At 35.7% G+C, this 72,089-nt stretch overlaps 3 protein-coding genes across 3 annotated transcripts; 2 read left to right on the top strand and 1 right to left on the bottom strand.

Annotated features, from left to right (window-relative positions):
* Positions 1–19,272: 19,272 nt before the first annotated feature.
* LOC112705782 (allene oxide synthase) lies at positions 19,273–22,059 on the bottom strand. The gene has a single exon (XM_025756749.3). It carries the CDS (start codon positions 21,125–21,127, stop codon positions 19,598–19,600), a length of 1,530 nt encoding a protein of 509 aa, XP_025612534.1. The 5' UTR covers positions 21,128–22,059; the 3' UTR covers positions 19,273–19,597.
* Positions 22,060–46,984: 24,925 nt separating this feature from the next.
* LOC112705781 (probable alkaline/neutral invertase B) lies at positions 46,985–50,176 on the top strand. Its single transcript, XM_025756746.3, has 5 exons — positions 46,985–47,186; positions 47,885–48,359; positions 48,493–48,924; positions 49,028–49,586; positions 49,657–50,176. Exons 1-5 carry the CDS (start codon positions 47,014–47,016, stop codon positions 49,950–49,952), a joined length of 1,935 nt encoding a protein of 644 aa, XP_025612531.1. The 5' UTR covers positions 46,985–47,013; the 3' UTR covers positions 49,953–50,176.
* Positions 50,177–62,252: 12,076 nt separating this feature from the next.
* LOC112705780 (uncharacterized) lies at positions 62,253–64,734 on the top strand. Its single transcript, XM_025756745.3, has 6 exons — positions 62,253–62,701; positions 63,089–63,288; positions 63,475–63,615; positions 63,700–63,780; positions 64,168–64,292; positions 64,393–64,734. The coding sequence occupies exons 1-6, from the start codon at positions 62,479–62,481 to the stop codon at positions 64,439–64,441; spliced, it is 819 nt and encodes a 272-aa protein (XP_025612530.1). The 5' UTR covers positions 62,253–62,478; the 3' UTR covers positions 64,442–64,734.
* The last annotated feature ends 7,355 nt before the right edge of the window (positions 64,735–72,089 follow it).

Raw genomic sequence — 72,089 nt, 5'->3', positions numbered from 1 at the left:
GGATCAACAAAAGCCTCAACAAGGCTTTAATAATGGTGGAAGAAATAGGCTCAGCAATATCAAGCCTTATCCATCATCTTCTCAGCAACAGACAGAGAATTCTGAACAGAGCACCTCTAACTTAGCAAACTTAGTCTCTGATCTGTCTAAGGCCACTTTAAATTTCATGAGTGAAACAAAGTCCTCCATTAGAAATCTGAAGGCACAAGTGGGCCAGCTGAGTAAGAAAATCACTGAAACTCCTCCTAGTACTCTCCCAAGCAATACTGAAGAAAATCCAAAAAGAGAGTACAAGGCCATTGATATAATCAATATGGCCGAACCTAGAGAGGAATGAGAGGACGTGAATCCTAATGAGGAAGACCTCATGGGACGTCTCTCAAGCAAGAAGGAGTTCCCTGTTGAGGACCCAAGGGAATCTGAGGCTCATATAGAGACCATAGAGATTCTATTAAACCTCCTTCTGCCATTCATGAGCTCTGAAGACTATTCTTCCTCTGAAGAGGATGAAGATGTAACTGGAGAGCAAGTTGCTCAATATCTAGGAGCTATCATGAAGTTGAATGCCAAGTTATTTGGTAATGAGACTTGGGAAGGTGAACCTCCCTTGCTCATCAGTGAACTAGATACATGGGTTCAGCAAACCTTACCTCAAAAGAGATAAGATCCTGGAAAATTTTTAATACCCTATACCATAGGCACCATGACCTTTAAAAAGGCTCTGTGTGACCTGGGGTCAAGCATAAATCTTATGCCACTCTCTGTAATGGAGAAGCTAGGGATCATTGAGGTACAACCTGCCATATTTTCATTGCAAATGGCAGACAAGTCAGTAAGACAAGCTTGTGGATTGGTAGAGGACGTGTTGGTAAAGGTTGAAGGCCTTTACATCCCTGCTGATTTTATAATCTTAGACACTAGGAAGGAGGAGGATGAATGCATCATCCTTGGAAGACCTTTCCTAGCCACAGCAGGAGCTATGATAGATGTTAACAGAGGAGAATTAGTTCTTCAATTGAATGGGGACTACCTTATATTTAAGACCCAAGGGTGTTCTTCTGTAAACATGGAGAGGAAGCATGAAAAGATTCTCTCAGTACAGAGTCAAACAAAGCCCCCACTATCAAACTCTAAGTTTGGTGTTGGTAGGCCTCAGCCAAACACTAAGTTTGGTGTTGAATCCCCACATCCAAACTCTAAGTTTGGTGTTGGGAGTCTACAACATTGACCTGATCACCTGTGTGGCTCCATGAGAGCCCATTGTCAAGCTATTGACATAAAAAAACACTTATTGGGAGGCAACCTAATTTTTATTTATCTAATTTTATTTTATTTTTATTGTTATTTTATGTTTTATTAGGTTCATGATAATGTGGAGTCAAAAAAAAATTACTAAAATTAAAAACAGAATCAAAAACAGTAGAAGAAAAATCACACCTTGGAGGAAGGACTTACTGGCGTTCAAACGCCAGTAAGGAGCATCTGGCTGGCATTCAACGCCAGAACAGAGCATGGATCTGGCGTTGAGCACCAGAAATATACCCTGAGGAGAGCTAGCGCTGAACGCCAGAAACAAAGCATGGAAATGGCGTTCAACGCCAGAAACATGCTGCAATTGGGCGTTGAACGCCCAACATAAACATCACTTCGGCGTTTAAACGCCAGAATTGTATGCAAAGGCATTCTACATGCCTCATTGTTGCAGGGATGTAAATCCTTGACACCTTAGGATCTGTGAACCCCACAGGATCATCTCAGGATCTGTGGACCCCACAGGATTCCCACCTTCCTTAACTCACCTTCTCTCTTCTTCACCAATCACCTCAATATCTCTTCCCCATCACCTCTTCACCACTCACATCCATCCATCTCTTCATCTCTTCCCCACCAAATCCCACCCATATGGCCAAAACATACACATCTCTCCCTCTCCTCCATATCTTCTTCTCCCTCCATTCTTTCTTCTTTGCTCGAGGACGAGCAACATTCTAAGTTTGGTGTGGTAAAAGCATAGCTTTTTTGTTTTTCCATAACCATTGATGGCACCTAAGGCCAGAGAAACCTCAAAAAAAAAAAAGAAGAGAAAAGGAAAGACAAAAAGCTTCCACCTCCGAGTCACGGGAGATGGAGAGATTCATCTCAAGGGTCCATAGCTCAGTAGAAGAGCATTTGACTGCACATCAAGAGAGCATGAGGAATTCCCTCATCAAGAGATCCCTGAGATACCTCAGGGAATACATTTTCCTCTACACAATTATTGGGAGCAACTAAGGATAAGAGCACCAAAATCATTAGGGATCATGCAACAAAGGCAAGGAAGAGACATAGAGGAGCTCAAAAAGCACCATTGGTTCTTCAAGAAGGCGCCACCCTCACTAAGGTGGACTCATTCCTTGTTCTTATTTTTCTGTTTTTCGATTTTTATGCTATATGTTTGCTTATGTTTTGTGTCTCTACCTCATGATCATTAGTATTAAGTAACTATGTCTTAAGGTTATAAATAATTCCATAAATCCTTCACCTCTCTTAAATGAAAAATATTTCTAATTCAAAAGAACAAAAAGTACATGAATTTTGAAATTATCATTGAATTTAGTTTAATTATATTGGTGTGGTGACAATACTCTTTGTTTTCTGAATGAATGCTTGAACAGTGCATATTTTTTATCTTGTTGTTTATGAATGTTAAAATTGTTGGCTCTTGAAAGAATGATGAACAAAGAGAAATGCTATTGATAATCTAAAAAATCATGATATTGATTCTTGAAGCAAGAAAAAGCAGTGAAAAAGCAAAAGCTTGAGAAAAAAATGGCAAAAAAATAGAAATAAAAAGAAAAAGCAAGCAGAAAAAGCCAATAGCCCTTAAAACCAAAAGGCAAGGGTAAAAAGGATTCAAGGCTTTGAGCATCAATGGATAGGAGGGCCCAAGGAAATAAAATCCAGGCCTAAGCAGCTAAATCAAGCTGTCCCTAACCATGTGCTTGTGGCATGCAGGTCCAAGTGAAAAGCTTGAGACTGAGTGGTTAAAGTCGTGATCTAAAGCAAAAAGAGTGTGCTTAAGAACCCTTGACACCTCTAACTGGGGACTTTAGCAAAGCTGAGTCACAATCTGGAAAGGTTCACCCAGTTATGTGTCTGTGGCATTTATGTATCTGGTGGTAATACTGGAAAACAAAGTGCTTAGGGTCATGGCCAAGACTCATAAAAGTAGCTGTGTTCAAGAATCAACAAACTTAACTAGGAGAATCAATAACATTGTCTAAAATTCTAAGTTCCTATAGATGCCAATCATTCTAAACTTCAAAGGATAAAATGGGATGCCAAAACTGTTCAGCAGCAAAAAGCTACTAGTCCCGCTCATCTAATTAGAACTAATATTCATTGATATTTTGGGATTTATAGTATGTTCTCTTATTTTTTATCCTATTTGATTTTCAGTTGCTTGGGGACAAGCAACAATTTAAGTTTGGTGTTGTGATGATCGGATAATTTAGACGCTTTTTGGCATTATTTTTAGGTAGTTTTTAGTAGGATCTAGCTACTTTTAGGGATATTTTCATTAGTTTTTATGCTAAATTCACATTTCTGGACTTTAATATGAGTTTGTGTGTTTTTCTATGATTTCATGTATTTTCTGGCTGAAATTGAGGGACTTGAGCAAAACTCTGATAAAAGGCTGACAAAGGACTGCTGATGTTGTTGGATTCTGACCTCCCTGCACTCGAAATGGATTTTCTGGAGCTACAGAACTCCAAATGGCGCGCTCTCAACGACGTTGGAAAGTAGACATCCAGAGCTTTCCAGTAATATATAATAGTTCATACTTTATTCGATATTAGATGACGCAAACTGGCGCTCAACGCCAGTTCTACGCTGCATTCTGGAGTCAAACGCCAGAAACACGTCACGAACCAGAGTTGAACGCCAAAAACACGTTACAACTTGGCGTTCAACTCCAAAAGAAGCCTCTGCACGTGTAAAGCTCAAGCTCAGCCCAAGCACACACCAAGTGGGTCCCGTAAGTAGATTTTTGCATCAATTACTTATCTCTGTAACCCTAGTAGCTAGTCTAGTATAAATAAAACTTTTTACTAGTGTATTAGTCGTCTTTTGACCACGTTACATCTTTGATCAGTTTATGCGATCTTAGACATTGGGGGCTGGCCTCTCGGCCATGCCTAGACCTTCACTTATGTATTTTCAACGGTGGAGTTTCTACACACCATAGATTAAGGGTGTGGAGCTCTGCTGTACCTCAAGTTTTAATGCAATCACTACTATTTTCTATTCAATTCCGCTTGTTCTTATTCTAAGATATTCGTTGCACTTCAACATGATGAATGTGATGATCCGTGACACTCATCATCATTTTCACCAACAAACGCGTGACTGACAACCACTTTCGTTCTACCTTAGACTGGGCGCATATCTCTTGGATTCCTTAATAAGAATCTTCGTGGTATAAGCTAGAATTAATGGCGGCATTCATGAGAATCCGAAAAGTCTAAACCTTGTCTGTAGTATTCCGAGTAGGATTCAGTGATTGAATGACTGTGATGAGCTTCAAACTCGCGATTGTTGGGCGTGATGACAAGCGCAAAAGAATCAAGGGATTCTATTCCAACATGATCGAGAACCGACAGATGATTAGCCGTGCCGTGACAGAGCATTTGGACCTTTTTCACTGAGAGGATGGGATGTAGCCATTGACAACGGTGATGCCCTACATACAGCTTGCCATGGAAAGGAATAAGAAGGATTGAAGGAAGGCAGTAGAAAAACAGAGATCCAACAGGGACAAGCATCTCCATACACTTATCTGAAATTCCCACCATTGAATTACATGAGTAACTTTACCTTTATCTTCTGCTTTATTTATTATTATTATTCGAAAACTCCATAACCATTTATTATCTGCCTGACTGAGATTTACAAGATGACCATAGCTTGCTTCATACCAACAATCTCCGTGGGATCGACCCTTACTCACGTAAGGTATTACTTGGACGACCCAGTGCACTTGCTGGTTAGTTGTGCGGAGTTGTGACTAAGTGTGATTCACGTTTGAGAGTACTACCAAGTTTTTGGCGCCATTGTTGATGATCACAATTTCGTGCACCAGAGTCGCTACCGCTGTGCTCTGGCTGTTGCCGCTACTATACCACGCAAGAGGAAGAGAAGCGATGAGACGCACGAGACGCACGGGAGACAGAGAAGCAGAAACGCGACAAGGAGGGGAAGAATAAGATCCATCCTCGCGCCGTCCTGCTCTGCCGTCACCACTACCGTCAATTAGGGTCAAAACCGTTGCAGTTGCATCTTGTTCCCGTCGATAGAGTCGCCATGGGAATCGCCGCTTCAACTCCAATTGTTCCGTTCTTGAATCCGTAAGCTTTAATCCTTGCTCTGCTTCCATCTTTTTCCTTAGTCTTTTTCTGTTCTGAGTAAGGAAACAAATGTCTCTGTTTAATACTGCTACTCTGTATTTCCTGTTTGCTGCTAGAACCACCATAAGGTATAGTGTTGATGTCATCAGGAAACTGTTAAAGCTGCTGTTGATGAGTCTGATATTGCTACTTCAATTCTTGTGTGTTCTTTTCCTTAATTACAGTCCATTTGGACATTCTATTGTCACTGCCACGCTTGTTTTGATTTAATTCTAGTATATGCCTAGCTTTGAATTTTTCAAAGCTGTGTTCACTTTCCATTCTTATTCAATTTGAATTCTCTATTCTGCTGTAACTATCATTACCTTCATGGGAAGTGCTGCTGCTGCTGTGAGTTCAGACTAAGTAGAATTGTTACGTTAAATAATACACTTGCGATATCGAGGTAGGGGGTTTAATTTTAAATGGTTTTAATTTAAGAATGCCTATAAAGCTTATCAAATAACTGTAAATAGGTTTAACTGTTGTGAGTAATTGATTGATTAAATGAATGTTGAATTGTGACTGTGAAAATATGATTAGAATTGTTGATTTAGTGATATTGATTGATTATATGGATCGTGAATTGTTTGACAAATAATTACTGTGAATTCTAAATTTTTGGTGGATTACATTGGATTGATTGCCGTTTAGCTGGTTGATTGATATATTGTAATGATGGTGAAATTGATTGATGGTTGATTTGGAATTGATTTTGAGAGGTATTAAAGGGGTTGAATTTTGAAATACTAAACTACTTGCTGAAAATCTAAGTTTTGAAATGAAATGGCAACTTTGAGAGTGAACCAGCAACTTAATAGTGATTGGAAAGATATGAGACTAAAAGCTAAGATCCTGGCCATGATCATGGCAGTCATCATCATCATCATGGGCATCTGCACCACCACCATATTGAGGCCACAGAGCTATTTGGTTTAGGTACTCCATCTATTTGTGAATATGCCCAGTTGAGAATTCTATATCTTAATCTATCGCTTTTTCTGTTTTTATGTTTTATCTAAATTCAGCTCTTTTCTGCTGATTCACACATTTAATTCAACTCTTCTATAACTGGCTCTTCTCTTTTCTTCTTTATTTGTAATTTTGATGTTAGACCTTCGGTTGAATGCGCTGGGCTGTTCATTTCTCGTAAGCATGACTTCCCTTGTCTGCTTCATTATCCTCCCTTTAATCTTTGGTAAGTAATTTATTTCTCATTCTATATTGTGGATCATACAATCCAAATTGATCTTTTCAAACATCATAAAGGGACTATTTATGTTGCGTAAAATTGAACTTTTCTAGGTTACTCTACTATTTCAGTGCAAGGGAAACCATCCAAGGCTGTTGTTGATTCTTTGGCTTTATTCGGGGTTAAGTTTCTTCTACTTCCTCTATTTGGCTCGGCACCTTGAATGCTTCTTTTGATTGCTTTTCATTCACACTATTTATTTCATCAAAATTACTACTTTATCTCATCTATTATTTTCCTCAAAAGTATTTTGAATAAGTTCAAACCATGTCCTGTAATTCATTGCTCACTTTACATGGACAATCTAGTTTTGAATTTGATATAAGCCAGACCAGATTGACAAAGAAATTTACTAAGTAATTATCTATCACCAACATAGTAATATTTTCCTTTTTTTCTTTGATTCACATTTTTTTCCCTTTGTTCTCATTGATCATACCTATTACAGGCAGGAGGCTGGGGGATAACTTTCTTCACCAGTTACCGCATGCATTTGGTATGAAATGCTACAAAACCTGTCTTCAATATAATTGATGCCTGAATTTTCACAAAATAAGTTTACTCATTAGGCAAATTCACTGCTCCTTTGAAAATACATTTTTAAAAACTTTATTTGGCACCTCCTCCCTCCAATTGAAAATAAAAAGGAGGAAATTACTTGAAAGAAATTTTTGCTTTCACTGTGAATGTATCTTTTAACTTCATTTAATTTTATTGCTTAAGCAATATTTTAATACTTTATGTGAGTTTAAATCTTATAATTGCTAGTTTTTCATTATTTGATATCATTGGGGGAAGTTATGTTTCTCTCTCTAGCATATGTAGTATGTGTATCTCTCTCTTCCTTTATTATTATTTTTTTTTGAACTAGTGCTAACCCTACAACATTGATAGTTTTCGAGCTTTGTTAGTTTGGTTAATAATGTTATGAAAGCATAAAAATTCTAATTTTTTGTTTCGGTTTTTCTCATTTACAGGAGTGCTAAAATGGTGACAACATGCTACCTAAAGGACTCAAGAATATTTTGATTTATAGAGACACTAATCTATATTAGACTTTTAACTTTTGGTTGAGCTTGTGTAAGAAATATAACTTGTAGAACCAATCAATGTAGTCACTAATGTTATGTTATTTTAAAACAATTTTAGTTAAATGAAGCATGTTTGAATTATCTATGTTTTTAGATATTATATAGATGTTGACTTGCTCAGTAAAATAGTTAATTGAAAAAATAATTTGGTAAATTATGCATGCAATTTGTATTAAAAATAATTGTTAGAAAATAAATATTGTACTTTTGTAACAAAATAAATGTTATAAAATCAAGTTATATTTTGTAACAAAATTTTATGATAGGAAAAAATATATTGTCCCTAAAATTTGAAGATCAAAATTTGTTATCACTTTTGTAACAAATTTCAGCTTTTACATAAAAAAAATTTGTTACAAAATATTACTTTGAATTGTAACAGTTTCATTTTTTATTAGAAAAACTTTTTGTAATGGGACATACTGCAATGACCATTTTTTTTGTTACAAATTCTTTTTGTTTTAAAATTCTGATTTTTTGTAACATTTTTTTTGTTATAAATATTGCTTTTTCTTGTAGTGAAAGTATGGAATGAGAACTGGAGGTTCTCAGTATGATAACAGTACCCAGTAATGTAAGATATAAGACTCTATGACGCTAGAGGCAATCCTAGAACTTCATATCCACAGAAGATTCAACTTAAAGCATAACTAAAATTAAAAACATAACTTTAAAACCTTTATGAAATAGGGTAAACTAACTTAAGGGATTTTTAACTATCAGTTCACCGCTGTCCCACAGCCTTCACCAGCCTAACCGCCATGCGATCCCATCGCCACCGCCTTTCGAACCTCCTCAATCCCAGTAGAAAACACAAATAATAACAATGTAAGTAAAGTACAAGTATAGCATGTATATCAAGAAATTCAAGTAGCAATTAATCATGTTATACAATTAGGCAAGCAATTCAAGTTGGCAAAGCAAGCAAACAGATAGAAGATGCACATGATGAATGCCTGTCCTATTTGGCTATGATATCATATCGTCGATTTAACTACCAACCCGACACATTCCCATGAGAATGGCTACTTTCAGTCTCAGAATGGGAACTCCCAAGATATCGTGCTCGAAACACGGTCCAAGACATAGTTCCTGCACACTCTTTTAATTCCAAAAGGATGCGAGCGGGATACTATTGCCACGGACCTCACATCTCAACATAAGCGGGATAAACCAACCATCCTTACACCGTCGCTGTGACCTCGACAAACGGAATTAACCAACCGTCCTTGCCAGGTGCATAGCGTCTCATCAATCTCAGTATGAAACAGTAATTCAGTGGTTTTCAGAAATCATGTTCAGTATTCAGTCCTCTTCGAGTCTTAGACTCGTCTCAAGCATCATCAAGTCCACAACTCCACAATTTCATCATACTATTCGTATTTACAGCACTCTACCACTTCACTCAGCTAATCCACCCTCAGTACTCCAGAATCCTAAGGCTCCGTCTTCTAAACTTTTTACCAAAAATTATCTAGTTAACCTACTTATGGTATTCTATATATTTCAAAGCCTAAAATCAAGTTAAAGAATCTTAAATAAGTGTTACAAAACTTTACAAGTTTGCCGGAAAGGTAAAATAGTTAAAAACAAGATTTTCATTGAAAAATAGGGTAGTGTGCGTACACATAGAAGGAAAAATTTTCCTTGTTGAGTGCATGCAAAGAAACGTGTGAATGCCCCAACAGAAGGCACTTCCCAGCGTGTGCGTGTGCACGATGTTGTGCGTACGCACAACTTGCAAATTTCGTAGTGTGTGTGTGCGCACTAGAGTGTGCTAGCACTCCCAATTGTAGGTATCTTCATATGTGTGCGTACGCACAAGGATGTGCGTATGCACAAGTCAAAATATAGCCACTGTCCAGAGCATGCGCACAGCAGTGTGCGTGCGCACACAAACCAAAAATCACAAATTTCGCATCACAGATTTCAGGTTTTTGACACCAAATTCCAACGATCATATCTTTTTCTATGAAATTCCAATTTCTACGAAATCTATACCATTTTAAATCTCTTTGAATTATCTTTAATTTGATACAAAAAATCATTCAATTTCAAAAATCGTAGCTCAAGATATGATCCGTCAAAGTTCACCAAAAATCTTTTAGCAAAAATTTCTAAACCTCAATTTTACCAAACTCTCAATCCAAAATTACTTGTTCCATATTCAAAATAGTCCTAATGTACCTAAATCATATTCATACACCTTTTATTCATTCCATAACTTAGCAACACATAAAATCACCCATTCCATACACCAAATTCTACTTGTAAACTCAAATCTCAACAATTTTCATCACAAAATATGATTCCACCATCCTCTATCAACATCAACAAACCTCATCATTTATTACAATCCTCAAATTTATCATTATCCGAATCCGACATCATACATCAACATTATCATTCACCATAATCATCAAAATCATCAAATTCATCATACATCACAATTATCAACAATCAATTTCAATCCCACTAGCCTAAGTGTCCAGAAATATTACATATTACATAGAGGAAACTAAAATCATACCTTGGCCGATTCCCAATATGCACAATATCAAAATTTGAGTCCAAACAAGCTTTCAACCAAAATCAAGCCACCAATTCCAATCCAAATGCTTCCAAATATCCAAGGCAACTCCAACAAGCACCAATGCTCAAACTAACATAATATATTTCACAAAATCAAAACCTAATACTCACAATATACCAAACTACAAGGATTTTTGAGAAACCTTACCTTATCCACTGAAATTTGGGATAGAACCCAATAATTCCTCACTAATGGTTAGTACTTAAACAACCAAAACACAAAATTTCACTCAAAACCAAAACCTAAAATTCGAATTTCACAAGGGCAGAAAACTGGACAGAGATTTTCAAGAAGCTTACCACAATACTTAGCTAGAAGTGACAGACTCGTCGAGAGTTTTGCATAGCCGCAAATGGCACGCAAATCTGCGCTCCGTAGCTCAAGTTATGGTTGAATGAAGTTGAAAGTGAATAGAGTTTTTGGAACCCTTGCTCTCTTCTCTCTCAATTCACGTTTCTGCTAGTGGATTTGCCACTTAAGTGACTAAATTTGCCACTTAAGTGGCTTTATATATGTTGGGCTTGGGCCCAATTTGGGCCTGGTCCAATCCATTAGCGTTTTTGGCCCGTTTGGCCCAACTTTGGGCCAAACCTTTAAAATTAGTGCCCGGTTTTCAACTTTAATTATTTTCCTAAATTTTCCTACTGTTTTTATCATTCTCGCATAGTACTGGACAGATTTAAGCCGGTATTGCTGGTTAATTTACTGGTTCGCATTTTTTATGCGGTTTTTCGCAGAAAATTACATTTTCCAACTCAGAAAATCTACTGAGTCTAAAAATCATATTTATATTTTCTAATTAACATTTTAAATTTTTGGATCCTATTTTGGGCAATTTAATTATTTAATTAATTGGTTAATTAATCGCTGTTCTTACAGTGCAAGTTCACAATTCGCACACCACGCATATTGATCGATATCGATCTGGTAGGCCTTGTTGGTATTTGGATCAATGTATTTCTCGCCATGGGTTTTCAACATAAACATCTACAAAATGAACCTCAGTTAAATCACAAATGAATTGAATTATTTATCAGAACCAGTAAATTACTTAGGGAATAAAAAATTTAGGTTTTCACAATATTCGTCAGCACACAGTATATTTCTTTCTGAAACCAGTGACATTTTCTGTCATTGAGAATCATACACACTGCATTGACCACCTACAGAAAAAAAATTATGAGATATACGGTATAAGAGTTTTTAGAAAAATCATTAATGTTAACGTAATAGGAAAAAAATTTATTGTGTTTTCTACATCTTCTCCGGGCATTAGAGACAAGAAATGATGTCTAAGCCCCTCCAAACGTGTTTCATGGTTCAAGACGAATATGGCGTCATATTCATTGGTAGTATCTTTAGTTTTCTTTACATGTGTCATCCAATGATAACACTTTTCCCTCAGCTCCTCTGTGATTTCTTTTTCTTTCTCCGGAGTTTTGTACCCTGCAGCAGTTGTGAAGCTTGGCTCGGCACTGGTTTCCTCAAGAAGTTTCAATGCCACCGCCACCCCAGTATTTATCACCGCCTCTGCCAGGATTTCAAGCTGTGTTTCCGTCAATTGAGAGGTCGGGGGAGTTAGTTGAGATGTTGGAGGACTTATCCGAAGGCTGACAGAAGGTGCATCATCTTCCTATAAAGAAGGATTAGCAGCACTGCAAGACGACAGAGAAAAGTTTTATGTAATAATAAAAAAGCAATATCATATAACACGAAAGCTAATAAAATGATATTAATTAAAACTTACACATTCAATGGAGGTTCTGGCTCCGTCTTCCTCAGGAAGATTCCTCGCCAGCCTGCTTTTCGGGTTTTGGAGGGCAGCTGTAACAAACAGAAAAGAGTCTAATAAAGAATACATCTAATTGATTTCTGGATTCAAATAAACCACAAGTATACCATGTAATGAACCAAAATTACCCAGATTTGAACAAGCAAAAAACATACAACTCAGGCTGTGCTTCTTCTTTCGATTGCACTGTCACCAGAGCTTCCTTTTTTTACTTTCTTTCTTAACCACCTTCTGTGGTTGTTTTTGTTTTTTGTCGTTGTTTTTCAATTTCTTCTTTTTCTCTGCAATACATACAAAAAGTTTCATTAAAATAACATGATAAAAATTTAAATCAATAGATAGTTTTCAAGAAGTATACTCAGATTCAGATTCAGATTTAGAAAAACTGTCTTGATTGGATACAAATACCAGAGCTATAATTAACTTAACTAGCGCATAAGAACAATTTTAAGTAAATAGAAGCAAAACTAAACCAAATGAACATCAAACAAACAAAGCAATGAACCGAAATAGTCATTTCCCAAACATACTGGTTTACAGATTCACTTGTGCTTTCCGAATCCATCAGACTGCTTTTGTTTTCAAATTCACTTGTGGTTTCCGAATCCGTCGGAACAATTTTTGTTTTTTCACCAGCCTCTGTTATTTTGTTCTTTTGTTTGGCGGTGTTTTCTCGGATTCATATTCAGATTGGGATTCGAAGTCAGAAAAACTGTCTTCTTCCAAAGAAGAATCCAGAACAACAATTTTTTTTTTCTTTCTTCAGCTTTCCCTTCTCTTTTCCCTTCAAAATGTTGTCCACACAAAGGGCATGGGACTTATGGATCGGGGAGGTCGTGCTCACTGTCATCGGTAGCAAGAAGCACTTATGGACAAAGACGACAAAAGTCCTCTTGAACTTTTTACGGTTCTTCTCCCCCTCAACACTCATATCAAGGACATACTTTGTCAAAGATGCCAATGTAGCACTTTTGAAGCTGTCGATTATCTGCTTATTTTGCTCACTAAGTTTGCTGTACTCAACTTTCTCAGGAAAACGATTCGCTACAACATTTTAATAGCAACAAATCAGTCAGAAAGGCTCAGTTTTATTTTCTGTACCCAAATAAACCAAAAATAAAGAAACCAAAGAACCGAAATAAACACAAGTTGAAGGGATATTACCGCTGAGGTTTATGCCCAGCGCATCTGCTACCTTAGCAGGTGTTATGTATATTCTGTCATACAGAGTGTCCAAGTATCCATAATAGCTATCATAGCAAGCAATCAATTCTCTCAAGAGCTTGTGAGAGACATTCATTTTCGGGATATGTGCTACTGCACAGAATCCCATTTCTTCGATAATATCTTTCTTTTGCTGACTCATATTCTTGAACACTCTCGCTATTGCTTTTGTCTGACATCTGAGATTATAAGTTTTCTGCAAGGTTTTGAAACAATGTGTTATGATATATTTATAAAACAAAATAGAGTTTATTTGAATGAAAGGTGATAAATATATTTAACGTGTATATATGCTTACGTTATAGCGCGGCTTCTGCTTTTTGGTCACCATCATCTTTTGCATTTTTATTATAAGGACAAAAAAATTTGGTCAATGCTTCACTCAATATACCGACAAGCACAAGCATGCATATTTTAATCAAGTGAATTAAAATCACAAACTCCAATGCACCAAACTCCATTCATGTTTGAATAAAACGTGTTAAACATTCAATCAGTAAGAAAAATATTTCTGCATGCAAAAGAACTCAATTAAACACATAACAATCAGGTGAATGAAAATCACCAACTCCAATGAACTGAACTCCGATCCATTCATGTTTGAATAAAACGTGTTAAATATTCAATCAGCAAGGAAAATATTTCTGCATGCAAAAGAACTCAACTGAATACAATCACGTGAATCAAAATCAGCAACTCCAATGAACCGATCTCCATTTATGTTTTGAATAAAACATGATAAACATTCAATCAGCAAGAAAAATATTTCTGCATGCAAAGGAACTCAACTGAACACTTAACAATCAAGTGAAACAAAATCACCAACTCCAATGAACCAATCTCCATTCATATTTTGAATAAAACGTGATAAACATTCAATCAGCAAGAAAAATATTTCTGCATGCAAAAGAACTCAACTGAACACACTAACAATCAAGTGAATCTAAATCACCAACTCCAATGAAACGTACTATATATCACAGAAAATAACAACACATTTTCATTCGTATGCCCTAGTTATGCAAAAAAAATATGGAATCAGAATAACTCGATCTACTAAACGAAGCAAATCAATTCACTAAACCTTAAATCTAACTAGGAGAAATGCGAGAATGCAAGATTTTAAATGAACAGTAATTTTTCTCATACCTTTCGCAGTCTTTGTTCTTGATTTTGTTTGTTTTTTCTTCTTCCTTTCGAAAGCTTGACGCGATTCTAGAGTAAAAGCAATTTTCGCAAAGAACACGAACGAGCTTTGAGAGATTTTGAGAGAGATTTGAACTCCAATAGCGGTTTCGAGGTTGAAGAAGAAATGTTTCATATTCAAGGTGCGAATAAATATGCTAACGTTTTAGGAGGTTTGGGCGCATGTAATACACACTCATTTAATGTGATTGGATTTTTTTAGTGTTGGACTAACTTAAATGGACTTGAATAGAAAATTACATGGATGTGCAACCCAACTGGACTTTAATAATGTATGTCGTGGGATAATATACAACAACAACTAAACATGGGTTATTATGGTCATCAAAACCGCTAGGTAACTAATAGGAATATAGTTAACAACGAATAATATTCTATTAAATTGTATTTCAAGGTCCATTAAACATAAGAAACATTCTAATTTCACTTTTATATTTTACCTTCTTATTATTCTTCAATCTCAACAACTCTCTGCCACATCGTTATCGTCATCTTGCAACACCAAATGTTAACGCCGATGTCCTGCCCTACCTTCAGTCGCATCCATTGTTCTACTATGCCACCTCTCGTCATTTAAAAAAATATATTTAAATTATTTTAAAAATTTAACATTATTTTAGAAAATTAAAAATCATTTTAAAAATGTCAAAACATTCAAAACTTAATAAAAACAGATATATGATAATTTAAAAAATTTTAAAATTTAACAAAATGAGATATTTAAAAAATATTCAAAAAATATTCAAAAATAAAAAAAATTAAAATTATTAAAAAAATCATTTAAATTCCAAAAAAATCATTTAAACTTAAAAAAAATCCAAAATTAATAAAAAAATATTCAAAATTTAAAAAAATATATTTAAAATATAATAAAAAAATTATTTAAAATTAATAAAAAAAATCCTCCAAAATTTTGAAAAAAATCCATCCAACACTAGTTAAAAGAATAAGAAGTGGGAAGATGGGTTTCATCGGATTAGGATGTTCACTCACATCAAAAAATTATCCATTTGAACCACCTTCGCTAATTGATGACTCCATCACCACTTCTCCCATAGTATGCTGATTAAATTAGAACTGTAGACTGTAGAGTATGGATGCTGGTGGGCAGGGACGGTTCTACATACATTGTTGGGGTAAGCGCTTTCACTACAATTTGGAATTTTTTTGAGTAGTATATAATAATAATATTTATTTGCCTCTATTAGATTATTAAATTTGACCCTACAATAAATTTTTACTCAACTTTTGGTACTTAATCGTCAATTTAAAAATTTTATATTAGAAATTCGTTAAAACTTAGAATGATCAATTCTCAAATTTAAACGAAATTAGTGTTCTTTTTTAAAAATCAACTCAAAAGAATATTATTTATCTTTTTTTTTAAATTAGCTTTAATTTTTGCATAGCAACTGTATTAATTAAAAGAACTTTTTTAACTATAAATATAAATAAGAATCGACTTCTAATTGTGTTAGGAAGTGAATTTTTAAATAATTATTTAGTAATATATATAAAAAGAGAGAAATTTTGATGGTAGTTAACAGAAAAATTATTTAATTTTTTAAAATATAAAACCTAAAATAATAGAAATTTAAATTATATATTATTATTTAAATTACTATTTTAGTATTGTAATTTATATATTAGATATTTTGAAGGCTAATCATATTTTACAATAATAAAATATAATCATAACAATAATTATGTTATATGTACATAAAAAATAATTATTTATATAAAATATATATTAAAATATAAAATATACATTAAAAATGAGTTAAACAATACATATATTTATACACAGATATATAATAATTAATAAATAATTTAATATTTAATTTTTTATATACATATATTATTTTTGTTATAAAAATAATTATGATGTTATATAAATTTTACCCCATTACCAAAATTTTTTGGATCCGTCACTGCTGGTGGGCGGTGGCCCCTATGAATTTGTGTTAGATGTTTACTGAATTATTTTTCTTTCGGTATTTACAATATTTTGATATTTTATTTTTATTTTTTTTAACTACTTACTATCAACTAATGCTTATTTATACCAAATTACGTCAAACAGTTTAAAGATTAAAAATTTATATTTAAATTTAAAAAGATCAAATTACTCTATTTAAAGATTAATTTTAAATTTTTAAATATCTCTTTAAAAATTAATTAAAAAGATAAAAATTTATTTATTGGTATTATTATTATTTAAATACGTTAAAAATTACAAATTTAAATTTTAAATTTAAAAACTAAAATATTCTACTTAGGATTAATTTTGAAAAGGCCAAAATATTTTCTAGGATTAATGTTGTTTAATAGAGTTAAAATATTAAAATTTAAATTATATTTTAAAAGACTAAAAAATTTTTTTGTTAAATGTTCTTGTTACTATTTATATTTTTATTGTATTTTTTGGCATACAATCAAATTAGCAATACAATTAAATTTATCAATCCAAATAATAGTTGAAAAAATAAATAGTAGTTAACAATTTTTCATGAAAATGATATTTTTCTTATCATTTTTATTACTTGAAACAACTAATAACTTGCTATTAATTATAGATAAAAAAAGAAAAGAAAAGAAGAAAGAACACATTGAATAAAACTAAAGAATAAGGACAAAGTGTTTCAGGTAAGAATTTTTGAGTTGCTCCTTCTTCTTTAGATCAAATCTTTTTTTATGGAGATTGATATATTCTCTTTAATGTTAGAAAGATTTTCTTTTTCATCAACTAATTATTACATCACCATTTATTAGATGTTTCCGTTGGCATAGAAATAGAAAACTTTCTTTCTTTATCTTGAATCTTGATAAAAACGCAACAACTATCCAATTGCTCACGAGCTTGATTCTTAAAGCGTTTCTTGCTGTTTTAATTGTGTAATTTCTTTTTAAATTTGACAGGATATGATATGCATATTAATATTGATAATTTTTATAATTCTATCTTGTTTGATTGGTATTCTTGATTTATTTCTATAATATTTATCATAATAAATTAGTTATACTAAGAAATAATTAATTATGTTTATTATCACAAATTACAAAATCAAATCTTGACTCAACATCTAATATTTTTCTATAAATTATTATAAGAAATTAACACTCATCGAAAACTCATGTGAATAGTGAGACAATATACAACTATAACTAATAATAAAGATGTGTACATATTCACTCTTGTTTTCATGTGGATTTAATTTGTTTTTACAGAGTATATATTATTATATTTATTTTGGACTTCAATAATGTATGTCGTGGGATGATATACAACAACTAAACATGAGTTATTATGGTTATAGTTATTGGAGTATTAACAATACATTTAAATTAATATTTTTCTATATATAAAAGAAAAAATAATCCTATAGAGGAACATTTTACTTTAGATGTACAGGAATATTTTAACCAAAAATACACTGCTAATAGTACAGAAAATTTGATGTTGATACTACATAATGCCATGACCCCATGATGGTCCTCCCTCTTTTTGTACCGATGCTTTTCTTTCTGCCCAGCGTCTCCATCTTTCCCAACAATAATACATATCTCACTCCCAGCATGCATGAATTGTGTGGACCACAAAATGCTACCATTAGAATGGGATAACCACATAGAAATGATGGTTGGTTTAATTTAGAAAGCTTGAAAAACATGTACAAGTTTTGAAGAACTTCGTTTACGACAATATGAAAAAGTAGTTGGAGCCAATAATTTAGCAAACAATTTTCCTTTAAAAAAAATTCTCTATCATTTTAATTTTTTTTTAATTTTAAAATTAAAAATAAAAAATTAATTTAATTAACTTATAATATAATTGATTCTCGTTATTTTTTCTTAAAAATAACACACAACACTTTTTTTTAGAGATTTGCTACACATACAAGTCTTTTTGGCATACAATTCTATACAAATTAGTCGGAAACAACCCTCAATTTAGAGAGCGTATAAACACGGGCTTCTTCAATTTTAAATAGCGCAAAATGAGAAACGGTTCTTTTTCAACGTTTGTATTCCACATTCTTCTTCTTCTCCTTCTTCTTTGCATTTTTTCTGTTCTTTTTATTGTTGTTATTGTTGCTGCATTTTTTTCTCCTCTTATTTTTATTGATTTTGTAACATTATGTATTTTTTTATTTTATTTTTTTTCTCAAGAATTATAAGAAAACAAAAAAAGAATATGAGAAAAAAGAAGTAGTAGAAGATGAGGAGGAAAAAGAGGAAGAATTTTGAATTATGCAGAACTTATAAGAATAAAAATACACTCAAATATCTTCGTATTATACCTAAATATCTTCATGTTACACCCAAATTTACTACAAATACAGAAAAATGTTTCCTCTAATGCTACATTTTTTATTTCTTCTTTTTTTTTTCTTTTTTCTTTCTTTTTTTTTAGTTAAATGAATATAAGTTCATCATTTTTAAGTAATTTTGTAGCATTATGTGTTTTTTATTTATTTATTTTTTGTTTAATTTTTTGTTTTTATTCTTGTTAAGAGAGTAAAATAAGAAGAAACTTGAGAAGATAAACCAGAAAAAAAAAAGATGAATAAAAAAAGAAGAAGAAGAAGATGCTGATGATGATAAAAAAAAGTAGTAGAAGATGAGGAGAAAGAGGAGGAAGAGTTTTAAATTATGTAGAACTTATTAGAATAAAAATACACCCAAAATTTTTAAAATACAGCCAAATATCTTTATATTACACTCAAATATATTCGTGTTACATTCAAATTTATTGCAAATACAGGAAAATATTTCTCTAATGTTACATTTTTTTCTTTAGAATTGACAAAGTGCAATAACTGATACAGTGCGTGAATATAAATTATTTATAAAGACTTGTATATAGAAAAAACATTTGTATGAGAGAATAATTTTTTTTAAATGATTTAACCAATTAAAAGACAGACCAGACATGCATACAAGGAAAATAAATAGAAAGTAATTTAATTTATGTAAGTGCAGATAAAGAAGATAAACATAGTAAATTTAGTTCTAAGAAGTAGCTTTGGCGAGAGAGATGAAGTTAACATCATAACCGAGTGCTGACTTTGTGGCTTCAACCTCAAAGGAATCATAACGGAGAAACATCTCGACCACAAGAAGCCTGGAAACCAACACCACAAAGTCTTTACCGGGACACTGCTTGTTCCTAACACTCGGAGACTCCGTCTCAGGCCCATTCGACCACAAAACATACTTCAGAAGCTTCTCACCTTCTTCACCCAAGAACCTATCCCCAACGAACTCCTCTGCTCTCTCAAATATCTTTGGATCCTTCGTCGCAAACGGTTGAAACCCGAACAGCATTTCCCCTTTCTTCACTTGGAAAGAGTTTTCATGGTTCTCTATAACCATGTCTTGCTTTGCCTTCGCGTACTGAAGCGGCACGGGAGGGTCGATGCGGAAAGTCTCGTACACCACTGACTTCATCAACAGCATTTCTTCCATTGTCGCTATCGTTACCTCTCCGCCGTTGGATTTCACGGCTGATCTTATCTCCTGAGCCAGCCGGGAATGGAGCTCTTTGTTCCCGGGGCCACCGATCCATTTCATCAACGCCGGGAAGAAGATCTTCACACCTCCGAAGGTGTTAAAGCAGGTGGCGAATAAGATGTTATGGCACGCTTCGTCCCTAGAGATGCCTTGGCGCTCGGCTTCTTCGAGGACGAAGCCCGCGCTGCCGTAGAAGAAATCATAGAGCCTCTTGTAATCGCTCTTGACGAAGATGGAGGGAAGACGGAACGTGTGAAGAATGGGATCTTCGATGAACTTGGGGAGGCCAAGGGAAAGCTCTGGGCTGAGATTGAACAGCACCCATTTCTGCACCAGGCTGGGACCGTCGCTTCCGAGGCTCGTGTCTTTGGGATCGGTGCCGTAAAAAGCGCGGCAAAGAAACGTAAACGCCGTTTGGTCGTTGCCGGAGAAACTTGCTTTGCCGTTCTTGGAAAGTTCTCTGTCCAGGGAATCAAAGAGATCAGTGTAGTTTGAATGGAACTGAGGGATGATGTTGTTGCTTCTGGACTTGAGGAGGAAGAAGATGAGGTGCTTGAGCTTCTCGTGCTTTGGTTCGGAAGGGTCGAGGTAGGAGAGGATGCGGTAGCCTCCAGTGAGATTGGTGGAGGGCATGTAAGTTCCGGTGAAGAGGTCCTTCTTCTCTACTTTGGTAAGGTCGAAGAGAACAGGGAAGCTTTTTCCGTCGAGGAGGACGATGACCTTTGGATCGGAGGCGACGAAGGGGCCAGGTGGCATGTTGGCGCGGAAGATGGTGGATTTGTACTTTTGTTGGCGGGACCTGAAGAACTCGTTACGGCCGCCGTCGCTGTAGAAGTACTCAAGGCGGTCCTTGATTGCTCCGAAGGATGGGAGGCCGTAGTCACCGGGAATTATACGAAGAGGAAGCTGCTGCTGCTGCTTTTTGGGTTCCGATGATGGAAATGAAAGCGATTCAGCTTCTGATGATAGTGCTTTCAGTGGAGCTGGCGAGATTGCCTTTGAGGATAATGAAGTGAATTTCACTTCCATTGTTAATTAAATACTATTTCACTCGATCGATGACTCTTGGTTTGGGTTTAGTAAATGAAGTGATGATGAATTTCAATGAAGCGATATATTTTTGGGAGGATGAAGTGATGAGTGCGTGCTAAAGTGGGGTTTATATATGTTGGAAAAATATGAGGTTTAGAGAATACGGTAGTAGAAGAATCAAAAATAATTTTTGATAAAATAACAAATTAGTCCCTGACCTTTTAATCCGCGGATATTTTCGTCTCTGACCATTGAAAAATACATTTAAATCCCTGACGTCTTTGAAAATCAGACGGATCAATCCCTCCGTCCATAACTCACCGCCAGAGCCGCCGGAAAAGGCTGATCTGGCTCTCCCTCTGCTTACCTGGCTCAACAGTGTTCTCACGTGGCACGTTAGTGGGATGGAACTTTTGAAAACGGGACACATAAGTCCCTCTCACTCAAAACGACGTCGTTTTGAGTGCTGCCCTAATCCTAAAATTTGTTTGTGTCGTTCCTCCAGGAACTCAACTTGCTCCGTCGATAGCCGCCGCTTCTTCTCCGCCGGCTGCGTCAAGTACTCCTCCATGCTCTCCTCCCCGTCCTCCTCATGTCCAGAAGAACTACCCATTTTTACACCCCTTCCCTCCTGGAACATCTTCGAAGCTCACCATGGATCGAGAACCTGATCAACTAACATGAACAATTGAACATAGCTCGTTTAAACAATTCAATTAATTGGATAATAAGATTGAACCAATCAAATTTTTGGTGAGTGCGCTTTTTTGATGAATATAAAAATATAATATTTTAAAAATTCTTGTTGTAATGGATTAAATAGCTAACTAGCTAACTTAGATTAATGATTCGATGTGACAAACTTTGATCACATCATCAGAGCCATTACAGAACAACAAGCAATAACAAGTATAAGGAAAAAAAAGAAGAAAAAGGGGTCAACGACGGGAAGAAAATTACGGATCGAGAAAAGGAAGTGATGAAGATAGAAAGAGGGACGGAGGAGGAAGCGGCTGGAAAGATTGGTTCTGATGAAGAAGAACATTGTTACTGTTGTTGGTGTTGGAGAAGGAAGAGCTGAAGAGCCTCCCACCGCCATGGGTGATGATGTGTGTTAAGGGATAAAAGAAAAAGGAATGGAAGATAGTGATGATATATTTCTCAAGGAGCCATGGAAATGAGAACTGAAGCAAAGGATCTAAGACTTATGGCGGAAGAAGCTTGTGATTATGAAATCTGAACAACTCTTCTTCTCACCACGAGCCACCACCATGAAGGAACGACCCAAACGAATTTTAGGATTAGGGCAGCACTCAAAACGACGTCGTTTTGAGTGAGAGGGACTTATGTGTCCCGTTTTCAAAAGATCCATCCCACTAGCGTGCCATGTGGGAACGCCGTTGAGTCAGATAAGCAGAAGGGGAGCCAGGTCAGCCTTTTCCGGCGGATCTGACGAAGGGTTATGGACGGAGGGATTGATCCGTCTGATTTTCAAAGATGTCAGGGATTTAAATGTATTTTTCAATGGTTAGGGACGAAAATATCCGCAGGTTAAAAGGTCAGGGACTAATTTGTCCTTTTCTCATAATTTTTTATCACGAGTGCTGGGAGGTAGTAACTTTTGTGATTTATAGCCACCAAGTAGTCATTAATGATGTATTTAATAGTGTGAGATTTTATCTAATGGTGTAGGATTACTTACTTTTCTTTTACTGATTACATGTTGACCAAAATTTAATAAAGTTGTTAACTCCTAAACTTTTTCATTTTTTATTGTGTAATTAAATAGCCACCACCAAGTAAAATTTATCAATTTAGTTGAATAAAATTTTTCACTATTAAATAATGGGTATACAATTAGTATTTCTTGTAGAATTAGAGTATCTCAACAACACAATATATCATCAAAATTCAAAGAATCAATATAAATTCTCTATAAAGTAATGAGTATTTTAAATTAGACAAAAAAAATACAACTAACAAGTTATATCTTAATATTCATTTATATACCATAAATAACATGCTAAAATTTTATAAAAAAAAGTAAAAAAAATAACTAATTTAATACGTACAAAATTAGACTACCCTATTTTTTTTTCTTCTTCTCCTTGATATCCATCATCTCTTTCATTCTTTGTGTTTATTTTCTTTCTTTTTTCAAAAGTGAAAACACTCTTTCTCTCATGTGATTTATAGTCACTTCTTTATTATTATTATTATTATTATTATTATTATTATTATTATTTTGTTTTAAACTGTGGGTCTCACTTAAGTTGGGAACCCACCAATAAATCTTTCTTTCACCGACTCCAGTAGAGATAATAGGCTGCTCTATTAAATCTGTCTTTTCTTTACAGGAATCAAATTTCATTGCAGGTAAACTCTTAGTCATCATATCTGAATCATTATCATCAATATGGATATTCTCAAGTACATATGACTTCATCTCAAGCGCTTGACGTATCCAATAATACTTCACCTCTATGTGTGATTCGATTTGGAATAAAACGTCGAATTCTTGTTGAGATGGATAACACTTTGGCTGTCACAAAATAATACAAATTTTTTGATTGGTTCCTAATTCCTGCAGAAATTTTTTCATCCACAAAAATTTCTTAGAAACTTCAACAACATCACTATATTCTGCTTCTGTAATAGATAAAGCAGCTCATTTCTAAAGTCGAGATTTCTACGACACAGTTCTCCTGTAAAAGTCATCATATAACCAGAAGTAAACTTTTTTGAATCAAGATCTCCAACTATATTTGTATTTGTGTAACTATTCAATACAGGTTTCTCACTCCCAAAGCATAGACAAACTCTGAAAGTACCATTAAGGTATCTGAGAATCTACTTTACTACTTGCCAATGTTCTTTGCCAGGACTAGAGAGAACCCAACTAACAACTGATGTGTGGAAAACGATCCAACACAAAACTCACTGGCAAGTGTACCGGGTCGCATCAAGTAATAATAACTCACATGAGTGAGGTCGATCCCACAGGGATTGAAGGATTGAGCAATTTTAGTTTAGTGGCTGATTTAGTCAAGCGAATCAAGTATTGGTTGAGTTATTTGTAATTTGCAGAAACTAGATTGCTTGAAATGTAAAGGGAGAGGGAAGAATTGCAGTAAATTAAAGAGCAAAGAAAGTAAAGAAGCTAAATCTTAAAGTGCAAGTAATATAAGGTGCAGAAACTTGAATTGCAAGAAATATAAATGACTGAAGCTTAAAGTGCAAGAAACGTAAATTGCTGGAATTATAAAAGGAATTGGGAATTGGGATTGCAGAATTTAAACAAGAACAAGTAAATTGCAATAAACAAAAGAGTAGAAGATGAATCAAATTAAAGTAGATCTCAAACAGAAGAGTAAAAATGCTTTGAGAATTTAAAAACAGAAAGTGACTAATGCTTAATTTGCAGTAATTTAAAAGAAGGTTGAAGATCTCAGAAGTGGAAGAGACTAGAAAACAAGTCTAGATCTCAAATCCTTCCTTGATCCAACAAGAACAATTACAAAAGAAATAAAGAAAAGTAAATTGCAGGAAGAATAGAAGATGAAGCAGTAAACGGAAAGTGAAATTCAATTATGTAGAGAAAGTAAACAAGAGATCTCAAGGTGAGATTGAAACAGAAGTTCTTCAATTCTCCACCCAAGATCCAAAGCAAGAAAAATAAAAAGTGCTCAAGCAAGAACAAGGAAGAAGAGAGATCAATTCTCCTTCCCAATTCTCTAAGATCTAAACTCAAAAGTAAAATCTCCCAAAATGAAAATGAAAGTTCAGAAAATTTTAAAGTGAGTCTAGAGGTAAAAGTAAAAGAAAAAATATTGAAGGTAAAGGTCCTAACTAAATCAAACTAGCCTATATTTATACACTTTCTATTCTTGGATTTTAGAATTTGGATAGGCTTTTAATTTGGTGAAGAAATGAATTAAGTTGGATTTTTAAGTGAATTTTCAGCCCAAGTGTTGCTCCCAAGAGGATGCTCTGCTCTTGTGGAGACCGGAGCATTGAAGCTTTGGGTGGGGATCCTTGTTGCGTGCCAAGGTTTGTAAGGCAACATGAGATTGCTCTGCTCTTGTAGAGAGCGGAACAGTGGTGCCTTGTATGGTGAATAAGGTTCCAAGTTCGAACCATGGTAGAGACATTTGGACCAATTTCTTTTGTGAAGCAAAGAGAGGTAATGCCTTGCTTTGAGTGGAAGGCCTCAAGTTCGAATCCTAGTGAAGCCATGTTAGCTTATTTTCCTTTCAAGTAGTGTAAGTAGCGCTCCTTGTTGTTTGAGTGAGGCTCCCACTTCGATCCCCAGTGAATGCATTTTGAGGAGCCAATTTTTCTTATGCCCATCAATATAAGGTAGCGCTCAGTTAAGTAAAACAATTGAGTGGCTTCCTCCTTCAATGTTGCGCCACACTCTTTTCTTCTTTTGCCACACTATTTTCTTTCTTGGGCCACACTTCTTAAGTTACGCTTTCTTCTCTTCTTCTTTTCTTCACCTACAATTAATCAAAACAACCAATCAAAGTATCACCAAATTCACAAGGTTCATAAATCATTCAAATATCAATTAATTTTAGCTTGAACCTCATGATTTAGCATCAATTAAAGGGTGGTTGATTGATTCAAATAAACCATGCAATTCCACTCTAAATTACTTACTTATAATGCAAGAAAGTGCATAAAAACTAGTGAAACAAGTGAAATTAGCTTGAAAAAATAGGCATATGATGACTTGTCATCAACAACTCCAACAGTATAAGCAATATCCAACCTGGTGTAAACTATAACATGCATCAAACTACCAACCACAGATGCATATGGAATCTTCTTTATTTTTTTTTCTTTCTTTCTCACTTGTAGAATATTACCGCAAACTCAACTTGAAATGACTAACAAGTAGAGTATTAACGAGTTTGAAATTACTCATACTAAACTTCTCTAAAACCTTCTCAATATACTTCTATTGTGACAACCACAGATTTTTAGTCTTCCTAAAACAAGTGATACTCATGCCAAGAATTTTTTTTCAAAACCCAAATCTTTCATAACAAAGAATTCGTTCAAGTTTTTCTTAAGACTTTCTTCTTAGTATCATTACCAATAATCAACATGTCATCAACAAAAAGTAAAAAAATTGTAAAGTCACCATTATAGAATTTTTTGACATGTATACAATGAATGATCAGAAAAGATCTTACTATATCCATAACCTTTCATAAAAAAAGCACACTTTGTGCACCGCTATCTTGGAGCTTGTTTCAGCTCATATAAGCTCTTCTTCAATTTTCATATAATATGCTACTTTTCTTTAACTTTGAAACCCTCTGGTTGTTCCAAATAATTTTTTTATCTATATCACTATGAAGGAATGTAGTCTTCATATCAAGTTGCTCAACCTCTATAATTGGTGCGCGAAATTGTGAACAATACTTTTCACAACTCTCATAATCCCCGGTCATGAACCCCAAAAACTTGGTGTTCAATACCATGGCATTAACACAACTTCGCACAACTAACCAGCAAGTGCACTGGGTCGTCCAAGTAATAAACCTTACGCGAGTAAGGGTCGATCCCACGGAGATTGTTAGTATGAAGCAAGCTATGGCCATCTTGTAGATCTTAGTCAGGCAAACTCAAATGGATATGGTGATGAACGCATAAAAACATAAAGATAAAGATAGAGATACTTATGTAATTCATTGGTAGGAACTTCAGATAAGCGCATGAAGATGCCTTCCCTTCCGTCTCTCTGCTTTCCTACTGTCTTCATCCATTCCTTCTTACTCTTTTCCATGGCAAGCTTATGCAAGGGTTTCACCGTTGTCAGTGGCTACCTCCCATCCTCTCAGTGAAAATGTTCCTATGCTCTGTCACAGCATGGCTAATCATCTGTCGGTTCTCGGTCAGGCCGGAATAGAATCCAGTGATTCTTTTGCGTCTGTCACTAACGCCCCGCCTGCTAGGAGTTTGAAGCACGTCACAGTCATTCAATCATTGAATCCTACTCAGAATACCACAGACAAGGTTAGACCTTCCGGATTCTCTTGAATGCCGCCATCAGTTCTAGCCTATACCACGAAGACTCTGATCTCACGGAATGGTTGGCTCGGTTGTCAGGCGAGCACTCGGTTGTCAGGCGATCAACCATGCATCGTGCAATCAGGAATCCAAGAGATATTCACCCAATCGAAGGTAGAACGGAGGTGGTTGTCAGTCACACGTTCATAGGTGAGAATGATGATGAGTGTCACGGATCATCACATTCATCAAGTTGAAGAACAAGTGATATCTTAGAACAAGAACAAGCGGAATTGAATAGAAGAACAATAGTAATTGCATTAATACTCGAGGTACAGCAGAGCTCCACACCTTAATCTATGGTGTGTAGAAACTCCACCGTTGAAAATACATAAGAACAAGAGTGATCATTGGCTTCGGTCCCAGAGAGGGAACCAGAAGAACCAAGATGAGAATACAATAGTAAAAGGTCCTACTTATAGAGAACTAGTAGCCTAAGGTTTACAGAAATGAGTAAATGACATAAAAATCCACTTCCGGGCCCACTTGGTGTGTGCTTGGGCTGAGCAATGAAACATTTTCGTGCAGAGACTTCTCTTGGAGTTAAACGCCAGCTTTTATGCCAGTTTGGGCGTTTAACTCCCATTTGGGTGCCAGTTCCGGCGTTTAACGCTGGAATTCCTGAGGGTGACTTTGAACGCCGGTTTGGGCCATCAAATCTTGGGCAAAGTATGGACTATCATATATTGCTGGAAAGCCCAGGATGTCTACTTTCCAACGCCATTGAGAGCGCGCCAATTGGGCTTCTGTAGCTCCAGAAAATCCACTTCGAGCGCAGGGAGGTCAGAATCCAACAGCATCTGCAGTCCTTTTTAGTCTCCGAATCAGATTTTTGCTCAGGTCCCTCAATTTCAGCCAGAAAATACCTGAAATCACAGAAAAACACACAAACTCATAGTAAAGTCCAGAAAAGTGAATTTTAACTAAAAACTAATAAAAATATACTAAAAACTAACTAGATCATACCAAAAACATACTAAAAACAATGCCAAAAAGCGTACAAATTATCCGCTCATCAATAATCAAGCTAGCCGTTAATCCAAGCACAACTCGAATAGAGGACATTTTCACTATTTGAGAGAAAATCTCTTCAAAATCAATACCTTTTTTCTGATCAAAGCCTTTCACAACCAACCGAGTTTTGTACCATAGCCATGAAACATTTTCATTTTCTTTCAATTTAAATATCCATTTATTTTTGAATGCTCTCTTATCCTTCGATAACTTCACCAATTCAAAAGTATGATTCTCATGCAAGAATTTCATTTCTTCTTTTATGGTCTTCAACCAATCTTTTTCATGCTCATCAGACATAGCTTCCTGGTAGCTCTCTAGCTCCCCAATCTCAGTGCTCATCACGTACTCATGAGCAGAATATCTCTGGGAAGGATAGTACTCTCTAGTAGATAATCTCAATTCAGGCTCAATTGATGGTTCAGGTGAAATTTCAACATATAGTGAAACTTCTACATCTGGCACCTCAGGTTGAGGTGTGGATTCATCATACAAATCATCACTATCATTATCAACTTGTACATCTCCTCCATCATCAAAAGGTATATTAAAAGGATTAAGTTTATCATTAGCAGAATATTTAACAGTTGATGCTGGCTTATTTATCTTTTCAAGGTCTTTATATATAGTTTGGTTTTCAAGAAAAATCACATATGTCCTTCCAATTATTTTTTGCTCACCAGTTCCCATAATCTGTAACCAAAGTCTTCGTGACCATAACTCATGAAGATACATTGTTTTGACTTCACATCATGCTTGAACCTTTTATCTCTTGGAATCTGTATAAAATCCTTACAGCCGAACACTCGCAAGTAGCTATAGGAGACATCTTTTTCTCCCTGACGAGCAAAAATTAAAGCTCACAGATACCGACAAGTGCACCAGATTATTCAAGTAATACGACGGTGAGTGGATATCATTTCCACAAGGGTTAATGGATTGAGGCAAGCAACGTCTAATTAAATATCTAATTAGATCAATCAAACCTTAGATTTTGGATTGTAGATCTTGAAGAAAAGAAGAATTAGAGAAGAGAATGCTTGAAATTGAGAGAAAATCAATATATGAGAATGTTGAAAGCTTTGGAGATGTTTGATTCTTGGACAAACAATTCTTATGCTTTCTTATTTAACTCATGCAAAAATCTTTTCACAGCAAATCATTTATAACTAAACCCTAATCCCTTGGAGATTTAGTTTCTCTAAAACCAATTAATCGTTAATCCTTTGGTCAACTAATCAAGAGAAGAGGTGAAGAACAATTTCAATTTTAATCTGCACGACCTTCAAGAGCTAACACTAGTCGAATTATATGTCACGTATTTGAACTAGATCTAGATAAGTGAAGATTATGGAATGAGTTTTAAGCTAATTTTGAAATTAATTTTTCCAAATATAAAATTATAATCTAAGACAGATTTAGAATATTTTTCAATAGTTCTAACCCCTTATTGATGAAGAACAAAACTCAATCTTAAAAAAATAAAGAAGCATGAATTAAAATAAAAAATATTTATATTATTAAACTTTAAACCAAACAGAACTCTTAACCTTCAATGGAGGAGGCCTGTTTAGTGACTCATGATAAAGAAAAAACTAATCTTAATAATGAGAGAGTGATCCTTCGATGGATGATTGATTCCCCTTTTGTGAACAAGGTTCACTTATTTATATCATAAGTTCTATCTAGAATTCAAATTCAAAACTAACCCTAATCTTATCTTTCGGAAGGATAAGATAGCTAACTAATTCAAATTCAAATCAAAATAATTCAAATCTAATTTAGAAACAAATTCTAACAACCAAATCTTTTTATTTTTAGAAGAAATTAATGATAACTAATCTTTTTGAATCTTGAATCTTCAATCTTCGGATGTGATTAAGGCTTCTAACAATTTGATAACTGAATTTGGGCCTTGTCTAGTGTTAAAGCATTGAATCCTGGGAGTTGAGGCTTGAGGCACACTGGGCTTGCATCCTTAAATTTGGGCGTAGGCCCAATTTACAGCTCCAAGGCTTGATGGATGCCAGTTTTAGAGTGAGAGACGCTGGACTTGTGGATCAGAAGCCGAGTGTGCATGCCATTCCATGAGGGGAAGGCCAGGCTTGTGGAAGGGGCTACCAGCGGTGTGTGTGCTTGGAGAGGAAGTGCCGGGTGTTCATGCTTGAAGGCTGGCATCCGGTTTGATGGCTTTTGGACACAATTGAATCGTCCTCTAATCGATTTTGTGTTTTCTTGCTAAAAAGACTTTAATCCTTGATTATTTTGAAATTAAAACACATGAAAATACAATAATATTAATACAACTTCAAATATTTAATAAGTTATGATATTCCACTAGAAAACATAAGAAATTTGATTAAAAATCTAAGAAAACTTAAGAAAATAATTGAAAAGGACCTAAAAACTACTTATGATGACGTGTCATCACAACATCAAACTTAAAACTTTGCTTGTCCTCAAACAAAAAGAAAAGTAAACAAAGTTTATCTTAAGTAAAAAGAATTGAAGAGTTTGCAACTTTAAATTTCAAAAAGTGGGATTTATGATAATCCTTGTGGTTACATTCGACTTCTCTTATTTTTGATGAATCTTGCATACTAAGATTTGAAAATTTCCAAAAACTTAGATTTGAATTGTATTTTGAGAATTCTTTTGGGCTTATATGGCTTGAAGGCAATTACTTCACATTTAATTCGGGGAAAGATCTTTGCGGTTTTGACTCAAAGTGTTTTGTCACAAGGTAGCTCTTAATGGGCTTTCAATTGATAATCCTGGGCCAGTTAGCCTAAGTTACCAAGTGATAAAGCACTCATTGGATCTAATTACCTAAGTCTCTCCTTGGCACAATCACACCACAAGCACATAATAAGGGTCTTGTTAATCTAGACATCGATATCTAGAGTCTCTTTAGATTTCTTAATGTTTTGTCTTAAGGTGACTTTTTAAGCGGGCTTTCAATCGATAATCCCGGTCTAGTTAGCCCAAGTTATCGGGTGATAAAGTACCCCTCGAATTTACTTGCCCAAGTCTTTCCTTGAAACGCAAACATCATAGGCACATAACTGAGCCCTAATCATTGGAGCTCAGAGCTTTATAACTTTTGATTTTTTTTATCTTTCTAGACTTTTCTTTTTTTCCCTCTTTTTTCATTGCTCCAAGGAATTGATGGTCAAATCCTCTCATTGCTTTTTCAAATTTCTATTTTTGAAAATTTTCCTTCCATTTCTATAAGATTCAAATATCTCAAGTTCATCAAATGTAACCACATATTCTTAAGCACCACCACTTTTATTTTAAATTTATTATTCAATTCTTTTTATTAAAATATCTTCCATTACAAAGAAATTACCCGAGAAGCAAGCATTATAAGTTCAAGCACTCAAACAAAGGAAGAGAAAAAATAAAGAAAACATAAACAAAAGATCATATGCACGCAAAAAGAAAGAAAATAAAGAAAAACAAAAACGAAAAACAAGAACAAAGGGAAAAAGAAATAACTAACCACTAGAGGGAATTCATCTTACCCAATCTTCATTGCTTTCTTTATCCGTATTCTTCATTATCCAGAGGCTTATAGTGTTACCAACACCAAACTTAAGGGCTTACACTAAACTTAGAGTTTAACAAAGCTTTAGAAATAAGTGTAAGTTATATTAAAGAAGCATACGTGCATGAAAAAGAAAGGAATAAGATAAACCCTAATCAATGTGGCTTTAAGAAAGGAGGGGTGCCTTTGAATACGCCTGGCTTCAATTCGGGATGCCAGGCATTGATGAACTTTTTACCCTATGGGCCTTGACCTAGCTGGATGCCAGGCTTCTAGGGAGACACGCCGGTGTGTGGCCTTCCCTTGGCTTATGGATGTTGGGCGTCCTTTTTGAACATTTGGCGTTGAACTCCCTTTTTTTTTAAAAGTGCGAAGGTAAAAGTAAAAATGCATGCAGAAGAAGGAATAAAGAAGAAGAAAAAGTTTAACTATGGAATGAAAAGAAAAAAGAAAGAGAAAGAGAAAGAGAACTAACCATAGTTGGGTTGCCTCCCAACAAGTGCTTCTTTAACGTCGCTAGCTTGACGTTAAGTCTGCTAGGTTGGAGCTTGGGGTGCCTCATAGCACCTTCCAATGCCATCTTCCATTAAACATTCATTGTCCAGCTCCTCTTTTGTTTCAAAATCTGTGTGATACAAAGGATCTTCAAGGGTTCTTTCGTCCACAATTTCTTGAACTAAGGTGTCAATCAAGTCAATTCTCATGCAATCCTCTGTTTTGATCGGGTGTTGCATGGCTTTGAAGACTTTAAAAACCATTTGTTCTTCATGCACCCTTAGTGTTAGCTCTCCTTTATGGACGTCAATGAGTACCTGTCCAGTGGCTAAGAATATCTTCCTAGGATGATGGAGGTATCTTCATCTTCCTCCATGTCAAAAATTATAAAGTCAACAGGAAAGATAAACCTTCCGACCTTAACCAATGTGTTTTTCACTATCCCATGTGGAAACTTCATTGATCGGTCAGCTAGTTACAATGAGCTTCTGGTTAGTTTCACCTCCTCAATTCGTAGTCTCTTCACCATAAACAGAGACATCAGATTGATGCTAGCTCCTAAGTCACAAAGACCCTTGCCAATGGTGATATCACCAATAGTGCAAGGAATTTGGAAACTACCGGGATCTTTTAATTTTTGTGGTAAGTTCTTTTGAATGATGGCACTGTATTCCTTGGTGAAAATTACCTTCTCATCTTCTTTGAGTGATCTTTCCTTTGACAATAACTCCTTTATGAACTTGTCATAGAGAGACATTTGTTCAAGGGCTTCAACAAAAGAAATGTTGATTTGTAGCTTCTTGAATACCTCTAAGAACTTTGAAAAGTTCTTCTCTTAATCTTGCTTCTGGTGCTTTTGAGGGTATGGAATTCTTGATTTATATGTTTTCACTTTTTCCTTCTTAAGTTCTACTAGTGCATGAGCTTTCTCTAGATTCTCCTCCCTTTTTTCTTGTTGCGGGTCTTCGATTTTCTTTTCATCCTCCATGGAAAGCTCCTTGTTAATCATTGTTCCAATCCTTAGAGAGATGACCTTACATTCTTCCTTGGGACTTGGTACAGTGTCACTAGGAAAGAACCTGGTAGGACTTTCTACCAATTGCTTAGCCATTTGTCCTAATTGCAATTTGCTTCTTGATTTTTGAAATTTGCTCTTACTTCTTGTATAAAGTCTTGGGTTTATTGCAGAAAGGTGGCATTGGTCGTGAGCTCAGGAGATGATAATTTTTTATGGTTGGCTTGTTGATATGGATTGTTGGAATTCCTTTGTCTTTGATTACCCCAACCAAAATTGAGATTGTTCCTCTAGCCTGGATTATAAGTTTTTGAAAATATATCATTTTTTGGCCTTAAAGAATGTCCCATGAAGTTCACTTGCTCAGTGGATGAATGGCCTCCTGTATATACGTCAGACCTTTCACTTGGATGTTTTCCTCCACACAGATCACAAGAAGCTTGACTTCTAAAGGATGCTACCTGCTTATGCTCCAGTTGTTTTGCGAGTGAGGCTATCGCTTGGACATCATTTCATTTTGTTCTAGAAGTGTGTCTATAGTGTCTAGTGCCATCACCTTTTTTTTTTCCCTTTCGAATGAATACATTAAATTATTGGCCACCACTGTCTCTATCAATTCTAATGCTTCTTCAGGTGTCTTTCTGTGTAAGGAACCTCCAACTGATAATTCAATCATCGTGCTTGAGACTTGAGAGATGTATGGTGTGGACATCTTCTAAGCATCTCTTTGTACCTTTTTCAAATTTTTATAGAGCAATTCTCCCTCTTTTGGGAGAATGAGTTGATGTCATTTCTCAATCGGGCCAGCTTTTGGAGTGGTAAGTATTTAGTTAGAAATTTCTTAACTAGATCCTCCCACGAAGTGATGCTGTCTAAGGGTTGAGTTTGGAGCCATTATGTGGCTATATCTCTCAAAGAGAATGGGAATAGCCTCAACCAGATGGCTTCGGAGCTAACTCCATTACTCTTCACAGTGTCACATAGATGGAAAAAATTAGCTATGTGGATGTTCGGATCTTCTTGAGGGCTACCTCCAAATTGGTATCGCTATACCAAATGGATTAGTAAATACTTTAGTTCAAAGTTATTTGCTTGAACCATGGGTCTCATTATTCTATCTCCACAGCTTTCGGAGGTAGGTATGTTATATTCTCCAAGGGTCTTTCTTGCATTATTTTGATCTTCTGCTATTCTCTCTTCTTCTTTTCTCCTGGCGCTTGCTTTCTTTCTTAATTGAAACAGTTTTAGCTCCATTTCGAGATCGAACTGGAGAGATGCAGGGTTTTCTCTCTCTGGCATTCAAAAACACAAGAGGAGATCAAATGTACCTTACGGTATAAAGAAAGAAGAAAGAAGAGAAGAATATAAATAAGATAAAGAAAATAAAAGAAAAGAATAGAAACTAAAATAAACGAGATCTAAGTTAGGATTTAACCGGACGTATGTTGTCAATCTCAATTAATCCCCGACAACAGATACCCGCAAGTGCAACGGGTCATTCAAGTAATAAAATAAAATAAACCAAAACTTGATAAGAGAAAGTTAAAGCTCATGGATACCGACAAGTGCACCGAGTCATTCAAGTAATACCACGGTGAATGGATATTATTTTCATGTGGATTAACGGATTGAGGCAAGCAACGTCTAATTAAATATCTAATTAGATCGATCAAATCTTGGATTTTGGATTGTGCATCTTGAAGAAAAGAAGAATTAGAGAAGAGAATGCTTGAAATTGAGAGAGAATCAATAGATGACAATGATGTCCTTATCATATTTTATATTAGGAAGACCTCTAACTAAGCATCTCTTTACAAGCTTAGAGATTTGTAACATGCTAGCATGTCCTAACCTCTTATATCACATCCATTTTTCAGATTCCATTGAAGAGAAACAAGTTACATTTTGAACTTTTAGATCATCTAGAGTGATACCATAAACATTTTCACTTCTTTTGGCAACAAATAGAACAGTTCCTGTTTTCTCATTTATGACTCTACAATTAGATTTCCTAAAGGTTACAACATATCCAAGGTCACACAATTGACTTATGCTCAATAGATTATGCTTTAACCCATCAACTAAAAAGACACTATCAATGAAAGTTGAAAAATCTTTGCCAACCTTACCAGTGGCAATTATTTTACCTTTACCATTATCTCCAAAAGTGACAAATCCTCCATCATACTTGTTGAGTTTAATGAAGAAAGTATCCCTTCCGGTCATTTGCCTTGAACATCCACTATCAAGATACCACATGTCCTTTTTCTTCTTGGATGTAAGGCAAACCTGCATGTTCTTCAACTAACCTTAGGTATCCAAATCCATTTGGATCCTTTGATGTGAAATCTTCTTGGTTGTCTAAGAGCATTAAAATCATGAACAACTTTATATAATTTACTATCATTACCAAAAGACCTAAGAAAGATGAAACATTGAGGAGAATCATGACCATTTCTATTGCACTTGTAGCACTGATTCTTGCTCACTGATTTTTGAGGTTTGCTGAATCATTTTGGTTTGAAAAGTTTGGAAGACAAAGCTTCAGATTTTTTAAAGTTTTGTTTGAAAACAGCCTTATTTTCCTCTTTGAATCCAAGTCCAGATTTTTCAGAGCCAAACCTTTGACTAGCAAGTAGTTTTTTCAGATTTTGAGAACCTTGAACAAATTTTGCTAAGTCTTCATTCAAACTTTTTATATGTTCATTTAGCTTTTTGTTTTCAGAAATCAAATCAGTGGAAGCAGTAACTTCATGCTTGAGTTTGAATTTTTCTAATTCAGCTCGCAAGGCAGTGTTTTCTTCTTTTAAAAACTTTTCATTACCAGTTTCATTTGCCTTGACCTTTTTCAAAAGAAGATCATTTTTTGTCCTCAATACCTTATTTTCTTTCTTACATTTTGCATACTTATCCAAGAGTTTCTTAGAGTTCACAGAAATGTCTTTGATAATGTAGTGCAGTTCATCAATAGATAAGTCAGAGAGATCTACCTCATATTCATCATGATGATCTGCCATCAGACATAGTTGAGCTTCTTGATCTGAGCTCTTTGAGCTGGTGTCGTTCTCCAAGTCCTCCCATGTTGCCATCATCACCTTCTTTTTGTCTTTCTTGGATTTTTTGCCTTTCTTAAGTTGAGGGCAATCTAACTTGAAGTGACTAGGTTCCTTGCAGTGATGGCATGTGAACTTGACTTGATCTTTCTTGACGTTAAGTGGATGAAGAGCTTCCTTTGCCTTTGCTTTTGTATCTCAGTAGTCTTCTCATTTTTCTTGCAAAGAGCACCATTTCTTCATCTGAGAAACTGTCATCAGATTCTTCTACTTGGGTTATCATTCTTGATTTTAGTGCTATACTTTTCTTTTTGTCATCTTTGTCTTGAGACATGTGAGTGGTTTCATAGGCCAGCAGCTTGCCTCTCAGCTCATCATAGGTGATTTTGATCAAATCATTCCTTTCAGAGATGGCCATGCTTTTTACTTCCCATTTCTTAGTAAGACTTCTCAGGATCTTTTTCACTAGAGTTTCTTCAGAGTAGTTCCTTCCCATTGCATCCAGATTGTTGATGATTATTGAGAACCTTTCGAACATTTGATCGATGCTCTCATCCTCCTTCATACTGAACATTTCATACTCCTTCATCAGCATGTCAATTATGGTTTCCCTCACTTGCTTAAAGCCTTCATGAGTGAGTCTGAGCTTGTCCCATATTTCTTTAGCCGTTTTGCACCTTGACACCTTTCTGAACTCTTCAAAACTGATTGCGCAGTGCATCAGGTTGATTGCTTTGGAATTGAGTTCAACCTTCTTCTTTTCTTCATATGTCCATTCACTGTCTTCCTTTGCCATAACTTCTCCATCAGCATTCTGTTTAGTGGGGACGTCTGGTCTGTTGAGAATGATCTTCCAGATGTTGTAGTCGATTGACTCCACGAAGATTCTCATTCTTTCTTTCCAGTAAGAGTAGTTGCTGCCATTGTAGTAGAGAGGTCTATTATCAAACTGTCCTTCAGTGAGAGTGAAAGCCACGATGTTAGGACTCATGTTGTTGGCCATGGATCTTTTCTCCAAGCTGTGAAGCTTGCCTCCTTGAGACCTTGCTCTGGATACCAATTGATGGTTCTAGTTGAACTTGAGAAGGGGGTTGAATCAAGTTAGCTTAAAACTTAAAGTTTCAAACTCTGTTTATGCTGTCACTCGAGTTGCAGGAGATTATTTGAAATTATCTCATATGCAGAACCTATAAAGAGCAGGGAAGAGACAATGAAGACCAGCATATATCCTGGTTCGGATTCTTTGTGCAATGAATCTTACATCCAGTCTCCACCACAAACCATGCTGAAATTTTCACTAATCATTCACAGATTACATACACCAATACTATTGAATTTTTCCCTAATTCAACTAGTATCTACCCCCTAAGCATTCATCACCAAAGCTTAGCTTCCCACAGTGATGTCCCAACTAGGAAGGGGAATCAACCAGATTCAATTTCCCCAAGTGCTAACCTAACTTGGTAAGGGGAACTAATCCTAGTTCAAAAACCAAAATTACATCAGAAATTAGTGGCTCTTTTGCATCACTCTTGCCTTTTCACTCATTGGCTTTTCAACCTCACAAGATTAGCCTTTTCTCAAAACAGAAAATGACACAAGATAGCCATAACAAAAAATTCAGAATTAAGCTTGAGTAGAAGAAAGAAATTCCAGCTCTGTGTTAGAGATGGTGCTCTGAGTGTGTGTACTCTCTCTTTCTTGCTTTCAAGTGATGGAATGAGGCTTGTTATATATCTTCATCTTGCGTTCATTTTTGCCTCTTCCAATTCCTTGTACCAGTTGCTCGTTGGAGCTGTCCCTGCTGGCAGGCGGTGCTTTCTTCATCCTACTCCACCACCTCTGCTGTCCGAGGAGCTCGACCACTACCTCTACTATCCTTGGTTTTGTCTTCTTCCATGGCATGCACTCCTTTTTTTCATTCTGCTCCATTTCCTTGCTGCTCAAGGAGTTGCACCACTACCTCTGCTCCTTTGCATGTTTGTGTATTGCTCTCCCGTTTCTGAAATTTTGCTTTACTGTTGTCCTTGGGGTGGTGGGAGTGTAGCAGCTGTCCTTCTTTGCTTTTACGTAGCCACACATGTCCTTGCTATTTTCCAGCTGTCATCATTTACTTTTAGCAAATACTTAACCATTTATTTTGCTGAACGGTGCTATGGAAAGTGTTGGACTTGTTTACTGCACCAAGGAACAAAGTGAGCTGTTCTTCTATTTACTGTGATGGGCTGATGTAGTATGAACTAGGATACTTAGGCCTGCAACAATAAAAACACCCATCAAACAATATTGGGCTTTTTAACCCAAATGAATGTTTGTCATCATAACTTAACTCAAAATCAAACTAGGCTCAACAGGCACCAATCTTCATCTCTTCTCATGAGCAACTAGATCAAGGAATTGGCAATTGTTCAAGGGTAGAAAGATTGAATCACCATGGGATTGGAGTTTAATCACTCATGATTGCCAAGAGATTAATGAGTTTCATGATTGAAGATGAGATGAAAGCAATTGATCTAGAGAATTCAATATCTCTTGATCCCAATGTTTATTTTATCTTTATTTCTTATATTTACTTTATAGTAATTTACTTTCTTGCACTTTACTCTCCCGTACTTTACATTTTTGCCATTTAGTTTCTTGCACTTTATTGCTTTCTTTAATTTCATGTCATTTACATATCTTGTTGCTCATCTCCCAAGGCTTTGAGCATCAATGGTTAAGAGGGTCAAAATTGGCCTAAAATGTTCAAAAAAGTTGCTATCCCTAACTATATACTTGTGGTGTGAAGGTGTCAAGAAAATCTTGAGAGTGAACATTTAAAGTCGTGATCCAATCCTATAAATAGTACGCATAAGAACTTTGAGCACCACTGTCTGGGAATTTAAGAAAAGTTAAATTCGAATCCAAAGGGTTCCCCCAGTTAAGTGCTTGTGGCGTTTATGTATCAGGTGGTAATACTTGAAAACAAAACGCTTAGAGTCACGACTAGGCTCAAAGGTGCAAAGCACCAAAAGAAAAAGTTGTGTTTAAGAATCAAGAAAAACTAAAAGAAGAGAATCAATAATATCATCTAGATTCTAGTTCCAAACGGTGCCAATATTTCTGAGTTTCAAAGAAAAGTGAAATGCCAAAGCTGTTCAGAAATAAAGAGCTAATAGCCCCATTCAGTAATTAGAACTGAGCCCATTGACAACTCTAAAAGATGATGTATTTTTCTCTTCCAATTAGTCCTATCTTGTTTTTTTTTTTTTTTTTGCTTGAGGACAAGCAACAATTTAAGTTTAGTGTTGTGATGCGTGAGCATCTTATACATTTTTTCATAGCATTTTCTAGTTGTTTTTAGTTAGATTTTATTACTTTTTACTATGTTTTAGTGCAAATTTCATCTTTGGATGCTACTTTGCATTTTTTGTGTTATTTTTATCATTTTCAGTGAATTTTGGGTGAAATTGGCAGAATCTTGTTCAGAGATGAAGAAATGATAGCAGATGCTGTCAATCCTGACCTCTATGTATTCCAACGAGCATATCTTTCACTATAAAGGTCCAATTGATGCATTCTAAATAGCATTGGAAAGATAACTTCCAGAGATTTCCAGCAATATATAATAGTTTATACTTCTTTTCTAGATTCACTGCCAAAACTGGCGTTAAACGTCCACATCTGGCGTTTAACGCCAAAGAAGGACTGGCCTACCAAGTTGAATGCCTAAAACTGGCGTTCAACTCCAGCTAAGGAGCAGAAGGCCAACAAGCTCATTCCCCAATGGGTGTTCAACGCCCAAAACCCAAGTTGAATGCCACACTTGACCGAAGCACATGACCAAAGTGGGCACCGAAGTGGATTTTAGCACTCCTTGGCTTATCTAGTCTTATCTTTGTAATTTTTAAATTTAAATTAACATCTTTTAAGGTTAGTATTTACTATTTAAAGAGGAGATCACTTAAGTTTATGGGGATTTACATACATTCACAGACAGATCCTCTTATTTTTATTTTGTTTTCTCTGTAAAGTATGAGTAACTAAACCTCCTGGTCAAGGTTAGGAGCTCTGCTTATTCCTATGGATTAATATTATTACTATTCTATATAAATATATGTTTGATTCCATCCTATGATGTATTTTCGTTCTTCATCTAAATGAATCTGGGGTGGAACAGAAGTTTGACCCCTTTTTCTATATGGGTTCTTGTGATACTCTGACCAAGTTCACTTGAGCTACAGCTTGAGAATACATCTCCTAAACTGTAATCTATCTAGGCTAATTAGATATGTGACACAAAATCCAATTAGCTTTGGGTAATTGAGGTTTTTGTGGCGCTAAACTAGAATGCTGAGCTTCACCTCGTTCGAGTTGAATAACTACTAACCCTAGCTTTTGATGAGAATCAGAGGAGATTAGATTGCCAAGGAATTGGAGTTTAGTCACTTAAAGTTTGCCATAGAACGAATCATTCATTGTTAAAATAGTTAGTAAGAAGTATTAATCCAGAAAGATAAGCATCTCTGAGGTCTTAACTGCTTTCATATATTATCTTTTTACCAATCTTTAATTGCTTTTCTTTACTTTCTTGTTTTATGCGCCTACAACAACAACTCTCTTTCCTTTTCTCCTGACTAAGTGCAGCAAGATAACTATTACTTGCTCAATCCAACAATCCTCGTGGGATCGATCATCACTCACCTAAGGTATTACTTGGACGACCCAGTGTACTTGTCGGTGAAGTTGTGAGAGTTCTAATTTCACGCACAGTAGCAAGTAGTTTATGTGATCAGTTAGGCATTCCAAACAAATTAAAGCACACTAAACAAACACATAGATGCATATGATGTATGTCTGTCCTATGGCTAATGAGTCTCATATGTCGGTTATATAGCCATCCCGACAAGTTCTGATAGCTATCCATTGGACTGTCCCTCTATCGTGCTTCCCCAAATCTCAAATCATACTCATTCATAATCATATAACACACATGTGTATATCCATGGGGGAGAGCTCATCCGAAAAGGTATAAGTGTCCAGCCACATTTACGATATAGGTCAGCAGAGAATCGAGTCTCAACCTAGAACATGTGGTGGCAAGCTGGTGGATAAGATTATGCCAATTCGGAATTTAGACAAAACAGTTCCGTTGATAGTATAGTTCGAATTGACAATCGATCTTCTCTATCAAAGTTTGGAGTAACAAATGGTCATGATTCAAAACAAATATAATTCCGGGAGTTTCAATTCCCGGGTCGTCTCCCAAGGACTAGTGCCAATGAGTGCGCAATTTCGGTTCTGAAGGCAACGCGATTTTCAATAAAGAGATAAAAAATTAAAGGAATAAAAGAACATTCAAATTACAATTAATGAACTAATAAAGGAATTAAAGAACTAGCTATGTAATATGAACAAGTAAGATATAAAAGTGATTGATGTATATATGTGTGTGTGCGTGTGTGATTCAAAGCAAAAATAGAATCTTGGCTTGGGATGAGCTAGGAATCCAATTGTAATGGATTAAGTATAGTAGGTCAAGTAAGCATAGTTGTTCTTAATCCATAAATCCTAACTCACTTGCTAACTGCCTTAACAACAAGTTAGCGTTAGTGGACACAAGAACAATTAACAATCCAAGAATTATCACTAAATGTTGGACATTCCAACTCTAGAAACTTATATGCTCATTTTTCCCAAGTCAAGAGGTGGAAATTTAACCCATACTTAAAATTGACATTTCCAAAAACTCTTAGTGGGCATTAACATTAAACATTGGGAAATTGAGAAAATACTTGAAACTATGAGCAACAAATGATCAAAAGCAACAATAGCAACTCAACCAAGCATGTAATAATCATCAATCATAAAAATTATCAACAAGAGATCAAAATTGCAAAAAGTATATATATTAACACTATGACTTTAACTACAAGAAAGAGTATTAAAATTGTAACTATAAAAAGTAGTAATTAAGAGATACTTACAATGGAGGCTAGCACAAATCCAAGATCAAAAATGGAAAATGGAATTTGAAAATGTAAAACCCTAATGGTGTTGAGAGAAAACTTAAAGAAAAAAAACTAAACCTAAAGCCTCCTACAAATATCTAAAACTACCCTAATGATATGCTATGCTTTTCCAATGTTTGCCCCTTGCAATATGAGCTATGGCCATCAGAATTGGGCCTCCAAGCCCTCAAAATGTGAGTCATGTGCGTTTTTAATGAATGCATGCGCAGGTACCTGTGCGTACACACAGACGTGTGTGTACGCACACTTGGCCGAAATCTCAGGTTGTGCGTACGCACAAAAGGCTGTGCGCACGCACACTTCGCGATACTTTGGATGATCGTGCGACGTGCAAGATGATGTGTGCTCACACACTTTGCTTTGCTTTGCTGCCTGTGCGTACGCACAAGGTGCTGTGCACACGCACACATCGTGATGCTCTTCTCCTTTGTTTCTTCATGCTTCCTCCTCCTTGCATGCTCCTCTTCCATTTTCACTAAGTCATTCCTACCTTATACATCTGAAATCACTCACAAACAACATCAAGGTATCGAATGGAAGGCAAATAGAATAAAATAGGTCATATTAAGCATAAAAGAGCATGTTTTCACAATCAAGCATATTTTAGGAGGAGAACTCAAAAGCATGCTATTTAAGGGATTAAGTGTAGGTTTATATGATGAAGTCCTCTCAATTCTAACAAAAAAATTATCGTAAAATATGGATTCATCACAAGCCACTGCTTTTTCCCAGGAAAACTCGTATCTCAGATATTTGGAAGTGCAACAAATCACCTAATCAATCAAATTCATATAATCATTATCAGCCATAATTCATTATTCAACATAGCCATCAAGCTCATTACATATACCGCACTTCCGCCATTATCATCATTCACTTTACCTCTTTCTTCACCAACAAGTTATCTTTCTCACAGGCCTAATCATACTCCACTACTTAAAATCCATCTACCAGGCTTTAAATAAGAGTTACAAAGGTTTTGAAAGTTAAGGGAATGGTTTAAAAATAAAAAATTCATGTTTCAAAAAAATAGGGGGTCTGCCTATGTGGCACTCTACTCGCGTACGCAGGAAGCAACTCTAGATACTCTCGCGTACGCATCACTGGTCTGCGTACGCGAGCCTTTCAAACTGAGAGTTTTCCCACGTCGCGTGCCATATGGCCACGTACGCAACCGTGAAAAATCCCCACTTCAGCGTACGCGCCACACTGCCACGTACGCGGAGCCTCTGGGCAGTGCCCAATGGCCCCGTTGTGTGTGCTCTCAGGTACGTGTGCATAGCAGAAGGTGCAAAAATCTATGTCCAAAATTCTTGTTTTGTACACCAAATTTCGGACGCGCATAACTTTTTTTGTTTTAAAACATTTTTTATCCGTTCTTCGAATGGTGTAAACCTCTCGAAGCAAATTTTCACTTTTGACAAGTTTAAAATCAAAGGTCCGGAAGCTAAGTTAAACCCTGCCAAATTTGGTCAAAAAATCAAGTACTTCTCAAAATTACCAATCCTAAATTTTAAAAACATTTCAATCTCAAACCCCTTTAATACTTACCAAATCTGCATCAACCAAGTTCAACCATTACTCAACACCCCTTATTTACTCCATAACACACTAATTCACAATTATAATCACTTCACACAATAATTCATAGTCAAGACAACATTTTATATATATATATATATATATATCATCAAAACCACAAAAATGCATTATTTCACCACCAAACGTTTTCATGCCATTAGTCATCAACCCAACTATTCCACAACAATTTGACATAATATACGCACTAATACATTATTCAACCTATCCTAAGTCATCTAACCTAAGTTTTCGTGACACATATTTTAACTACGAGAAACTAAAACCATACATTGGCTGATTCCTCTTAATGCTCGAAACACCTCACAATGCAACATTTTTCAAGCTTCCAAGATTCCAAAATCTCACTAAACAGCCCTGTAGCCACCAAAGTTTGATCTCTAGCTTTCAAATTCTCACTTTGACTCCCACCAACAATCAATTTTCAATCGAACATCACAATTATCACTATAATCAATATAGAATTCATTAATTCAACATTACGCAAAGGATTTGAGGGTGCTTACCTGACCCATAGCTCAAGTGAGCTAGACCCGACAATACCCACAAGTAATTTCGAGTTTAAACACCGAAATTACACAAAATTTAACATAATTGTTCTTTGAATTTACAAAATTTAGGGGATGAGAAGTTGGAAAAGAGAATGAGGCTTACCTATGAAATTGTTCCGATGGATTTGTAGAGCTCGACGCGGTGGTCGCATGGTCGCAAATGGTGCGGCGATCAGAGCACCGAATTGAAGGTTATATGAGATTTAGTGGAGGGTTAGGGTTTGAAGTTCTTCTTCTTCTCCTTTCTATGAGCTTCAACGTTCTTCACATGCATAGGAAAGAAAATGAGCTGAAGCTCATTGTATAAGTGGGTTGGGTTGGTTCATTGGCTCGTTTTAGGCCCGATTTGTCCGGTTCAGTACGTTTGACCCAATCTTGAGCCTAAATCTTTAAAATTAGTGTCAAAATTAATATTTTAATTAATTTTACTTCATTAAACTATAAAATTTTATTTTCTAATTTCTTAGATTAATAATTAATTTCTTGACTAATTATTCGTTAATTATGCGAAGTTTACAGCTTGCACGTATCTCGTTTATACGGTAAACGAGATAAGGCATGTGTACGTAACATGTGTATATGAAATGTATGTGGAGAATGACAAGGGTTGCATATTCTTTTATAGTTGTTGAAAATTTTTTTTAATGTATCTCGTTTACACTGTAAAAGCATTAACTTAATACGTATTTCGTTTACAGTGTAAACGAGTTTGTCTGTATCTCATTTACACTGTAAACGAGATATACATGTGTCACGAGATATAGATGTGTCACGCGCATATACTTTATCTCGTTTATAGTGTAAACGAGATATGTACAAATTTATCTTTTTTACATGATAAATAAGATAAAACTGAAGGACAGATTTTGATAATAATTTTTAAAATTATTTATTTTAGTAATTAATATATTTATTTAATTTATTTAAATAAAAATCTAACCAGAACATCATCTATTTGTAAAATTGTGAGTTTCAAGCTCACAACCATTCACACAGTAATGATATAGCTGTCAGACTGAACACATTTGGTTAAAGATTTGCTTATAGAAGATGTAATTTTAAATCTTGATTATCTAGTTATGCACCTAGTTATATATGTAAATGTAATGTAATGTTAATTAATTCTTCTTTAAAAGAAAGTAGACGTTTTACCCTAACAGTAACACTAGTAAGTTACATACAATGCAAGAGTTAAAAAAATTAAAAAGAAACTTAAAAAGGCGAAATATCAGTGCCAGTATAGTAGAGATGTGACACGTAGCAGCAAAATATCAGCGTATAAAACCGCTCAGAACGTCACAAACAGACTAACAAAGTCATGCACTTTCATTTGGAAAAAAATAGTTAATTTATTTGTAAATTTAACAAATAATTTCAGTGAAAAAAATAAAAACTTAGTTATTGTTAACTTAACTCAAACAAAAATTAAATATTTAATATATTTATTTTAAGGGAAATTAAAAATTAAATAATACTAAATATTCAAAATTTTTTGTTAGTGATAGTATTATTCTAAAATATTTAATATTAAAACATATTATGTAAGAGCAAATTATATTTGACAATATCGCTTAAAAAATATTATTTGTTAAAACCAAATCGATAAATCGATTAAACTATTAGATCACTAATCAAACTGGTTAATTCGATCTCACGTAATTAAAAAAATAAAATATTTAAAAATTTAAAATTAAAATTTAAAATACATCTCTTCACTAATATTTAAATAAAAATTAAATTTTAAATTTTAAAAATAATTAATATAAAAATAAATATAAAAATTATCAGTATTATTATAATAATATCTTAATTTAACACAATAATAATAATTCATGAATTATATTCAAAGAATAATTTATATATATAAAGCTACATCCTGATTAATTTTATTTTAATTTACATTTCTTTTGAAATTATTATTAACCCCATCATGTATTTTAATCATCTTTTAAATTCAATTAATCTAACATTTAAATAATATTTCACAAATTATAATCAATAACAATGTAAAATCATACCTAAATCATCGAAAACTGATTGAAAAATCAACAACAACAATATACAACAACAATAATATAGAACAATAAATTGATTCGTATCAATTTTTTTCTGAGTTTTTTCTCCGGTCAAATACTTCATCCGAATCGATTTTGCGACCGATTACGCCGGTTTTTTCGTTTAACCGAATGAGTTAGTCCGATTTTGACAATTATGATTCTAACATGTTCATAAGTCATAACATAAACGCACCCAGTATATCGAATAAATTAAAAGGAAAAAGAATAAAACCTAAAATAGTTTTTGATAATTATCTTAAAAGATAACGAGGCTCTTAACAAAAAAATTTAATCCGCTTTTTGACAATTATCTCAAAAAGACAACCAGATTTTTGTACCAAAAAAATTAAATTTTTTTTGGCACAAAAGCTAACCATTCCAAAAAAAATTATCAAAGCTAAATTGAGTATTTTTTTTTTCTTAGACTTCATTGTCATTTCAAGATAATAGGAGTCTGATGGATATTCACTCGAAGAAAAAAGACGCCTCCATTTTTCTTCGCTTCACGTGCTTCTTCTTCTTTCTCTTTCGTTGCTCTATCTGTGACTCATCAACACTATTCCCCTCCCTTCTCAGTTCTCACGCAAAGAAAAATCTCTCTCTCTCTCTCTCTAGCTTGTGGTACTGCTGGTTAGTTTTCGCTGATCTTTATCTATCATTCATTGCACTGTGAAATTGTTTTATCATGACTATGATTCGACCCATTTGTCTCTTTCTGCTTCCCGATTCCCCACAACAACTCATCGTACTTTCTTTGCATGAATATCTCACTACCTTTTCTCTGATCATGATTCCCAAATCTTGAAAGCTTTTCGATCCTCTTGAAAGCCACGTCAAAATGCCTTTTTTCGCATCACTCACTGTAATCTTTCAAGTATCAACAACACATGCACACTTATTTACAATGTTGATCATTCTTCTACATTTCTTTATTTTCTGTCATCATCAATTATATTTGGGGCAAATTCTGGATTCTGTGCTTTCATCATCCGTTACCGCCTTTCCTTTTTATCATCATCTTCCTCTCTTGCGGTTTTCTTGTTTGCCCATCTTGCCATGTGGGATAATCTTGACAACGAGATGATTAGTCTTTTTTTTTTTCTTTATTTCGTTGGGTGCGGCATAGATGATTATTTGTTTTGTGTCTCTGCATCTCCACTACTTAAAATAATATTATAACTTTTGAAATTCGAACAATCATTATTTGACGAAGCCAATAATCTTGATTATCAGAAAATGTCTTCTTTTGGGCTTCTAATACTACAAAACATGGAATTTAGCAGTTAGTCGAATCTGATATCTTAAACTTAATGATAACATATCTGCAGGAAATTTGGCAGTAGTGCTACTAGCTACTTGTCACTAGGATCGAAGATGGCTTCCTATCAGATGGAGTGGTCTCAATCTCGGAATCTGAGTGTAAGAAGTCCAGATGCACTGTGTAGTGTGGCAGAAATTGACGAATTTGATTTCTCAAAAGCATTAGTAGAGAGGCCAAGGTCGTTGAACATAGAGAGGCAGAGATCAGCAGATGAAAGATCAATGAGTGAACTATCTGTAGGGTTTTCTCCACGTCCGTCCTCAACTAAAAATGATAACTCTTCTCGCGCAGGAGACACTTTTGATTCTGCTTTTTCTCCTCTACAAAAATCAGGCATCCCAAGATCACTCATATTGGATCCACATCCAATAATAAATGAAGGATGGGAAGCTCTGAGGCGTTCCTTGGTCTATTTTCGCGGCCAGCCGGTTGGTACAATTGCTGCCTTGGACAATTCTGATGAGAAACTAAATTATGATCAGGTACACTTTTAAGGCTTTTCTTTTCTTTCTTTTATCTATCTCTTTTTTTTTTCTCCATAAGTTGTTCTATACTTCTAGTGATATCATATTTCTTTTTGTGTGTTTTATTCATTGTTGTTATACTTGTGCATAGGTCTTTGTTAGGGACTTTGTCCCGAGTGCTCTGGCTTTTCTGATGCACCGGGAACCAGACATTGTTAAGAATTTCATCTTGAAGACACTTCGTCTTCAGTCATGGGAGAAGAAGATTGATAGGTTCCAGCTAGCAGAAGGGGTGATGCCAGCTAGTTTTAAAGTATTCCATGACCCTGTCAGGAACCATGAGACTCTCATAGCGGATTTCGGAGAGAGTGCAATAGGCAGGGTTGCTCCTGTTGATTCTGGATTTTGGTGGATTATATTACTTCGTGCATACACAAAGGCTACAGGAGATTCTTCCTTGGCTGAACGTCCTGAATGTCAAAAGGGTATGCGCTTGATTCTCAGTTTATGTCTTTCGGAGGGGTTTGACACATTTCCAACTCTGCTATGTGCTGATGGATGCTGTATGATTGATCGTAGAATGGTGAGGTTTATGTATTTGTTTATGATTTGGGAGCCTGCAACTGTTATGACTAGTGATGAATGGAAACGTTTCTTACTTTCGAGTTTTGGACTTATGGTTTCAGGGTGTTTATGGTTATCCCATTGAAATTCAAGCACTATTCTTCATGGCTTTAAGATGTGCATTGCAATTACTTAAGCAAGATCCTGAAGGGAAAGAGTTCATGGAACGCATTGTAAAACGCTTGCATGCCTTAAGCTATCATCTTAGAAGCTACTTTTGGTTGGATTTGAAGCAACTTAATGATGTCTATCGCTTCAAAACAGAAGAGTACTCGCATACCGCAGTGAATAAGTTCAATGTGATTCCTGATTCTCTACCAGATTGGGTTTTTGACTTCATGCCTCATCATGGTGGATACTTCATTGGCAATGTGAGTCCAGCTAGGATGGATTTCCGATGGTTCTGCCTTGGAAACTGCATTGCCATATTGTCCTGCTTGGCAACTCCGGAGCAATCCGTTGCGATCATGGATCTCATTGAATCACGGTGGCAGGAATTGGTTGGGGAGATGCCTGTCAAAGTTTGTTATCCAGCCATTGAAAGCCATGAATGGAGGATCATAACAGGATGCGACCCAAAGAATACTAGATGGAGTTACCACAATGGTGGATCTTGGCCAGGTACATATATACTTTCAAGATGCTTATCATGCTATATTAAATTCTAAGATATGTGATCCACATTTTGCAGTTCTTTTGTGGCTTCTCGCCGCAGCCTCCATCAAAACAGGGCGACCTCAAATCGCAAGACACGCCCTTGAGATTGCGGAGACCAGGTTGCTGAAGGACAATTGGCCGGAATATTATGATGGGACACAAGGTAGATACATTGGGAAGCAAGCTCGCAAATTTCAAACATGGTCCATTGCTGGCTACTTGGTGGCTAGGATGATGCTGGATGACCCATCCCATTTGGGTATCGTTGCATTGGAAGAAGACAAACATCTAAAGCCTTTGCTCAAGAGATCAAATTCTTGGAACTTGTGAACTCTTTCTTGTCTTTGATTGATCAATTTTGTCCACCTTATGATAGAGACTAAGACCCACATGATGCTCAGTAATCCTTGTTTACCGTATATGTAGTTAGAAGCAATAGTCAGTTTGTTACAAGTTAAATTGAGAGTAGCTGATGAACATGGAATGTAACTTCGTCATATTTTCCATTATCGCATTTAATATGTGATAAACTTACGTAGATATTCATTCATTCATTCCTCAATCTATGATCTACAAATCTCTGCCTCCTAATAATCTTAGCACTTTCGAGATCAGGGGGAAGTATTAAATACCTTGTGATTTTGTCAATACTGAAAACATTAATATTTTGAATAGGTCAGAATGTGTTCTGTACTTCTATAGTATATTCATATATTATGATTGGAATACTGTAGGGATTTTTATAAATAAAATGATTATTTACTAATACAATTATTTTCTACAAACAAGTCAATTTTTGATACAAGTCAATACAAGTAATTTATATTCACGTGCGCACGTTCTTCTTCGTGCCGTTTACTGCACGGTCTTATTCTTCTTTTTTTTTTCTTCTTGATGCACATTCTTCTTCTTCGTTATTTTTTTTTTTCGTTATCGTTGTCACCAACACCACCTCCTCCTCCTCCTCCTTCCTCCTTCTTTTCTCATTGGAATTTCTTCTTCTCCTTCCTTTTCCTCCTTCTCTTCCATCATCAGTTATCTCGTTGTTGAAGATAATGAATATTTCAAGTTCAAATTGTCAATTGAACTAGAACGAAATTGATTATTGTTTTGAATCCAATCAAGTGGCTGAGGAGTGATTCAATTCTAGTTAATTTTTTCGTTAGTAGGTTATGATTCTGTAAGTGAATAATGTTTCATCGTTAATGGTTTGTATTAAATATAATGTAAAAGTTTTGCGTTAAAGAAAATATTTTTCTGTATTTACAGCATATTTGGGTATAACACGAAGATATTTGGGTGTAACACGAAAATATTTGAATGTATTATTAAAAAATTTTCGGTGTATGTGTGCTGATAAGTTCTGCATAATTCAAAACTCTTCTTCTCTCTCCTCCTCCTCCTCATCATCATCATCATCATCATCATCATCATCATCATCATCATCATCATCATCATCATCACCATCTTTTTTTTATTCATCTTTTTTTTTCTTGTTTTATCTTTTCAATTTTTTCTTGTTTTGCTCTTCTAACTAGAATAAAAAAATCAAAGAAGAAGAAGAAGCACATAATGCTGCAAAATTACTGAAAGAGAATGAAATTACATTCATTCAACTAAAAAAAGAAAGAAAGAAGGAAAAAAAAGAAGAAAAAATGCAGCATTAGAGGAAATATTTTTCTATATTTGCAGCAAATTTGGGTGTAACATGAAGATATTCGAGTGTATTTGTTCCGAGGGTTACCTGAAACTATAGGTCGATCTCGGACGAGATCTTTTGTACTGGTCGGCGCTGTTGAGTCCGACTTGATGATGGTGGCCGGAGCCGCCATGTCTTACTTATAGGACTTGGTGGCGGTGCTGATCCTTCGTCACCAGAGGGTGGTGGTACCTGTAAGGGACTCCGATGCTTAAGTTAGCAAGGGTATTAAGAAGATTTTTAGTAGAATCAGAGTATGAGTTATACCTGGGTGCTCCAGTGTATTTATAATGTTGTAGAGTGACCTTTTTTGGAGATAAGATAGTTATCTTATCTTATCTTATCTTTGAGGGAAGTCATCTTATCTTCAAGGGAACCGCCCTTATCTCTATAGGCTTGGGCTGCCTTTGGATTTGGGTCATGTTCCTCTGTCTGGGCCTTTATTGGGATTTCCTGGTGATTTGGCCGAGCTCTTGGAGAAGAGGTCGGATAGTCCTGACTTGAAGAGGTCGGTTGGCTTGTCGCCGATCATCCCGGGTCGGGCATCTCGACCCAGGGTATGAACAGTGCCCCTGCTTGAGTGCGGTCTTCCTTTTGAGGTCGAGTCCTTAGTTTTAGGACTTCAATCCTTCTCTGGTAAAGCCGAGCTCGAGCATTGTCGATTTCCTTCTTTGTAGAGTTTTCCCTTTGAATGCGGAGCGTTTTGTTTCTTTTAATTTTGAAACAAATGTTCCTTCTCTTGGGATGAACTCCTTAATGCTTCGTTTCTTTCGACTTTTTTCGGCGCTTTTCCTCCTTTTCAGGTTGGTTCTTCTTTTCTGTTTCTTTACTTCTTTCGTCGTTTCTTTTCTTTGAAAATGCTGTTTGGTCATGAAAAGCTTTGATCTTGCTTGCATTTGCGTTGGAAAGTTTGAATCTTTTCTCTATCTTTGTTTGTATCTGATTGCTGCCATAATGTATGCTTTGGGAGTTTCTTTATTTTTTGAATGAATCTCGTCGTATGCCTTGATAGTTGACGCTTTTGGGGCTTTGCATGTAGCTACCGTTTCTGCTTGTATCTTCAGTTTTCTTCGCCTTTTGACATGATGAGTTTGCTTGATTCTGAAAAAAGGGTTGCTTCTTTTCCTTTTGGCGTACGTTGATATATGAAAGATGATTTTGATAGTTGGTTGTCTTTGTGATTGGAGTGTCGCTTCTTTTTTAGGAGAAGGTTATTCTTTTGTTAGGAGGTGTCGGATCGTAGGTTTTAGTCCTTACTCTGTTAGTCCTTTACTCTGTTACTGCCTCCAAAGAATGCCCCCGGGACTTTGGGTTGTGTCCTGGGGTTTTCTTTTTTGTTTTTTCTGATATTCTCCATGCTGTAGTTTTGAGTTTGTATCCATTTTTGTCTGAGCTGTTCTTCCTCACTTTGCCCGAGCTGTTTGATTAGTAACCCCCTTTTTTTCTTTTTGTAGGAGTAGTTGATCCATGTCTTCCCGTAAGAATATTGTCGAGACATCCTCCCAAGTTCCTGCTGGCATGTCCGACTAGGTGGATTCTATGGTTCTTTTATGTATTTCGCTGGTTGACTTTGAATTTTGTGAGCAACTTAGAAAATTCCATAGGATTTGTAGTAATGGTAGTGATGAGAAGAACTATGAGCTTGTATCCCCTACTTCTGAAGTGAGAGTTTGTTTTTCTACTCGGGCTGCTGGAGATCGCCCTTTATTTCTGAGCATATGACTTCTTTTTTAGTCAGATGAATATTACGCTTCCTTTTACTCCTTTTGAGACCAACCTGTTGTGGTCTTGTAACGTGGCTCTGTCCCAACTCCATCTCAATTCCTGGGGTTTCATAAAAATTTTCCAATTGCTGTGTCATGAATTGGGTGTCCAACCTTCCCAATCCCTCTTCTTTTACCTCTTTGTTCTGACAAAGCCTGGTGTGGTTAAGAAGAAGGCCGCCTGGGTTTCCTTCCGAGCTTCCCAGGAAAAAAAGGTCTTTTCCATGTATGATGAATCCTTCCATGATTTTAAGAACTATTTTTTCAAGGTCCAAGCTGTTGAAGGAGCTCGTCCCTTTTTTCTGGATGAGAATGATGAACCTGCTTTTCCCTTGGAGTGGCAACAAAATGTAGTGGTATCTAGATATTCCTGAGAGATGTTGGATGAGGTCGAACAAGCCCTTGTAACTGTGTTGGAAGAGAACTGGGGGCAGTCTCCCCATCTCGATACCAAGAAATTTCTAGGAGATCCTTCACTTCTCCAAGCTGAGTTGGGTAGTGGTCAACTTCTTTTGTATCTGTTGTGTTGCTCTATTTTGTTGAGTTTATCTATTTTCTTTTTTGATTTATAACTTGGTTTCTTTGTTGCATATTTTCAAATATGGTTAAAAATAATGATGCTATGAAGGCCTTTAAAAAGGCGAAGAAGGCGACTGCGGCCCTAAACCTCCCGGCCAAGGTTCCCCAGGAGGGGTCGTCTAGGGCTTCTTTGAAGAGGTCGACCTCGGACGCTTCTGGTCCCAAAAAGATCATCCCGACTCCTAACGTCTGGCTAGCCTCATCTGTTCCTCCTCTGCTGACCTCCAGTGCTGCCTCCCCGTCTGTTGCCGACCCTTCTCCTAAAAAGCCGAGAACTGCTAAGCCTTTTAATTTTGATGCCCCTGATTTCGATGTCGTGGGGTTTGTTGACCAACAAATTGCTCCTTACGGTATGCCTACGGATGATGTATCCATCCTTCACCATCTGGAATTTATTACCCGAAATAGTGTGAGAATGGCGCATATGGGAGCGGCCTTGTTCTGGACTGCTCAGAAAGTTCCTGCTCATGCCACTAAGGCTTTCATGGAGGAGGCCTAGTCGGAGTATGATAGGATCAAGGGGTTGACGGAGGAGCTCGAAAAAAAGGTGGCAAAACTGGAGAAAGAGTTGGAGGGTGAAAAGGTTCGGGCTACAGCGGCTAAGGCCCTGGCAAATCTGTCTGAGGAGATGGCCCAGAAGCATAAAGATAGCTATGTCCGGACCTATAGAGAGATGGTAGAGTTCCAGAAGAGTTTGGAATCTGCTCGAGCTGACTATGCCAAACTCCAGGGTCATCTTGTGGGTAGTGTGAATGCTGCTTATGAGAACTTGAAGGATCAGGTCCGAGTTCTTGCGCCTGAGCTCGACCTTACCCTTTTTAGTTCGGACAACATTGTAAAAGATGGTAAAATTATTCCTGATGACCCCGATAATGATGATGATGTCGTCCCTCCTTCAGTTTCTTCTGCCAAAGCCTCTATTATCCCGCCTTCCTCAACTCCGGCAGTTGAAGCCAGTCAACCGGACTCTGATCCAGACGTCCAGATTTTGAATCGGGATGACGGGACGGTAGATGCAGTTTCCCTTCAGACTCGCCCTCTTTCTCCCCGAGATGTTGCTACTGGGAAGTCTTTGGATCCTTTATAATTTCTCTTATGCATTTGTGTATAGCCCGGTCTTTGTGGGCTTTTAAACTCGTTATTTTGTAAGTTTGTGATCTTTGACTTTGGATACTCCAGTTGCTGTTTTAGCAACTTTTGTTTTGAAAAACAAAAATAGTATCTCTTGCTCTTGGGGTCGGCTTCAAGTGGCCTCTTGAGTCTTGTTTTATGGTAACTGCCTTGTTTCTTTGTAATATGCTTTCCTACAGCTTTCCTTAGCACTTTTCGGGAATCTTCAGTGTTTATTTTCCGACTTCCTTTGATTCCCTTTGTGCTTTGTCACATGTTTAAAGTATCCTTTTTAAGGCTAGTTCTTTTCTTTTGAGTATTCTTTGATGAAACACTTTGTAAATTGATTTTGGCGAGGTCGTGGTCTTTTGGGTCGAGTTGTCTCCCTTTTGACGCGCGCCCTCTATCGGTTAATTCTCTTAGTTGATCTTTTCTTGAGTTATTTCTAGTAATCCCTTGGATTTACTTTTTATAACTCTGTCGCTTTTGGTTGCCTCGGGCTGATTCCTTCATGTCGGTCTGCCCCAAGTTACTTTGAGTAATCCATTTTATTTGGACCTTGTCCGGTCTCTTTTTATGGATTACTTTGTATAACTTTGTAGCTTTCTCGGCCGACTTCGTCATATCAGTCCCCTTGGAAGTTATTTCTAGTAATTCGTTTTATTTGGACCTTGTCAGGTCTCTTTTTACTGATTACTTTTTATAACTTTTTGTAGCTTTAGTCCGACTTCTTCATGTCGGTCCCTGGTGCACGAAATTGCAATCACACTTTTGCAATCCCGCACAACTAACCAGCAAGTGCATTGGGTCGTCCAAGTAATACCTTACGTGAGTAAGGGTCGATCCCACGGAGATTGTCGGCTTGAAGCAAGCTATGGTTATCTTGCAACTCTTAGTCAGGATATCAATAATTATCAGGGTTGATTGTGAAAAGTAAAAGAACATGAAATAAGTACTTGTTTTGCAGTAATGGAGAACAGGTTGAGGTTTTGGAGATGCTCTATCTTCTGAATCTCTGCTTTCCTACTGTCTTTTTCTTCAAGCACGCAAGACTCCTTCCATGGCAAGCTGTATGTAGGGTTTCACCGTTGTCAATGGCTACCTCCCATCCTCTCAGTGAAAATGTTCAACGCGCTCTGTCACAGCACGGCTAATCATTTGTCGGTTCTCAATCGGGTTGGAATAGAATCCAGTGATTCTTTTGCGTCTGTCACTAACGCCCAGCCCTCAGGAGTTTGAAGCTCATCACAGTCATTCAATCCTTGAATCCTACTCAGAATACCACAGACAAGGTTTAGACCTTCCGGATTCTCTTGAATGCCGCCATCAATTCTAGCTTATACCACGAAGATTCTGATTAAGGAATCCAAGAGATATCTACTCAATCTAAGGTAGAACGGAGGTGGTTGTCAGGCACACGTTCATAGGTGAGAATGATGATGAGTGTCACGGATCATCACATTCATCAGGTTTAGGAACAAGTGATATCTTAGAATAGAAGCAAGCGTGTTTGAATGAAAAACAGTAGTAATTGCATTAATCCATCAAGACACAGCAGAGCTCCTCACCCCCAACCATGGGGTTTAGAGACTCATGCCGTAGAAGGTACAATATGAAACGTGTAAAGTGTCATGAGGTTCAGATACAATATCAAAAGGTCCTATTAATAGTGAACTAGTAACCTAGGGTATACAGAAATGAGTAAATGACGTAAAAATCCACTTCTGGGGTCCACTTGGTGTGTGCTTGGGCTGAGCATTGAAGCTTTCATGTGTAGAGACTTTTTCTGGAGTTAAACGCCAGCTTTTATGCCAGTTTGGGCGTTTAACTCCAATTTTTGTGCCAGTTCCGGCGTTAAACGCCGGGAATTCTGAAGCTGATTTGCAACGCCAGTTTGGGCCATCAAATCTCGGGTAAAGTATGGACTATTATACATTACTGGAAAGCCCAAAATGTCTACTTTCCAACGCCGTTGAGAGCGCGCCAATTGGACTTCTGTAGCTCCAGAAAATCCATTTCGAGTGCAGGGAGGTCAGAATCCAACAGCATCTGCAGTCCTTTTCAGTCTCTAAATCAGATTTTTGCTCAGGTCCCTCAATTTCAGCCAGAAAATACCTGAAATCACAGAAAAACACACAAACTCATAGTAAAGCCCAGAAAAATGAATTTTAACTAAAAAATAATAAAAATATAATAAAAACTAACTAAAATATACTAAAAACATACTAAAAATATACTAAAAACAATGCCAAAAAGCGTATAAATTATCCGCTCATCAGTCCCTTTGGAAGTTATTTCTAGTAATCCATTTTATTTGGACCTTGTCAGGTCTCTTTTTACGGAATACATTTTATAACTTTTTGTAGCTTTAGTCCGACTTCTTCATGTCGGTCCCTTTGCAAGTTATTTCTAGTAATCTGCTTTTTAGGGCTGGCCAGGCTTCTTTTTAGGGATTACTTTTTTGTAACTTTTTGTCGCTTTGATCTGGTCTGACTTCTTTTGCGTCGGTCCATTCCAAGTTATTTCTTAGCAATTCATTTTTGTTTCAGACCTCGTCAGGCCTCTATTCATGGATTGCTTTTTATAACTTCTTGCATCATTCTGTTTTTATCGCTTTTCATCTTTTGCTGATTTTGTAGAGTTTGATCCTTGCTTGGTCGATCTTTGATGAACTTGATTTTCATTCTTTGTCAATCACATCGGGCAGTGAATATGGTTTTCACTTTTGCAGATTTGTAGCTTTATAATCGAGCGATGAATTTTGTGTTTTCAAAATAATGCGTCTTGATAAAGAGATTTTGTAGGAAATCTGGAAAACTTTATTCAAAATAGAAAATATGCAAAATATATACATGTGGGTGCTTACCCTAGGTAATTTTGTAGATCTTGGTTTGGTGCCTCATTAAAAACCTTTTTTAGGAAAAAGAGTGCACCTTTGTCCTAAGATCTTTTATTACCTTTTAACTATAATACCTTCTTAGGTTGCAGGCGTGCCATGATCTCGGTAGCTCTCGGCCCTCGAGTTCAAACAATTTGTAGTAACCTTTTCTTAGTACCTTTGTGATTCGGTAGGGTCCTTTCCAATTAGCTACCAGCTTTCCCTCTATAGGTCGACTTGTTCCGATATCATTTCGGATTAGGATGAGGTCATTATTGGCGAAGCTTCGCTGTACTACCTTTTGATTGTATTTTAAGGCCATGCGGCATTTTAATGATTCTTCTCTGATCTGAGCTCTTTCTCAGACTTCTAAGAGTATGTCGAGTTCTTCCCTTTGGAGTCAGGAGTTAGCTTTTTCGCTGTAGAGGATCATTTTGGGGGATCCTTCTTCAACTTCTACCGATATCATAGCCTCCATTCCATAAGCCAATCGGAAGGGTGATTCCTTTGTGGTGGAGTGTGGAGTTGTTCGATATGCCCATAGGACTTGTGCGAGCTCTTCGGCCTAGGCTCCCTTTGCGTCCTGAAGCCTCCATTTTAGCCCGGCTAGTATGACTTTATTGGCAGCTTCTGCTTGTCCATTAGCCTGCGGATGTTCCACGGATGTGAATTGGTGCTTTATTTTCAAGTCGGCTACCAATTTTCTAAAGCTTGCGTCTGTGAATTGAGTGCCATTGTTTGTGATGATGGAGTAAGGAACCCCAAACCTTGTGATAATGTTCCTATATAGGAATTTTCGATTTCTTTGGGCCGTGGCATTGGCTAAAGGCTCTGCCTCTATCCATTTTATGAAATAATCTACCCCTACAATGAGGAACTTAACCTGTCCTGACCCTTGGGGGAAGGGCCCGAGAAGGTCGAGTCCCCACTTTGCAAATGGCCAAGGTGATGTCACGCTGATGAGCTCCTCTGGTGGGGCGACATGAAAGTTAGCATGTTTCTAACATGGTGGGCATTTCTTAACGTACTCGGTGGCTTCTTGATTCAAAATTGGCCAAAAGAATCCGGCTAGAAGTACTTTTTTAGCAAGGGCTCGTGCTCCGAGATGGTTTCCACAGGCGCCGCTGTGTATCTCTTCCAATACCTCTTTTGTGTTAGAGGTCGGTACAAATTTTTGTAGAGGTGTCGAAATTCCTCTTTTGTATAGAATGTTATTTATGATGGTGTAATACTGTGCCTCCCGTTTTAACCTCTTTGCCTCCTGCTTATATGTAGGGAGTATCTCTGATTTGAGGTAGTTAAATATGGGAGTCATCCATCCTTGATCTTGGCCTAATATGGCTAAGATTTTTTCTTCTTCTGAGATTGACGGATTTTGCAGTACTTCCTGAATGAGGCTCCTATTATTGCCCCCTGGTTTGGTACTGGCTAATTTTGAGAGTGCGTCAGCTCGAGCGTTATGTTCCCGAGGTATATGTTGGATCTTATATTCCTGGAATTACCCGAGTTGTTCCCTGGTTTTGTCCAGGTATTTTTTTATAGCCGGATGTTTGGCTTGGTAGGTCCCTGCTATTTGTGAGGTGACAACCTGTGAGTCGCTAAATATGACAAGTTTTTGGGCTCCGACTTCTTTAGCCAGCTTCAAACTAGCCAATAGTGCCTCAAACTCAACCTGGTTATTGGAAGTAGGGAACTCAAACTTTAGTGAGAATTCAATTTGGGTTCCCTGATTACTTTCTATTATCACGCCAGCTCCGCTCCCTATTTTATTGGAAGAGCTGTCCACGTAAAGATTCCACTTTGTAGGGATTTCCGTGGTGTCAGTGTACTCTGCAATGAAGTCGGTCAGATACTGTGATTTGATCGCTGTCTGAACTTCATATTGGAGGTCGAATTCGGACAACTCGACTGCCCACTGTAGGATTCTCATCGCTAAATCTGTTTTCTGCAGAATATCTTTTATGGGCTGGTTGGTCCGAACCTTGATGGTGTGAGCCTAGAAGTATGGACGAAGTCGTCGAGAGGTTAATATGAGAACGTAGGCGAACTTTTCTATCTTTTGATAGTTCAGTTTGGACCCTTGTGTAGCGCTTTGCTGACGAAGTATATAGGTTGCTGTCCACTTTCATCCTCTCGGACTAGTGCTAAGGCTACTGCCCAGCTTCCTACTGCTAGGTATAATATAAGTACTTCTCCTTCCCGAGGTCGAGTAAGAACGGGTGGTTGTCCCAAGAATCTTTTCAATTTTATTTTTATTTTCACTTTATAAAGTCTATATAAGGCATCATTTTTATTTTTGTGAGGAGGTTGGCTCTACTAGAGAGCAATAGGAGTAGGATAGAATAGAGAACTTTTTTTAAAATACTTTAATTTTTCTGCAATTGTCAAATTGGTTTATGAAATTTCATGTTTCTAAATCTTCTTTTCTAAAATTTTGTTTTCTGAAATTTACATGAGTTTACTGTGAGCTTGATTTACAATTCTAAGCAATTTAAATTTTCCTGCACCTCAATTCTCTTTTTGGTAAATCTGAATTTACTCTTCCTGCAAATCTGAGCAATTCTCTTCTTCTGCAATTTCACATTCACATTGAGCTTGATTTACTTTCCTGCACATTTACATTTTCGGCAATTGTTCTGATTGATTGATCTATTTCTTTCTTTAATTTTCAGCACCCAGCCCCCTCTTTACATTTCATGCAATTTACCTTTCTTGTCATTTAAGATTCTGTCATTTTATTTTCTGCAAGCTAGATCTGATGCAATTTTATTTTTCTTGTCATTTAAGCTTCAGCTAACTTACATTCTGCTCTTTACTTTCAAGTCAATTTACTTTCTGCACTTTAAATTCCTTGTCATTTACATTCTGTTGCTTCAGTTTTCACTCAAATCATCAATGTTAGCTTGACTAAACTAATCACCCATTAAAGTTGCTTGATCCATCAATTCATGTGGGATCGACCTCACTCTAGGTGAGTTATTACTACTTGATGCGACCCGGTACACTTGCCGGTGAGTTTTGTGTGGGAATCTAATTTTCACCCATCACCTATTACTTGAGCCAACTCGTGAACTCAAGTCAGCTCGTGAGCTTTCAGTGAGTTGAGTTTGAGTTTAAGAAATATGTTCGATTGTTAATGAGTCGAACCGTGAGACAAGTTCAATTTTCGTGAGTCGAGCTTAAGCTTAGTTTAGTTCGGGTCAACTCGACTCACTTCTAGCCTAGATTTGGGAAAGAAGAAATTATGTGGAGTCAAGGTTCAAGATAAATGGTGAAGTAACTTAGAAATTTGAGTAAAAGATCAACAAAAAATTTATTAAATGGACATTTTAAAAATATTTTTAAAAGGAGTGTAAAATTAAAAATGATATTTTTTTATTTTTAGCTTTTTCAGTTAAAAACGATAAAAATATTTTTAATCTAAAATACGGTGTTTTCAGTTTAGAATTTTCTAATTGACCGTATTTAATCTTTGATTACTCTTTTTATATCATGTTCACTAGGATTAAAAATACTCACTTACATATCGTGAAAAACTATAAATCCAATGCCTCTAACTCTTTTTTCACTGGTTTTGGTAGTTCTCTTTCGTTCTCTTTTATCGAACTTTTTCTTTCTCTACTTTCCATTAAAAGATATCTCTTTCAAACTTTTTTCGCTGTTCAATTAAAAATTTTTTGTTATATTTTTAAAATTAAATTTTAATATAGTGTCAAATTAAATTAAATAGTATACATATTTATATATAATATATAGTAATTACTTTATTTTTTTGTATACGTAATATTTTTGTTTACCTTAAAATGTAACACGAATAGGCTAATGTAGATTTTTAACTGCAAAGAATTTTATTAAAAAAAAATGAGAAGACACTTAGAAAGTCTTATTTTGAATATTTTTAATATGTAATGAATTAGTCTAGATGTTATTAAATTGTTTAAAAAAATCATTTTTTGTTTAGTGCATCTGACATATTTTTAAAAATAAAAATAAAATTATTAAAAAATAAAAATTTTATTTTTTTAAGTTATAATTGTATATTTTTAAAAAAGATATTTTATATTTTAAAAAGAATATTTTTACATAATAAATAAATAAAAAATATTTTTATATTGTTATATCTAAATATAATTAATAAATAAAAAATATTTTGACATAGAATATTTAATTGAATTACTTTTTTTAAAAAAAATATTTATAAAAAATATTTTCAAAAAATCTCACCCAAAAATATCTTGTAAAGTAAAAGCTCAACCAGAATCAAATTTTACGCTTATTTTATTCTTTTCTATTATTTTCGTTTTGATCATACTAAGATAAACTGTTAATTAATTTTATAAATTTGTAATTTTTTATGATATACTATAAACAAATATACTTTTTTGATAGAAAATATACTTTGAGATGAAATCTCGCTTTGATATTTCCTTTCAATTTGTAAGTTTCTCCCGTTGACTAGGCAGGCAATATAGCAACTAATAAGCACAAAAAAAGGCAGGTAATATAACATTATTATTCAGTCATTATTAAAAATTAAGAAAATAAACTAAAAAATGGATTTTAATTTTAACTATTTATGAATTGAATGTTTAAATTTATATCTTTCCCTAAAGATAAAACTCAACCCAGATGACACGCATTGAAAAATATCTATATTTAAATAGAGGGATTGACTTGTAGATGTTGTTGGGTTTGAAGAAGGTGACTAGGTGGGTGAGGGAAGAGTTGAACCGTTGAAGTGCATAAATCTCAAATTACGCCCTAATTCAGATTTTAGAAGGAAAAAAGTTGAAACCTCTTTGCATCTCTCTGAGACTCAGAAGAGGAATGAGGCCTCCGAAAAAGTCGATCCACGCCGTCACCACATGGGTGCGGCGGCAGCCTCCGAAGGTAAAGGCTTTTCTCGCCGTCGTTTCGGGCATGGCGGCGCTCGTGTTTCTCCGCTTCATCGTTCACGATCATGACAACCTTTTTGTCGCCGCTGAAGCTGTCCACTCCCTTGGAATCTCCGTTCTCATCTACAAGCTCATGAAAGAGAAGACTTGTGCCGGTTACCCCTTCCCTTCATCTTCTCACAATTTAATTCAATTGCTCCATCGAATTTCTTGTTATGTATTAAAAATTCTTCTTGTTTCTTCGGTTCTTTTTGAAGACTAAATTGTTTGATGCATGGTTGGAAGGCTAAGAAAACACGACAATGAAAAAGCTTAATTTTTATTTAACCGGGATTAAGATCATTGTGGCCAGAAAATTTTTTTCCCCTTGAGATTATTGGCTTCTTTTGTTTGGTTTCATTTATAAAGCCAAAATCCCTTCTTTCTTTTTTGGGTTATTATTTTTCTTCCAAATTTTGATTCAATGCTAGTCAATTGACCCTAGTCTCATGTTTGCTCTCTAGCTTTCATGTCTTAATGCCATAACTGTTTGTGATGTACAGGATTATCGCTCAAATCTCAGGAATTGACGGCTATGTTTTTAGCTGTTAGGCTGTATTGCAGTTTTGTCATGGAATATGATATTCACACCATACTTGATTTGGCTACTTTGGGTACAACACTCTGGGTTATATACATGATCCGTTTTAACTTGAGGTCTAGCTACATGGAGGAGAAGGACAATTTTGCAATATATTATGTGGTGAGCTCTCCCTATGATTTGATTTTTTAAGTATAAAATCCTTTTATGTTGATGCAAATTAATCACTAAAAGTCACAAAGCAACAATTTGAGGAAGCTTCACTGTTGCTGCTAGCATGATTGATAACACGATTTAATAATAGATTACTTGTGCATTTACCAATTCTAATTTTCAAATTGAATGCAGGTGATACCTTGTGCTGTGTTAGCCTTGTTTATTCATCCATCAACTTCTCATCATTTATTGAACAGGATTTTCTGGGCATTCTGTGTGTATCTGGAAGCTGTATCAGTATTACCCCAATTAAGGGTCATGCAGAACACCAAAGTATGATTTCTTAATCTAATTAAGAATTTTCGTTCTACTCATAAGATATTGGAAACAGGGTTTAATTCTTTTTCATCCTGTCAGATTGTTGAGCCATTCACAGCTCATTATGTGTTTGCACTTGGTGTCGCAAGATTCCTCAGCTGTGCACATTGGGTTCTTCAGGTATGAAGTGTTCATCAAAACTTAGTAATTGCATTAGTCATCTGTTTGATTTATTTGATAAAGTGGTCATCAATTGTTTGATGGTTTGTGCTTTGGTATTTGGCATCAATAAGAAGACCATTCTTTTGCATGGTTAGCAATTAGTTGGTTGATTAAGTACTGAATGCCATCATATCAGATGTAAATGATATAGCGATAACAACTATAACCAATCGTCATTCCTCTATGATTTTGCTTTTGAATATGTGCTTCTGACAATTGAAACTAGGTTCGTATTCATAGCCATTGGGTTATAGCTTTCCTGATGTTGGAATGTTTCTGTAGTGGCAAAACTTATTGGCTATACAAATTATTGGTATTCAACTTAGTTACGAATTCTTGCAACAGGTGTTAGATAGCCGTGGACATTTGTTGGTTGCCTTGGGATATGGTTTATGGCCATCAATGGTTCTTATCTCAGAAATTGTCCAGACTTTTATCCTTGCAGATTTCTGCTATTATTATGTCAAAAGGTTTGTTGTGTGCATCTTATAGTTACTTCTCCTATTCCTCCTTTTCCTTTGTTTTTATGGTTTTATCGACCTTACGAGTTATGGTATCTGGTTTTTGCAGTGTTTTCGGGGGACAGCTTGTTCTTCGCCTTCCATCTGGAGTGGTATAAAAGAAAGTTGGATTGGGCGCATGGTTGCATTTTAAATTAACTTTGATCAAAGCAATGTGTTTGACTACGATGGTTGGAGGTCCATTTTGTGTTGACAAAGGTTGGCTCTGGGGGGGAAGCTTCTTTGTAAAGTTGGGGGGGCTCAATGGAAAACTCGTTATTTATGTCTAACATACAGTAGAGTATTCTTCGTAGTTTGGAACGTGCCTATTCGCCTATTTCACTTGCTCATTGTCGGTTTTAATCGTAGTTGAATATATCCGTTAAATATTAACAATTAGAATTAACATACAGATACAGTTGCAGTTAGTTCCCAAGTTAATTATGGATTCAAATTGGAATTCTGAATTCCGAGAGGCCAACTCTAAATTTTAAATCGACACCATAGAATACAAGAATTCATTATTATCATTATTATATAAAGTATAACAAAGATACTGCCATTATTTTTTCCTCAATTGATTTAAGGTTGAATTCAATCGTGGTGTTACTCGCACAAGTATTTTTGTATTTAAGTCTAATCAAGTTGGTACAAGTTTAACACAAAAAAAATACATGTGAATATACGTATTTTTTTTTTCTCTGTGCTTCTTCAGTACTAAAATATTTGTTGAAGGGTACAGAAAGTTATTAACATAGCACATACGGTATTATAAAGTACATAAATTTTTGTACGGTATATATTTTATTGGTTGGGTGTTAATGTTTCAAATATTTTTCACATACAAGTTATTATTCTGTACAAGTCTCAATAAGCCTTTTTTAAAAGAATTTCATTTCTATTTTCGATTTACGTTCTCTTTTATCTCTGCGTTTTTGTATTCCTTTTCGTTCGTTCTCTACGCTTTTGAAATCAACCTCTAAAACTAGTTTTGAACAGTTATCTCGTTGAAGATAATGAATAGTTCAAGTTCAGATTGTCAATTGAACCAGAACGAAGTTGATTATTGTTTTGAATCTAATCAAATGGCTGAGATGTGGTTCGATTTTAGTTAATTTTTTCGTTAGTAGTTTATGATTCTGTAAGTAAATGACCGGACCGGCCGGTTAAATCGGTTTAATCGAAAACTGGCACTACAAACGGTCCGGTCCATATCCAAAACCGCTGGAAGAAAAACCGTTCAAAAACTGTCAAACCGGCCAAGAATCGGCCGGTTGGACCGGACCAGTAACTGGCCGGTTCGAATAAAACGACGCCGTTAAAAGAAGCAGATCCGTGAAGTGTGAACCAACCCCCTTCTTCCCCCAATCATTCGTCACTCACTCACCCTGGACTAGAGAACTCTGAACTCTGAAGCAAAGGGAACCCTAGCCCTTCTTCGCCGCCGCCGGTCCCAGGTCGTCAGCACCGCCGCCGTCTCCAGGTCCTCAGCGCCGCCGCTTCTTCCTCTTCCCCGTGTCCAGAACCCAGTTGCTGGGCACGTCCTCTTCAACTTCGCTGGCTTCTCGGCACGGAACCCAGGTTAGTGGCTTCTCGTCTTCATCTTCACCGAGGGCTCGGTCTTCTTGGTTTGAAGTTCCGAAATTGTTGTTCTTCGGTCTTCTTCTTCGGTATTCTTCTTCAATTTTTGTTGCATGTTTCTTCAATTCATCTTCGGTCTTGGTTTGAAGTTTGGTTATGAATGTCTTGTAAATTGTAATTTCCTGTTGTTGATGGATCTGTCTTGTACTCTTGAATTTGCTGGTTGCTGATGGTTGAAATTTTACAAATTTGCAAATTCGTATCGTATGGTTTTGAACTTCTGATTGCTCTGTGACTCTGTTATATCATTTGTATCAACCAGAACACCTAATACTTACTCTTTTATTCTGTTTTAGTGTTTTCTAATTGCTCGATTCTCCGATAGTGTTTTACTAGTTCACCAGTTGCTGATGACTCCTAATTTTGTTTGTTCATATTTGCTCATATGGTCTGTGGCTGTGGCTGTTTTTAATTTCTGTGGCTTAGGTTGTTTTTACTGGTTCATATTCTTTTATTTTTCATTGATTTCTGTGGCTTAGGTTGTTTTTACTGGTTCATATTTTTTTTTTATTTTTCATTGTGCTGTGGCTGTTTATAATTTCTGTGGCTTAGGCTGTTTTTACTGGTTCATATTTTTTTATTTTTCATTGTGCTGTGGCTGTTTATAAATTGCTCGATGGCTCTGAGAGTGTTTTACTGGTTTTGTGCTTCTGCTCATTGATTTTGTGCTGCTGCTGTTTTTTCCGTTTCTAAAATTTTTGTTAAAATTTTCTTGCTGTTGCAAAAATTAGAAATCAAATCATTATTGAAATTTTTTTATTTTTGTTTATCTTTATTGATTTCAGGTTTAGTGTGGTTACTTTATGCTTGGTTTATAGTGTTTGTTGCTGGATGCTGATTGTTCTTGATTCTTGGCTCTGTTTAGTCTCTTGTTTTCATGAATCAGCATTTAGTCAAGCAAAGCCACATAACTTTGTGCTAAAAAGCATGATATTCATTACTCTAAAAGTTGTTATTGGTTTGAGATGGAAACTTGATCTGTGTAAATACTCATTAATATGTTTACAACTTATTTCAGATTGCTGCACTAAATCAATTGAGAAATATATTTGGAAATTTGGATTGGACAAACGCGAAGCAGAAGCCATTTCACTTGATGTTAGTTTGGTACTTGATGTTAGTTTAGAAGAAGCAGCCATTTTGGAGTGAAATCAGTTTTACATCTTATTAGTTTGGTGCTTGTTGACTGTACTAGATTAGTAGAAAAATCTTTACCAAAAACTATAATTATATTTTAGGATGTATATTTATAATTTATTTATTATTTTATTTTAAAACAATTTTTTCGATTAAACCACAATTAGACTGGTTAGACCAATGAACCAGTGAATCAGAGACTAAAGCAGCTCGATGACCTATTCGGTTCTCGAAACCCTGATTTTCACTTGCTCATTGTCGGTTTTAATCGTAGTTGAATATATTCGTTAAATGTTAACAATTAGAATTAACATACAGATACAGTTGTAGTGAGTTCCCAAGTTAATTATGGATTCAAATTGGAATTCTGAATTCCGAGAGGCCAAGTCTAAATTTTAAATCGACACCATAGAATACAAGAATTCATTATTATCATTATTATATAAAGTATAACAAAGATACTGCCATTATTTTTTTCCTCAATTGATTTGAGGTTGAATTCAATCGTGGTGGTACTCGCACAAGTATTTTTGTATTTAAGTCTAATCAAATTGTATTTTAAGTCTAATCAAATTAGTACAAGTTTAACCAAAAAAAAAATACATGTGAATATACGTCATTTTTTTCTTTTCTGGACTTCTTCAGTAGTGAAATATATATTGAAGGGTACAGAAACTAATTAACATAGCACATAAGGTTTTATAAACAACAATAACAACAACAACAGAGCCTTGTCGCACTAAGTGGGGTTGGCTATATGAATCAAACGATGTTATTGTGCTCTATCATATATCATGTCTATAAAGAGATTGTTTACATGTAGATCTTGTTTGACTACCTCATGGATGATCTTCTTAGTTTCTCCTCTGCCTTTCGTCCTTTGTCCATCTTCCATCTCATCCACTCTCCTGACTGGATGTTCTATCAGTCTTCTTTTCACATGTCCAAACCACTTGAGACGCGATTCAACCATCTTTTCCACAATGGGTGCTATTCCAAGTCTCTCCCTTATATCTTTGTTCCTTATTTTATCTAATCGCGTATGACCACTCATCCATCTCAACATCTTCATCTCTACCACACTCAGCTTATGTTCGTGCCCCTTTTTAGTCGCCCAACACTCCGTACCATAAAGCATAGCCGGTCTTATAGCAGTGCGATAGAATTTACCTTTAAGTTTTAAAGGTACTTTTTTGTCGCATATAAAACCAGATGCACTCCCCCATTTTGACCAACCTGCTTGGATCCTATGATTTACATCTTGTTCAATCTCTCCATTATCTTGTATAATGCACCCAAGATACTTAAAACTTTTAACTTTTCTTAGGATGTTTTCTCCAATCTTCACCTCTATATTAGGGTTTTCCTTTCTCAGACTGAACTTACATTCCATATACTTCGTCTTGCTACGGCTTATGCGCAGACCATACACTTCTAGAGCTTCTCTCCACAACTCTAATTTCTTATTTAGGTATTCCCTTGACTCTCCCATAAGGACGATATCATCGGCAAAAAGCATGCACCATGGCACAGGCTCTTGGATGTGCTCTGTGAGTACTTTCAAGAGTAATGTGAAAAGGTATGGACTTAAGGATGATCCTTGGTGTAATCCTATACCAATGGGAAATTTCTCTGTCACACTACCTTGAGTCTTCACACTAGTTGTGCCCCCATCATACATGTCTTTAATTGCACGGATATATGCGATCCTTACTCTCCTCTTTTCTAAAACCTTCCATAAGACCTCCATTGGTACTCTATCATACGCTTTTTCCAAATCAATAAACACCATATGTAGATCTCTTTTATTCCAAATCAATAAACACATAAGGTTTTATACATCACATAAATTTTTGTACAATATATATTTTATTGGTTGGGTGTTAATGCTTCAAATATTCTTCACATACAAGTCATTATTCCATATAAGTCTCTTTAACTTAATTCACCTCACGCGCTACTATCTAACTTTTCAATCAATGCGTGAATATATAACTGCCTTTTTCAAAAGGATTTTGTTTCCATTTTTTATATATGTTCTCTTCCATCTTTGTGTTTTCTGTGTTCCTCTTCGTTCGTTCTCTACGCTTTTGAAATCAATCTCTAAAATCAGTTTTGAACATTTATCTCGTTGAAGATAATGAATAATTCAAGTTCAGATTGTCAATTGAACAAGAACGAAACTGATTATTGTTTTGAATCTAATCAAATGGCTGAGGTGTGATTCGATTCTAGTTAATGTTTTCGTTAGTAGTTTATGATTCTGTAAGTGAATAATGTTATTTTTGTTTGTAAAAATTGTTGTTCATCGTTGATGATTTGAATTGAATGTAATGTAAGAGCTCTGCATTAAAGAAAATATTTTTCTGTATTTGCAGCGAATTTCGGTGTAACACAAAGATATTTAAGTGTATTGTTTAAGAATTTTCGGTGTATGTGTGCTAATAAGTTTTGCATAATTCAAAATTCTTCTTTTCCATCATCTTCATCTTCTGTTGCTTCTTCTTCTTCTTTTTTTATCATCATCATCAACTTTTTTTTTTCTTATTCATCTTTTTTTCTTGTTTTATCTTCTCAAGTTTCTTCTTGTTTTACTCTCTTAACAAGAATAAAAAAAATCAAATAAAGAAGAAGAAGAAAAGCATAATGCTACAAAATTACTTGGAAGATGATGAACTTACATTCATTCAACTAAAAGAAAGAAAGAAATAAGAAAAAGAAGAAGAAGAAAAATGCAGCATTAGAGGAAACACTTTTCTATATTTGCAGCAAATTTCAGTGTAACACAAAGATATTTAAGTATATTATTTAAGAATTTTTGGTGTTTTTGCACTGATAAGTTATGCATCATTCAAAACTCTTCCTCTTCCTCCTCCTCATCTTTTGCCGCTTCTTCTTCTTCTTTTTCATCATCATCGTCACCATCTTCTTTTTTTCTTATTCATCTTTTCCTTTTTATTTTACCTTCTCAAGTTTCTTCGTGTTTTACTCTATTAACAAGAATAAAAATAAAAAAAATTAAACAAAGAAGAAGAAGAAACACATAATGCTGCAAAATTACTTGAAAAATGATGAACTTACATTCATTCAACTAAAAGAAAGAAAGAAATAAGGAAAAGAAGAAGAAGAAGAAAAATGCAGCATTAAAGGAAACATTTTTCTGTATTTCTAACAAATTTTGGTATAACACGAAGATATTCAAGTGTATTGTTTAAGAATTTTCGGTGTATGTGTGATGATATATTTTGCATAATTCAAAACTCTTCCTGTTCCTTCTCATCTTCAGCTACTTCTTCTTCTTCATCTTCTTATTTCATTTTCTCATAATTCTTTTCGAATTCAGTTTCACAACTTTCTTCACTTTTCGCGATGATTTTGAGAGATTTTGATCCTTATTTGAATTTTGAGTGTTACCATTTTGATTGAGGGAGAAGAACCGTTTGCACTATTCAAGAGTTAGGGAAGCACGTGTTTACACGCAATCTAAATTGAGAATTGTTTTGTTGGATTTGGGCCAACTTATTTGAACTTGTATACCAAAAAGAATTATATGTGTAGCAGCCCTCTTAATGTTTTAGGCTTGCGATTTTTTAAAAAATGAGAAAAAGATAAATAGATCCTTGAACTTTTGTCACGCGGACATTTTGGTCCCTGAGGATTAAAAAGTACATTTAAATTCCTGACTTTCTCAAAACCAGGACATTTAGATCCCTCTGTCCAACAGAGATTGTGAAACGTAAAGGAGATGTCTGACGTTGATGCCGTTATGCTGATATAGCCATAACGGTGTCCCACATGGATGTGGCAGAAAGGTTTAGGGACAAAAAAATCCTCCAACCTTAAAACGACACCGTTCTATGCTCAAACCAGAAACCCATGCTCAACCCAGAAATCAGACCCGATATTGCAATCCCTTTTCCATCTCACACTCGCTGAAGATTTCCTTTCCTCCATGGCTTCTTCAACGCTCACTGAACGCCTCCTGCCTTGCCACCGTTGGTTGGAAAAGTAAACGATGTCCTCATTCTCTACGTTATCATCGTCCGTTGGTTACTCTCTCTATCCCGAGCAACGCCATTGTTGCATTCTCTTCGAACCAAATCCTGTCGCACCAACCTTCTTCAAAGGACCATCGAAAACATTGCTTGCCTTTGTTTTATTTTACAGTGAGATATCAGTCTACATTAGGATTTATTTTACAGACACGTTAATAAAAAGGAAAATAAAATAATTGTGCTAATTCATTCTTCTATGATTTACATGTACTTTGTTTTTGTTGTTCTCCTTTTTCACTCTCTTATTTGATATACGGATACCTAAAAACCTTGCAAGCCATTGTGGCTTCCCAGTGAAGAGAAAGTAACATCCTAAGAGCACTCCTACCACCACTCCACATGCATATCCCACTACAACAGATTTACAGCTAAATTCAAAATTTTCCTTATGCTCAAATGTTAAAAATGATGAGGTATGTCCATTGTCCTCAATCCCACTGCATGATTTTGACAAAGAGAATCCACATAGCATTTCATTTCCTTCATATGAATCATTTTGGAATGTGTTGAATTGGCCACCTGTAGGAAAAGCTCCCTTTAATTGATTTTTCAAAACATTTAAAACTCAGAAAAAATTTAAAATTGTTAAGGCTAAAGGAATCTCACCCCTCTACTGATTCCATGAGAGGTCCAGCCTTTCCAAATTTCTTAAGTTACCCAAAGTTTGTTGAATAGTGCCACTGATTCTATTGTGAGAGATTGAGCCATCTGAGAAAATTTGGTTCTCCAATTATTTGTGGAATTTCATCCACAAAATAAGTTATTTGACAAGTTTATAGTAGAAAAAGTCATTAATATTTTCACTAGTTGCACTAACTGATATTTTATGTTGACCACTATTGATGCAAAATACGATCTAGAAGAATTGGCATGCATGTATTGCAACCCAATTTGAATGTAATTGACAATCATCAATCCTTGAAAGTTCTTCAAG

The sequence above is a fragment of the Arachis hypogaea genome, chromosome 8, assembly GCF_003086295.3.
Source record: "Arachis hypogaea cultivar Tifrunner chromosome 8, arahy.Tifrunner.gnm2.J5K5, whole genome shotgun sequence".
Taxonomy (NCBI): Eukaryota; Viridiplantae; Streptophyta; class Magnoliopsida; order Fabales; family Fabaceae; genus Arachis; species Arachis hypogaea.
Note: the sequence above shows the minus strand (reverse complement) of the source record. Positions and strands in the feature narration are given on the sequence as shown.

Excerpts from the sequence above, each read along its gene's own strand:
- LOC112705781 (XM_025756746.3), top strand. The coding sequence starts at position 47,014 with ATGGATATTCACTCGAAGAAAAAAGACGCCTCCATTTTTCTTCGCTTC. Across the intron at positions 48,360-48,492 it reads AGAAACTAAATTATGATCAG|GTCTTTGTTAGGGACTTTGT; the intron begins GTACACTTTTAA and ends ACTTGTGCATAG. Across the intron at positions 48,925-49,027 it reads GTATGATTGATCGTAGAATG|GGTGTTTATGGTTATCCCAT; the intron begins GTGAGGTTTATG and ends TTATGGTTTCAG.
- LOC112705782 (XM_025756749.3), bottom strand. The coding sequence starts at position 21,127 with ATGGAAGTGAAATTCACTTCATTATCCTCAAAGGCAATCTCGCCAGCT.
- LOC112705780 (XM_025756745.3), top strand. The coding sequence starts at position 62,479 with ATGAGGCCTCCGAAAAAGTCGATCCACGCCGTCACCACATGGGTGCGG. Across the intron at positions 62,702-63,088 it reads GAAAGAGAAGACTTGTGCCG|GATTATCGCTCAAATCTCAG; the intron begins GTTACCCCTTCC and ends TGTGATGTACAG. Across the intron at positions 63,289-63,474 it reads ATTTTGCAATATATTATGTG|GTGATACCTTGTGCTGTGTT; the intron begins GTGAGCTCTCCC and ends AATTGAATGCAG.